This window comes from Melospiza georgiana, chromosome 1 (genome assembly GCF_028018845.1).
Source record: "Melospiza georgiana isolate bMelGeo1 chromosome 1, bMelGeo1.pri, whole genome shotgun sequence".
Classification (NCBI taxonomy): Eukaryota; Metazoa; Chordata; class Aves; order Passeriformes; family Passerellidae; genus Melospiza; species Melospiza georgiana.
Window position 1 is genome coordinate 12,867,195 of NC_080430.1, and position 72,089 is coordinate 12,939,283.

A 72,089-nucleotide genomic window follows, 5' to 3' on the forward strand; every position below is an offset into this window, starting at 1 on the left:
GTATTGCAAAACATTTTTTTTCCTTCAGCCTCTAATTGGCCATCCTCATCAAATCAGGCTGATCATTCACCAAGGAGGTGATTTGAAAGGTCTTCTGCTGACCAGATTTATTGCTAATGTAAACACTTAGAAGATTACTGAGGAGAAAGATTAAAATCAAGTTGCACAATTAGGTTCATTCACTTATCATTTCCCTCCATCTACCCCATTTCACAATTTATCTGTAGAAATGTACAGTGAGGGTCTACTCCAAGTGTATTGCAGACTCAAGCTAAGTCTCAGTCTGAATTTTGGAGAATCCAGCCAAGTGTGCAGTGGCAGATCTTCAGCAATCTCTCCACAGAAGAATGAGAAGTGAACTCACAACTGAGATATTGATAATATCATTCTGTAGAGCAGGTAAAAATAGCACAAGCATCTACAAAGGGCTTCAGGGCTTGCTGAAGAGATTAAAAAAAATTACTTACAAAGTAGGATCACAGGTTCTTTGTAATTTGTCAAGCCTTAGTTAAAAATATTTCAGTCGTATTTTTCTGATGGCAACTCCAAAAGATTTATAAAAAATAGAATTTTTTCAGTAAGACAAGAAGATTGCCAGTAGGATACCTTTCCAACCTAATTCAGCAACATGGTAGTCCCAGCCCACAGGCACATTCATTCAATTTAGCATCACATGTCAAATCAACCAAACGAATATCTCACATCTGAGGTGTTTCATCCCTATGTTTAAAAAAAATTGTCCCAAGAGGTTCTGCTCATTATTAAAAAATTCACTGATATGGTGCTCATGTGTCTGCCTCCTCATCTATGCATTTGCCAGCACTGGAAAACCTAATCACACTGCACTGCCAACTCTCTTTTCAAGAAAGTCAACAGATAATTATGCAATCTGTTCATGCAGTGCAAATGACTTGGCATTCTGGGAGCCTACCACTGCGACACGAAACAATCCCTACTTTGTGGGGATGTGAACACCTTTAGTGAATTCAAATTCCATGCTCTTCTAATGCCATCATGTGAGGCAGCAATGGCAACATGCAAACATTTTTAAAATTACAGAGTTGGCTTTTTTGGTTGGATTATTGCTTTTGACAGCTCTTTCAGATATTACACTTGGTAAAGCCCAGTGTACATCTGCACGACATGCTGCAATTCAAACAAAAGCATCTGCCTTCTGTGGCATCTTATGCCTCCAAAAAGACTGCTGCATGAAAAGTCTACAGCTCTCTCCCTCACCCCATCAGCTTGCCTCATTACAGTCAAATTACCTTAAAGTATATAAAGCTATTTATTTTTCCCCTAAGGCTGTTGCGCAGTAGCTTAAAAAAAAAAAAAAAGGTACTCTTGTGATACAACGTATGAGTTCTTAGTTGAATAGCTCTATTTTCAATTATTTCATTTCATATATATCTACATGACCTGCTACATTCTACAAGTTCCAGAGGAACACAGGGGCAATGTCTTTGGCTGATCAGAGATGTTTTATGAAATGATTGACAGTTGCAAGTGGGCAGACAGTTACAAACACAGTAAAACAGAGTGCAGTTGCTTTGTCAGTTGTCTTTAGCTAAATAAAATACCCCTCCAGATATCCAACTGTTGGAGTATCTTTTCAACTACTCATATAAAGAAAGAATTTATTGTGCTTGCATGCTTGATGATCTATGTTTGCATACATATGATTCATATTTCATGTGTGCACGTACTTCTTCTTAAACATGACAGGAATAAATACATTTTAACTTGCAGGTAATAAAGTGGGAAGAAATATTAAACCATCAAGGGACATAGAAAAATTGTGGTGTAAGAGAATCTTAACTTCATGTAAGATTAATTTGAATAAATGTAATTTTCTATAGCCACCTTGTCATGATGACTCATCATTCTCCCATAATTAATTTACAGTAATAAAATCAAGATAAGACTAGGTTAGGAGAAACAGAAGTATATTTTCTTCTTCTTCTAAGAAGGGCAGTTATAGAGAATGTTCTGAACATAAGCAAGGTGCGTCATGATCCCCGAAAAATAAGATTACTTGGAAGTCTAAAATGGGGAAAACACAGAAGAGGATTACGCATTGTCCTTTGGAGTATAAAAAGATTCTCAATAATTTTTTCAGCAGCAAAAATGTGGCAATACAAATAATATGCTGTAAGTACAGTGGAAAAGAAAGCAAATAACCTTGAGTCAGCCTTGTAAAACGCTGCCAAAAGCCCATCAACACCTTCTTATTAGAGCTGCAGCAATAACTCTCCAGAGACTTAAGCCCCTCTAAATTTGTGAGCTCACTGAAATCACCAATAAGATCCCCACTGATGAGGGACCATGAAACTGTACCACTGGGCAGCTCATTCATCAGACACTTCCCAAGCGCTCAAGGCAGAAAAGCCAAACGAGCTGATGAAAACAGATGCTGTACAAAAGATTGCTGTATTAAAGCATCCTAAAATCAAAATGGGATTCCTTTTGGCAGGGGACCACAGAGAGGTACAGAGAATAGCAGATGAGTACCGGGGGTGAGGAGGTGAATAGATGATTTGGCTAAGCCCAGGTAGAGTTTAAATTTGCTTTCTTTTGTTCTTGTTGATGTAAATATACTGTATAGGAAAGATAGTAGAGAAAACACCAGAATATAAATTTCTTCTTCCTACTTTGGAAATGCTATGTTCTAGCTAATGTTGATTATGTTCAGAATCAGCCTGTGTATAAAAAACCCATTGAAATTGCTGGGGAAAAAACCAAATCCAACCAAGAAAAACAACAACACAAACCTAATGAAAAATGCATTCAAATTTCATTATAACATGGCTAATATTTTTTTTTATTAAAACATTGATTTTTGGCAATATTTTTATATAGAGTGTAAAATTATTTATGGCTGAAATATATTTTTTGTGACTTTTCTAATCAGTGGAGATAAATATGAAATTCTAAGACTCAGTTTGTACCATCTTAAAAGAAACAAATAAGATAGTTCAGCCAAACCCTTTACATGCTTATTTCTTCCCATTAGCTGTAAAGATCTTGATAGTGACCAACTTAGATGTAAATGCCTGCATGATGGATGTGTAAAGGTAGGCAAGGGATCATCTCATCTGTCAGGACAGGCATAAAAATTCCTTTCCTCTTCATCAGAACAAACACTGCAAAGTCAGAATTTCATCTCCTCTTTAGCAACCTAAGAAATTCTTGCTCTCTGATTTTTCTTATGCACATTTAGAATAACATAAGGGGGATTAATGTTTCCAATAAATTGACATTTTAAACAGAACATTTTTATTCACAGTACCATTGTTAGTAATGCTGCTTAAATCTTCCACTGCCATTAGAGTTAAGCCCACCAAGCTCAACATGGTCTGAATCAGAAGAGTAACTGTAATCCTCTGCTGTGGATTGATCAACAGGGAAGGTATCTTCTCTCTGGTCCCTTCGGGCAAAATTTGCCTTCAGAACTTGCTTTTGTGTGATGAATGCTCTTAGAAGAAGTTGTACTACAAAACTGTATAGAAAAATCTTCAGACTGCTTCAGATCCAGGTAGGTTTTCTGCTATCTCTCCACTTAGCTACCCTTCCCATTTCTCATGGTTCAATGAAAAATCTGGGCATATCTTTCACAAAGGAAATGGAAAGGAAAACTCTCCATCTGTTTGCGTGTCATTGCCATGCCTGGAGATTTTTGTCCATTTTTTTTTCCACCAAGTCTGAAAAACTTATTTTCTCAAATACTAGAAGTTCCTTCTCATTTTATATGAATGAATTCCTGGTGATAGCCATGGCCCTAATCAGCATTTCCTTGAAGGAAGAGGCTTTGTAATGCAGTAATTTGCTTGTTTCAGGAGGGAGCAGCCATCTGGCCAGTGAGCACCCATGTATGTTTGGACAGTCAGCACATGTGCAGCTGTAAATCTGCTGCAGCATATGCTGCTGCTTGTCCAGCCAAGCACGTGGAAGGCACAGGAGGAGAGAAGGTAGCAAGGGGAATGTGGAAAAGTCCTGCAAGTGTTGCCAAGAGGGTTAAAGAAAGGTGAAAACAACTCTTCACAATTTTTGTTGCTGATGAAAAGAGGCATAAAAGCTTTCATATATGTACCCTTCATGCTTCCATAAGTGAAGTTTCAACCCTTTGCATGAGTGTCACAGGTCATCCCTACTCTGCTAATTTTTCACGTCTCTTCCCTTTCTGTTCTTCTGGAGAAAACAATGTTTGTTAAGATTTGTGAGCAGGAATTTGGAATCTTACTCATGACAAAAAGGAGGAAGTGTGTATTAGCATTATCATGAAAACATTATAGAGGAGCATATGCAGAATCCAGCTGACACCACACTTCCTCACAGAGGGCAGTGCACTTGGATAGTCTAAGTGCTTAAAATGCATGAAGTGAATATATGGAATATTTGAAAACAGATTATATTTTATCTCCAGGCACATGGTGAAGGTTGCTTCAGAGAGTTGCTTAAAAAAGAATGAGTTTGAAGACCAATGTCTTTAATCTTTTTTTTTAATAACCTGTTTTAGACAAAACTGATATTCAGAGGGTGAAAGGGAAGAATTTCTGCATTGCTAAGAAATGAGCCACAATCCTGTATATTCAATTGGAAGGCAGGCTGTCAGAGAAGCACCAGACTGTTCATGCAGCCAGTTAGCCTTCATGTAAGCTGCTTAACTACCCTCTCTGCTGTGCTGTACATTGGAGATTAATGGTAGGCACAGGAAACTGAAAGGGAAGATTTACCGATGAACAGAAATACTGAATGAAATGCCCCATAAACAAAATTATATTCTCTAAATCTTCAAATTCCTGGAAAGCCTATACCAATGCCAGGGAGAAAAGGAATCCAAGTGAGCAGCCAAGAAAGTAATTGCATTCTTTCATAAACAATTTCTCAATCAACAGAAAATTATTATATGTGTTTAGTTACAAAGGAAAACATTTTTTCAATTGAAGAAAATAATTTAGAGATCTTAAAAAAAAACTTTCCTTTTTTTTACCTTTTACTTTTCTCAAAGAAAAGCAATCTTATATTTCTGTAAGACAAAAGGTGTGGGCCTGAAAATTTTAATAACCTAACTAAAATAATTCAAAGCTATGCCATGCCAAAAGCTCAGTTTGGCTAAGAACCCAGGTCCTCTTAGGTAGAGTCCAATAGATTAGTTCCTAAGCAGTTCTGTCTGTCTCTGCAGTCACCTGAAAAGCTGAAGCCAGATATATGAAATTGTTTAGGAAATTAACTCCCATCTGCTTTGTCAAATCTTTTTTGGATCTGAACTAAACCTCCACAAGTGAAGTTCCTGAGCATTTGTTTGTCTATTTAGAATTATCCTCTTCTAGGCACCACTGCACAGTTTGGTTTCTTTTTAATTCATAAGTCATATCATTCACTGATCTTGCCTGGAAATCATCTTGTTGAAGTGCTTTCTTTACACCAAGAGCAACATAGAAGAGTGTAAAACCTATTTTACTTCTCCATATGTTGGTAATTAGCATATTCAATTAAGAAAAGGAGAATCAAATAATTCCTTTGAGCAGATTTTAACTGAAAAATCCAATTCTTCAGATCATTCTTCTATTTAGATTTATCATTCCAGTGGATATAATTTTATTTCATATGTAAAAGATATATATTTCAGAATTCCCTGAGATATGATATTTAGAAAGTTCAATGACGAGGTGATGTAATCTTTTTCTAGTCAGTAGAAAGAATTGATCATGGTCTTATTTAGTCCTGGGTGTTACAACCCTTGAAAGAAGACAATGAGAACAGCTGGAGCAAAGAGGACAAGACTAGGCCTGACAAAGTGTTTTAGGACATTGGAGCGAGCACTAACACTGTCTGCAGCATCCACAGAGCATGCTGCATCACTGTCTGGGGGGAGCAGGTGGAGACAGCAATCCTGAGGATATCCTGCACACAGGAACATTATGAAGTGCACAGGATAATGTCTTACTGGTGATATATAAAAGTGTTTTATTGTTTCTTTCTTGTCTTGCTCTGATGTGTGACCTAACACATGTTAAGGGCTGACACTGTGTTCTTTAGCCACTTGCTGCTCATAGAAATTGACTTGTGACAGAACATTTAATGCAGTAATCAATGCAATTTAACCAAAGTTGGGCCAGCACAGGCGTTTGTGCTGGTGCAGCTCTGCCAGTTCTGGTTCCAGAGCCTTTCCATCTGCAGCAGAAAAAAGGATGCTTCAGCCTTCATCAGAGCAACTCCTCAGACCCTGAGGCTGAGGGAAACAGGATGTCAGGAGCACCTGCTTCTGGTGCTGTCCTCCAAAGCTTATGCAGCTTTTTGCTGACCAGAAGGCCAGTTGGACTTCTGCTGAGCCTTCACATTAAGTTGCATCTCAAGACCGTGCTCTGTGTAGGGAGTTCAGGCATTTTGTTGGAAGCTGTGGCGCCTAACAAGTGCCAAATTACCTTTATCATTTGTGTCTTTGAAGTCTCTGTCATGTCTGTGTGACCTGTGTCTCATGTAGAACCTGCAAAAGCAAAGGCCAATTAATAGATTTCACATTTATATTTCTTGGTGATGTTTGCATTGTTGGGCTTCCAGCTGTAGTATGAATGTGAGTGTGATTTAAAGCAGTAGCTGAAGAGTGTACAGGGTACAGTGCAAAAATGGCTCCAGAGAAAGTAACACTTCCAACACACACGAGATTTTATCCAGAAAACAGAAAAACTCAGTTTCTTATAAGGACGCATTTCTTTTTGTGCTTGAGGAATTTTATGTTGAATAAAGTTTTTTGTACAGCAAGAAGAAGTAGAAACACTCTAAGGGTGTCAGACACTGGATTAAGCTCTATTGCTTGACACCCTTGGTGCTGGCCCTCTGCTTCCCTGGAGAACAGTCATGGGACTATTTATTAGATTAAAGCTTGGGTAAATATTTGTGTAAGGGTGGATTGCTAAGAAGTGAAATGTAAACTATTCTACATACAAAATCATTATTTATCTGTTTACTTTTTTTATTTTCCAGTGTGGGAGAAGTTTCCCTGAAGATTTCTCAGAATAGCCATGACTTGTGAAATATTTGATGAAACCTTATCAATAGTGGGCTACACTTCCCAAGTACCTTATTTCCTACACAAGAGAAATAATAGGTGAAACAACATTGAAGGTTTCATGTTAATATGAATTATTTTCAAGATGAAAGGCTATGAATAAGACACCCTGAAGGAATTCTCTCATTTTTAGTGTAGAGAAGCATTGCTGAGAAGAATGCCAAATGATGTCGCCCCTCCAAATGCACAGAAAATATATCCTACACTTGTTTGTCTCTACAGTGTGCTGTCAAGAGAAATAAGCTTAATTACTCCTCACTAATACTACAACTCATTTTTTGATTAAACCTACATCCTGTGCAAGTTGAGTCTGGCACATATTTTCTAAAATATAAGAAAAAATGAAAAAAAAGAAAAAATAAAAATTTTTGTTTTTTGAAGCTGTGAATACTCTAGTCCAGGGTTTCTTTCACTGATTGTGTCCCTGACTGCTGAGACTTCTTTGTTCCCTCTGTATTGAGATAATGGATCTCCTTACATGGATTTCTGGCAAAATCAATGGGTGAGCACATGAATGTAAGTCACAGGACTGGGGTTTTTTTTATGTTTATTAAATCAGAAGATTTTGCTAACCAATATGGTGATTATGTAAGAAAATGTCACTGACCAATAATATGATCCTTTTTCTTTTCTTAAAGACATGTATATTTCAAGGAAAAAAGATAAATATCAAAATCAATGGTCTACTTAACAGAGTCCTCTCATGTTCTCTTAAATAATAATGAAAGAAATGCTGAAGAATCATGGAATATATACAGAAAAGAAACCAATAAATACTGAGTACACTATGAGTGAGACATTGAAAATAGGCCAGCACTGTTCTCAAGGCTGGTTTGCAGAACATGTACAGTAAGCAGCTTCCACTGGGGGTTTTCAGCATCCAGTGCCTGTTTCTATCTTTGGTGTCTCCAATGAATAAAATAGCACAGCTGCAACATTCTCAGGTATGGGGGGAACCCTCTGGCTGCACCTTCCAAGTCTTGAGTCAGTAAATATTTTAAATCAGCTATTATTGGTTTCTTAAATCTTTCCGGTCGTGTGTTTCTTCACTATGGGACCTCAGAATAAATGTCAAGAATAATTAGCCGACATTTGGTGAAAATCCCCAAAGAAGGAAATGTTATTCTGTAAATCTCTCAGCAGGAATTTTAAAAATATTTCATTGTATTGCCCTTTTATTCTTCACAACAGAGACTGACACTGTTCACCCCTAAACTGTGGTCTCTGGGTTTTCTTTTTTCTCTTTTCTTTTCTTTTCTTTTCTTTTCTTTTCTTTTCTTTTCTTTTCTTTTCTTTTCTTTTCTTTTCTTTTCTTTTCTTTTCTTTTCTTTTCTTTTCTTTTCTTTTCTTTTCTTTTCTTTTCTTTTCTTTTCTTTTCTTTTCTTTTCTTTTCTTTTCTTTTCTTTTCTTTTCTTTTCTTTTCTTTTCTTTTCTTTTCTTTTCTTTTCTTTTTTCTTTTCTCCCTTTTCTTTTTTCCCTTTTTTCCCCTTTTTTGCCCTTTTTTCCCCTCCCCTTCCCTTCCCTTCCCTTCCCTTCCCTTCCCTTCCCTTCCCTTCCCTTCCCTTCCCTTCCCTTCCCTTCCCTTCCCTTCCCTTCCCTTCCCTTCCCTTCCCTTCCCTTCCCTTCCCTTCCCTTCCCTTCCCTTCCCTTCCCTTCCCTTCCCTTCCCTTCCCTTCCCTTCCCTTCCCTTCCCTTCCCTTCCCTTCCCTTCCCTTCCCTTCCCTTCCCTTCCCTTCCCTTCCCTTCCCTTCCCTTCCCTTCCCTTCCCTTCCCTTCCCTTCCCTTCCCTTCCCTTCCCTTCCCTTCCCTTCCCTTCCCTTCCCTTCCCTTCCCTTCCCTTCCCTTCCCTTCCCTTCCCTTCCCTTCCCTTCCCTTCCCCTTCTTTCTCCTTTCCTCCTCCTTTCCCTTTTTTCCTTTGATCCTTTTTCATTTTTTCCTTTTCCTTTTTTCTTTTTCTCCTCTCCCCAACAGAATATATATTTTACAGATGTTCTCATTTATTTTATTCTGACAATGGACCACTCTCTCTTCCCACAAAAGTCGTCAGCAGATGACTTTTGCTTTCCAAGAAAGACAGACTGAACTGTATCATTTGGTCAGTCTTGGTAGTTGAGCTGCATTTTGTGTGAAAACAAATATTTTTGCCTTCAACACAAATGCACCGAAACAAAAATTACCTCTATGGTTGTTTCTTCAGTGATTCAAAGTGAGGAATGAAAAAGCAAAGTTACTGAAATTCTATCAAACAAATCCCATGCCTGTATAGATTTCACTCCAGCACTGAGCATGACACTAATCCAAATTCTTGACCAACAGGGAAGCAAAAAATCACGGAGCAATGCAAGACCAAGGTTCAGATCTACCTGTAGGGAGCCAAAACTAAAATATCCCATAATACTTGCTCAGCAGAGCCCAGCCCCTATGTCACACTGATCTGGAAAAATGTGTTTCATTCATTTGGGTTTGTTTGGGTTTAATATCTTTCCAGAGTACAGAAAGAATTAAGCACAGCTTGGAGAAGAGATTAAAAATCCTAAGGTAAGTGGCCTGAACATCACGCTTCTGGTTTTGCAGCCATCCAGAACTCATCCTCATTGTTTTGGATGAGCTCAAGAACAGTTTAAGTGCCAAACCTCTCTGCTTGATGCTGGGCAAGCCTGGGAACTCAGACCTGCAGCAAAAATCAAGAAATGTAAAAATTGCTCTCCAGACTTGTATTTCATCATGGTTTTCAACACAGAAAGCTGAGGCTTGTTTTGGTAAAGAAACAAGGAATAAGCAAACATCCTACCACATAAAAGGGAGACCTCTGGAAAGCTTATAAATTATCTTTTGGCATCTTAGTTTCTTTAACAAACAGCTGACATTGAAATATTTATTCTGAAATTTACTCTGTGTTTATTGGTTTATTTTTTAGTTTCTGAAGGAAAAAACTGTTTAGATCATCATATTCATTTTTACATTTGATATTTGATATCAAATCAATTGATATTGATATTTGCTTTTGATCTACTTCATAAATCCCTTTGTTATTTACTCAGTCCTATCTCATTCTGTATGAACTTAAACATATGAGATTTAACATATGCTTAGTACTTATCAGGCCTTTGCATAGAAATAAATTTTACTGACAGCCAAAGTAAAAATGCAACTTATGCAAAATTCCACTCTCAGCACACAGAAATAAAAAAGAAAGGTATAAGAGTCATTAAGAAATAATAATAATAGAAGTAATATTAAAATTATACTGGACGATAATGATGTGGTTTGAGAGGAAAAAGAAAATTTCTGTGACATTATGAGCTCTAAATAGTTAATTTTAATTAAATGCTAATGTTTTTCTTAAACATATGAAAATGTAACTTTTGGGGAGATCCAGGTATAAACCAAATATATGAGTCTATAGACACTTTGGATAGCTCAAAAATCTGACATTATTTTATTCAAAACACACCATCTTCACCTTTGAAATAATAACATCCCTTGGAAATGTGAGATTCTGCAATGAGCTGCAAATGTTTGCTGTAGAGACATGAGTTATAAAATAACCATCCTGGATAGGGCAGCCAATAAACTCATTCCCAGACCTGTTTCAGGCATTAATGTTCAGTCAAAAGCAAACCCTTTAATATCTGGTTATGCACTCAAGTTAGGATGTTAATTACAATTTACTTTTCTTCCAAATGTGCATTTCTCTCGTTCTTTCTGACATATTTCATATTTTCTGTATCAGTGACTATAGATATTCTCAAATGGGTTATTCATTTGTTCATACCTCAAACAATGACTATCCTAATAAGCCATTAGCAGGTAGCTGACCTATTCAATATCTGCAAACACAAATAAAACAGTGCCCTGTGGAACTGCAGAAGGGAACTCAATGTGGGTGAATACCAAGCTCTGCATTACCTGAGAAGAGATGCAAATTTTACCTCTGCATTTGTTTTGATATCTCTTAGAAAGCTGGAGAGACCAAAATTTTGGAGGTGAGGGGAGGGGGGAAGAATATCTCCAGCAAGTGTCTGTTAGCTCTATGACATGTGTGTTTTACCACTGGAATGCTAATGATACACTGACCTCTTTCCAGGTTGCTATTTTTACATTATGGTGCCTTTCTCATTCCCCTTTCCCTTCCCTTTTATTTGCATTTATTTTCTTTTTCTTTTTTATACTTTCCTTTTTTTTTCTTTTTGTTTCCCTTTTTTCTTTCCTTTTCCACTTCTCTTTTCCCTCCCTAATGCCCTCTTCTTGTGCCTGCAATTGCAAGCTCAGGGTATTTATCACAATTCAGAAATTCCCCAGGAAAATTAAAAAAAAAAAACTGTAGGAGGGTGTGTATGTCCAAATGAGATGTCTGGGTTTTTTTTTTTTTAATCTTCAGTGACAAATGCAGAATACAGTTCAGATGTGAGAAAAAGAGGTAGGTAGTGCTCTCCTGGGTCAAAAATCACCATGGTCAAATATCACCAAAATGGGAACCACACCTAATGTGCAAATTTGGGGCAAATTTAATGTTGTCAGTAGCAGACTAAACAGGAGCAATTGCTGCTTGCCTGGGAGCTGTCTCTGCTTTTCACAGGAGGCTCCTGCCCTGCCCTTGCCTGTGGCTCAGGGCTGGATCAGTTCTTGCTTCTGCTGCACTCTGAGCTCTCCTCAACCACTCAGTGCTCTACAGGAGCACAGCTGGGACCCAACCAGAGCACAACCCCAAACGTGAGCATGTCCAAAGCCAGCCTAGGGAAGAGCTCATATCTGGATAAAAAATGTGAATTAATTTCTTGACTTTTTAAAATTTCTTCATGTTTTGTTTTGTTTTGTTGTGGTGTGTGAGGGGATGATGTTAAAATATGTCACTCATTCCTCCCAATTTTTGTGCTGAGTACATCAGCAGAGTATAGGTTATATAAGTGCTGTCATGTGAATACCTTCCAGTGTGCAAGCCTCTTCCTTACAAAAAAAAACAAAAAAAAAACAAACAAAAGAAACCCCACAAAAACCAACCAAACCAAAAAAAAAAAAAAAAACCCTCAAAAAATTAAAATCCACACCCACCATCCATGTCACAGAGATGAGTTATTACAAAAATATTACTGATGTAAGAATCTCATTCAAATTCTTTATTTTGATCCTTCTGGTGTGTGTGGAAATTTTCCTTCCAGATGATGAGGCAAGAGTCTCAACACTCAGTCTGTCCCAAACACAAACACTCCTAAATGATTTGCCAGTACCTGTTCAAGCTTCATACATATTTGATGCTATTTATTTGTGACTATGAACATGAGTACTTGATAATATTGTACTTCAGCCACACAGGTTATAATAAAATTATGCTGTTTGTTCCCCTGTTTCTTATACTCATTGACCTACTTTATGAATTTTCTAGAAAAAATTGAATATGTTTAATTTTTTTTTATTGCCAGAACTTCAAAGACGTTCATTTTTGTAGGAGGAAAATGTAAACTATTGAAGAAAAAAACAAACAAACCTACATTCCCAATGTTTTGTATTTCTATAAATGAGAACAAATGAAGTGTTAAAAGTTAACGTATTTCAACAAATACCATTCCAAGCAAAAAAAAAAAAAACCAAAAAACAAAAAAAACAACTTCTTTTTAAACAGCAGGGTGAAAGAAACAAAAAAAGCCAAAGCCAAATACTGAAGTACCTTGAAAATACAGCATATCTGAATTCAAAGGATATTTTTTGTCTTAGAATGGCCCACAGAATGATAACCTAAGTTTTAGTTTCTTCCCTGTGTTACTTCAAATAATAAATATCATAGGAAAAGAAAAATATATGCTGAGAATAGGCCCAACCTGAAAGTACTCATTTTCCACAATATAATTAGAAAAATGCTCCAGTAAGTAACCTGGCAAGAACAGCTATGTGCCATGCCAGGGATCATGCTAAGCAAGCAAAACCATAATTGAAATCCTGTGAAAAATTTGGTCATGACAGCCTCAGCATACCTATCCTCTTGTAATTTGCCATGAACTCTTCCAGGTTGCTCTGGTATTTCTTGCAGAAAGCCATCTGACAGCTGTAGGTGTTATGCCTTGTGCCTATAAAGCAGGAGATTATACTGGAAAACTTAATAAAATGACAGCAGAGAAATGAAGCAAGTTGAAAGGCTCTAACTGGCTCATCCTCCCAGTCAGACAGTGGAAAATTAGAAGGGAGGAAAGTCCCAGTAATCTAAAGATGTTATGAAGTGTTCCCAAATGTGTTCTAAGTAAGGATTCTAACATCTGTAATGAAGGTGGACATTTGCAAAATTCATGGTATGAAGAAAGGAAAAACTGGGTAATATGTCCCAGCCATATTTCTGGTGTTTTGGATCGTGGAGTGCTAGGATCCCATAAGGATCCCATAAGGATCCCATAAGATGCACTCTTTCCTTGATCCTCAGTTGTGACCCTACTGTACCCAATTGTTTCAAAATACATGTCCACTTTTTGAAACATGAAATTTTTGAAGGCTTTATTAATTTGTTTATCTTTTCCAGATGGTCATAAGTTCTGTAAGATCTATATTTTCACTTAGCCTTACAGAGAAATCCTGGCTTTTCTTCCCCACACAAGTGCAGATTGGCTCTACATCATGGTCACACATCCAACCTGCCCTGCACACCCTATGGATTCACTTCAAACCCCATGATTTTTTGTATGCTGAGCATACTTTGTCATGCACAGATTAATTAAATAACAGATTGCTTTAGGTCCAACAGGTTCTTGATTAAGCTAAGCTTCTGGGAATGTTTTGCACAGGACAGTTTATGTTTGTCTGAAGCCTGCACACCTGAATTGCAAGTCCGTTCAGTACAGGCATAGAAGGTAGAATGTATCATGGGTTGCCTAAATCCATCAGAAATATCTTTTCACTATTTTTTTCAGAAAGATGCTTCTTCCACGATCCCATGGACTCCTCCTTACACAGTATGCCTTTTGTGTGAAGGCAGAGCTGGCACAAGATAGAGTCAACACTTCCTATGTACACTTTTGAGAGGTTTTGTAATTTTTAGTTTCCCTTAGCAGCCAGGCAAAATCTGGAGCAAACCTTAGTTTTGAATTAGTACCAGAAATGTTTCAATTAGGATCTGAAGAGGAAGAGCTGAAGAAGTGGGGGTGGTGGTGAGGGGGTGAAATGTGTGTGTGTGTGTGTGCATCCCCAGGCTGGGGAGTGTTGGTGTGAAGGCTCCTGCAGGGAGCAGGGAACGGAGCCAGATCTCATGAGGAGTTACAAGTTTAATTTTATTTCATATGGAGTCTCATGGAGTGCTCCTGTTACTCAAGCTTCCTTAGTGTCACTTCTTAGTTGAGTAACTGCAGTCACCAGTGTGGCAAAGCTCAGACTGGGAATTTCAAAAAAGCCTAAGGGAATTAGAGGCTTTTGAACTGAGTTATCTCCCCTAGGCTCTCCTGAAAACCTCAGGCTTAATCTTTTGTTTTGCTTCTTTCTTTAATGATGTCTATAATCTTTTTCCCCTCACTTGCAGGCATCAAAGATATTCTTTCCCTCTTGAAAATTGACGACATTTAATCACTGGTAAAACAAAAATTTTTCTTAAACTCATCACTTGGGAGCCCCTACTCATCCAGAGCACCATACATGCTCAAGTGACAGCTATCATCTGCTTTCATTTGCATTGGGAAAATTCTGAATTACATGGAAACATTGAATGTGAAAGCTTATCAGGTACTTAGCTTGGCATTATTTTTTGTGCTCTGCCAGAGCTGATGTGTGCTGTTTATGTCTAACAACTATATTATTATGGTTATTGAGCAAAACAGCTGCAGAATGAATGTTCATTTATTTTCAGATGGTTTTCCACAGATCAGGTGATGCTAAATTACACTGTCTGCAGTTTTTACCATAGTGCAAAATGTAGCATAATTTTAAATCCATAATTTTAATTCTTTTATTTAAATTTTGCCTTTATAGAAAAACAGCCCAAAGATGAAAACTGATACAGAATACCATACCGTTCACTGACTAAGAGGCACCTTATGCTAGTGATTTAAATGAAATTTTCAAGGACAAGACTAAATATGTTAGACCAAGCATCTGGTTTTACCGGCATTTGCTGCAGAAACCAGGAGACTGGAGGAGGTGTTCACAAATCATGTTCTGAAACATTTTCATCCAAGTGTTTTGTGGAGATAGAAAAAGAGGGCCTTTAGAGATTCCCCCACTTTGCAGCCACCATCAAAACCAGTTCAGTTTGTCTTCTGGTGGCTTGAGGCTGTTCATCTGGAAGATTTCTTTATAGTGGGATCAAAAGGAGTAATCATGCATCAGCCTCCCCAGTGCCTGCTTGAAGGCACCACAGACACTGTGGGACCAGCAAGCTCTGCTCTCCTAATTTCACTGACCTCACTGAGCCCTCAGGCTTCCCTCTACAGGCATCCAACCCAGCACTGCCATATTTGTGTCACATCTAGCCTGTAGGTACCAGCCCCATGTGACTTAATAATGCATGTTTCCTGAGCAGAGGAATCAAGAAAGCCTAGTTTCCCGTGGCTTTCTGCCTTATGGCTGCATTCCTTGGTGCTAGAGAAAACATAAAATGAGTGAGCAGTGCTGTTCTAAATGTGAGATCTCCAAAGATCTCAGAAGGGTGAATTCTCTAGTCACCAGCAGGGACATATTGCTAAAATATCTTTTTTCTGTTGCTTGACCTTTGATTTTAGACTGTCTGGAGGAGTGAGACCTTTACTCTTATAAATTAATCCAACAGGTAAACAGTTACTAATGGGCGATGGGAAATAGACAAATTGGCACATACAAATGCACACCCAAAGCAGAATGCTGGAAGACTAATTTCAAAAAAAGAAAATACAGTAAAAAAAAAAAAAGGTGATTTGAATGAAAATTTTGCTAGTGGGTGGGGAAGAGTTCTTATTGATTCTTCCTGCTCCTCCATCTAGCGCCCCCTCATCATCTTCTACAACTACTTTGCCATTTCTGAAGGTCAGGCTAAATCTCAACATATGCTTTTAATTTGAGGTCTTAAGGCAGCATTTCCCAAACTAGGAAATCTGGAAGCAAGCCTGGAAGTGCAAATAGGAGTGGAGTCGTGAATGGAAAAGTTTGGCAACTGTGGTATGGAGCTTACTCATTCCACCCAACCAGACTTTCAGCAAGATGTGCTCAGTTTACAACTGAATTAAGCAGCTCCTTGCATTGATGGCCTTCAGAAAAAGGCATCTGGTAGAGCTGTGCTGTCTGTTCTGCTCTCTGAGTTGCAGCCCTCATTATAAAACTCAAATATTTTAATCAATATTTAGTCTTTCCTGTGCAATAGAGCTTTTAACGAAAATCTCAGTGGAAATTCTGCTATAAGAACAAACAACCCTACTCCCTTCCCCATCTCCCCTGTGGACACTGGCTCTTTCACAAAATGGTCTCATGTATAAAGGCACGTGCAGAGCTGTCACTGTGTGATCTGATGAAAGGATGGAACCCTGCTGCTGGTGATGCTGAAATTATCTCATAATTATTGGCTGAAGTTCTGTCCTTGCAGTCAGTGGCAAAAATTCCCTGGCAGCCCATGTGGGAGACAGGGATTTCGCTCTTGTCATAGTCTGTGGAGGGTGAATTTCTCAGTGTGGGGGTGTTTGTGGTTAGTGTTGCTGCAGTTGTATTCTGAGTGGTTCTAAGAAATTCCCCATCCCAAAATTTCAGTGTAATGGACAAAATAATTCACTGGTTCTAACTCAGTCTTCTCATTAGTGGTTGTATGATTTGGGGTATCAAAGCAGAAAACTTTGGCAGGGATTTTTGTGGGGAAAAGGAGGGACAAAAAAAGAGTATGATCCATGGACTCTTTTCAGGGAGTGCTTCATGTGTAAACTCCGTATTTTATTTTTTAATTTATTTTCCTTCTCTTAAAAAAAAAAAAAAAAAAAAAAAAAGTTTACTCCCATTTACCTCCATTTGGAACTGTCCTCAAAAAAGAAAAAATCCATGCCTGTTATATTCAAGCAGACTAGGAGTAAATGACTGATATGCTCAAGTGATTTGAGACCTTTATCATCACTCTGCCTACTGTTGTGATATTTAAGTCTTGAATGGTTCCATTTTCAATCAGGTATCCAACCTGAAATGTTTTTATGCCACTGCTGTGCACACAGATCCTGTGGATAATTGCTCTAATCGCCTCACATTTACAAATGCTCTTTGGGGACTTGAACCCAGGTCTTGCTCCTGCTCTATTACAGGGGAAGTAGAAGGAGCGACTCTCCTAGTTCACAATAGCATTGGTGAGGAGTAGTTACTCTGAACTCTCAATTATATGCAGAAAATCTGCACATCCTGCCCAATTAAGATTTCTTTTTCCCATGGAGCAGCTTCTAAATTTTTAAATAGTTTGATTGGAATTCTAAAAGCAGCAAGAGAGAAGATTAATCTTGTTAATAATTAGAAAGCTGAATGCTAACATTTTTCCCCCATAGGAGCTGCCTCAACGTTATTACTCTCACAGCTAACAGCAGTTATAGTCTGTGTGTGAGGAACCTGATATACATGTAAATTGACCAACAGTTTGTTTAAAGTGAGGAGTTTAATTGTGTCTGCCTCTTGATTTGCACTACAAAATGGAAGGATACAGGGACAAGGTAAAACAATTGATCCCATGACTGAAATGGTCAACCTACATCTTTGCTTTCCTTGTGGTATAAGGAAATGTTGCTTCTAAGCCACATCCTCTGTAAACCAATACAAGGAAATGTGCAAGCTCCTCTGATAACTGAGATGTGTTAGGTGTTGTTCAAACATGCTTTTTGCACTCTCTGCTTTCAGGCAGAGTAACCCAGAGCATAAGGCAAAAATCCCTTTTGATGGGTTCTCCCTGTACAGTGGTTCCCAAATATGGTTCATTTGTCAGGAACACTTTTTCTCTTCCTCTAGGTCTTTAGCATGGGGCTTTCAGAGGACTTACACATACCCATCAAAATCGCCATCTAAATATCTGTTTAAAATTTTAATTCTTATTTCTATAACAATGGAGGTCATGTAACTTGTTACAACCTTGTCAGAGTAGCAAGAGCAGAGTATGGGGTAACTGCAAGTCTAGTTGTCCGATGGTGACTTTTTGGTTTTTATTCTGATAAGACTTTTGAACTAAGGTCCTGCTCTTCATTTGTGAGCATGCTGATCACTCATAAAAATTTATCCCTCTTTTTGTTTCCCTCCAATTGCAATATTTAATTAACTACTGGAGAGAACACTGCCAACACAGATGGCTGGCAGATATACCAGTCCACCTTTGCTGCCACTGTGTGCAACAAATGAGACAGGAATTAAGGGTTCCTTTCTAAAGTGGAGATACAAAAAAAATGCTGTATCATAATGCAGAAGGGAGATTATGATGATGGTACACTAACAATAACTTGGTTATTTCTTTTTGTTTCTGTGCTTAATTACTTGAATAATTGTATTTAAATACCTGTCACAAAGAATGTGTGTTTATATGCATATATAAAATTTATTAAAAAGATTATTCAATGTAAGATCAGGAGAAAAAAAATCCTTTTTTCTTAGCTACAAAAGACTTTTAAAAACAAAAAAAAAAGCATTCACCACGTTTCTCCCTCATTTAAAAGCCATCATGGTTCACTATTCAAGTCCAGTAACATACACTGAGTGAACTGAGATTAAAAGCATTATTATCCTCTTTCTGAGCATTTTATACTAAAATAACCATACATTTTAAAAATGAATGTCATAAAAACTGGAATTTAAAAAATATTTTTACAAGTTTTAGACTTTTGTCCTATATGAAAAATGAAGATATTAATCACAATAGATCATTACTCTTTTCCCAGCAGTTTCACTTCTCAGAAAAAAGATTTTTTCTTTTCAAAATATCCTAACTGCCTAATAAATATCAAAACAATTTAAAATGGTGTAATATTCCATACATCATCTATATAATTTCTTTGTTCCATTAATGGAGCTTAAATTATGAAATATTAGAATTGCAGAAAAATATTTGTGATGAGCAGTATGATACAGTAGAAGGAAACCCTGAGTTATTATTCCTCCATCTTGAGGTTTTGGTCTTTCTTGCATCTAAAGAAAGGCATTTATTTTTATGTAAATTTCAGTCTGAGATAATGTACAGGTGAATTCACTGGTAAAACTGAAGAAGGGGTTTTGAAAGCTATTAAAGTCTTGTATAACTCAACGTCTTTTTCTGGTCTGTGTATTTCTTCAAGGATGGAGAGAGATAATAAATCATACATTATTTTTCAGAGAAATTTGCATCATGTCCAGAAGTTTCCTATTTTTTCCAGCTTTTTCCATAGATCAGGATTGGCTTCTTAGTTATGAATGAATATGAACTCAAATTTATTTTCTTAAATACAAGGGATTTTAGACAGACTTTTCTTTGAGTAAATCTAGCACAATGACTGAATTGATGCTTAAACTTTTTTTTTCAACATAAAAATATAAGGGAAAAAGACTCTATAGCCTGATGATATTTCTGTTCACTAAATATCGAGGGCTTTTTAATAGAAAAAAAATCCATATGAGGGCTTAAGAAAGAGAATATTCATAAAGAATAATGTTTACATTTTGTAAGTATATCCAAGAGGTGCTCCTGTGATGGACAGAACTCAAAATTCTAAGACCAATCATCAAAAGTGGTCACAACACCACATTAAGTTTTACATCAGCATTTATTTAATCTTCTTCAGAAGTTTAGAATATCTAGCAGTTGTCATACTGTATTTTAAAAATATAACAAAAATTATAGTTGTGAATTACCATCATCAAATATAATTGTACACGATCATCACTATCACAGCACTGCAAGTTAATGTCTCATATTAGCAGTTAATCACATACCTTAAATGGGTCTGTGGTGCATTTTTATGAACTCTTTAATGTGCATTGGTGAAGAATGCAAATTGTGGAGAAGAAAAGAACTTAGGCAAAATCATTTTGTTGTTAATTTCAATATAGGAAGGCAAAAAGCTGAAAGTGGTCAGAGCATTTAAGCAGACATTAAACATTCACTAGATTACAGAGGTTTTTTTCCTAGATTGGGTGCTGCACTTTACAAAGGAGTGCTTCAAAAGCTGTCAGAATGAGGTGGGAAATTCAAAACTTATATGGAAATAGCTTCAGGGTAACAATTCATGAGACACCTCATGAAAGAACATGAAGTAGTTTCTCACACAGAAATTTGTAGCTTCAATAGGTGATTATTATGCTGTGTATATTTTTGCAGTCTTTGTAGGCAAGGTTCAAAGACTGAAAAGGGAAAAGACAATTTCCTTCAGTACTATAGAAGAAATAATTTCACAAGTGATTAAATTTTTGTCTTTAATCAGAAAATCTGAGTTGGTGAGTACGTATATATGCATAATTTGCAACAGACAACTGGACATTTTTGAAATAATTTTTTAGAACAAGACACTGAACATTTTCAGTCCTTTCTAAGGGGGATAAGACATTTCTGTTAACACAGATGGATGTACTGAAGGAGGACAGGGCAGTGCAGGCCTGAGGGCAGCTCTGGTCCAGAGACATCAGTGCGACACTTGGTCAGCAGCAGAGGGAGAAGAGCAGGTCATGGCACCACAGGGACAGGGACTGGGAGGAGATTAATTGCAGAGACCCTGTAGGGTCAAGAATCCCAGTCCCATCTGTGCAGATGGAAGGACAACCAGTGGCTGAAGACAAGTAGAGGGGGAACAGGGACTCCAACCAGAGTAGGAACTGGAAAATGATGACTTTTGGTATAAAAAAGGATGTTTCTCCTTACAAGTGTTTGGTTGGAATAGTGGGGTCTGGAAGCAGGGAAGGAATGGGTGCTGCTAGGGAAGTACCCAAAGTGATTTCACCTGATTCAGGTGATAGAGCCAGTGCCTCAGGCAGGAAGGGTAAAGGATGATGGAAGTCATCTGTGAACAAGATTTCTGCCTTGGACACTTTTTTTGCAGCACCTGAGCCCTAAATCTATAACACTGTCAATATTTTTCTGAGGTTCATCTGGGACTCAGGCTATTACTGATTGCTGCTTATCCTTGTGGGTGTTGTGACACCACCAACAGAAACCTTGAGCAGATCATGGGTGACTACTTGAATTTAGAATAGTGGGTAAAGAGAAACTGTTGATATTTTCCTCAAATCTGCTGCAGCCAGAGAGGAACTGTGGATCTTGTGGATCAACACTTGGCTGTGTGGTGGGCAGGGATCTGTCTTCCACAGGAATGGGAAATTTTTAATGACTAGAAAAGAGCAAATGCTACAGCTGTTTTTAAAACAGACAGGATGAAAGATCCAGGGAACAGCAGCCCAGTCAGATTTACATCACTCCTGTGGAAAGCACTGTCCTGAAAGTCATTTCCAGACATACAAAAGACAAGAAGGAGACCGGGAGAGCCCAGTCACACCAATGGAAGAGGGCAAATCATGCCTGACCAACCTGATTGCCCTCTATGTTGAAACGACTGGCTCAGTGACAGAGAGAGGGTGTGTTTGACTTTAGCAAAGCTTTTGACAGGATGTCCCATGGCATCCTTGAAGTCAAGCTGATAGTTATGGGCTAGATGATGGATTGTAAAGGGGAGTAAAAGACTGGCTGTGTTGCCGTGTTCAGTATTGGTCAATTTTGAAAGTATGGCTGGCTGGCAGGTATGGGTGGCCTCAGGAGCTGAAGTTGAGGCAGTTAATGTGTGATATCTTCATTCTATGGACTGGATGATGAAATGGAATGGTTCTCCTTCAGATTCACAGAACAGCCATTCAAAGAGACCTTGACAAGCTGGAGTAGCAGCTGCAGAAGTCTTATGAAGCTGAATGAAAACAAATGCAAAGTTCATGGGGAGTGACTGGCTGGGAGCAGCTCTGCAGGGAGCCCTGAGGGTCTGTGATTGAGCCCAAGACAGTGGGATGGCATTGCAGAAATGAACACAGGTTTGCACTGGGACACACTAGCAAGCCATAGGCACCAGCAGGCAAAGAGAATATACCACCACCCTCTATTCAGCTTTCATGAGGCTTCATCTGAAATACTGTGCCCAATCTTGGCATGTTTCCAAGTGTTGGATGGCAAACTGGAGAAGGCTGAGCAGCAGTCCAATGAGATGGGAAGTTGCATGAAGCACAGGGAATAGCTGGAAAGAAAAGGGAATGTTACTTCTCCCTGTGATAACTTGATGGTTATAGAGATTTCCGGGCTCTCCTCTCAGATCCACAGTGAAAGGGTAAGAATAAACTTAATAATTTGTAAAATTAAAATTCTGGCTAGGTATATTAAAAAAAATATAATGAGGGTAGTTAAACACCAGAAGAGGTTGCCCAGCAAGCTTGTGGAATCTACAGCTTTGGAAATACTAAAAAATTGACGGGAAAAAGCACTGAGCAAATTGATTTGATCTTATGGATGCATCTGGTTTAGCAGTGTTGCACTAAATGACCGCCAAAGGTCACTTCCAAAAAATTATTCTACTATTCTATATTCAATTTTTATCTCTGCATTCTTGAGTGTGGAGGATATTTTGCATCCTACTCCAGTCTAGGAATGAAACTTATGGCCACAAATAATTAGTGCTCTAATTAGGATGAGAGAACTTTCTGCATCTGAGTCTCTCTGAGTCTCATTGACTAGCAGATAATTTTATGGGTATGAGAGAAACCTCTTATGCATGAAAGCTTCCAACAATGCAAATGTTTATGATCCTGATACAGAGAAACCATATGTAAGCAGATGATTCATGAGATTCAGGCTTCTGTTCTGTGTTTCAATCATGTCTGATTTATGAAATGTAAACAGTGGATCCAAACACATCCTAGTTGTCAGTGGTCCTTGTGAATCAGTAAATATCATGAATTTCAAACTGTTTAAAAATCTTTCAAAACTGCTCAGCATGCAACTGCTTTTATAGTTACATGAGCTTTTAAAATGCACATTTCCTGAAAGGCAAGCAAGCGGGAATAATTACTATTCATTTTTTTCCTCTCAGCTTAGAGAGTTAAATTGTACTCAACAGTTATTTCTCCCTAGTGCATGATACAGCAGAAATCCTTCCAGGGCAAATGCACTGCAATCACAGAGTTGGCTTCAACAGCAGAAACACTAAAAGAAGTAATTCAGATTAATGAATGGATGATGTAGATACACTCTGTCAGCACTGTTTGCTACAGGGATCTCCTAAAGCTCTGGAAATTAAGACTTCCTCTGGAAAGTTTGTTTGCTTAGCCTGTGGTAGCTACTGAGAATCTGTTCTTTCAAGGACCCTATTTCTCCCCACTCCATTGACTTCAGAAAGATTACCTTTTCCTTTTGTGCATGAAAAGGGTGGACATTGCAAATCACAAAACTCAAGTGTCAAAAGGCTTCATCACTGTCAGCAAGAAGCTCGTGATGTTTTCCCAAGGAACAGCCCACACATTCATCTGCCTTCAATAAAAGCAGATCTGCCCGGCTGTATCGGCTGATGTGCTGTGCTTGCCTTGGAACAAGAATCATGTGTTGTTTTTTTTTCAGTGGGAGGGTTTTCAAGATTTATGGGTGTGCTGAGAAAACACGGGAGGAATCTGCCTGGAGGGCTGATGGATCTCCATGGAGTGAAAGATGTACTCAATGAAGTGAGTTTATACACACTGTCCTTGGCTTGCAGTGCAGCTTTCCAAGGGTAAGCCTCGCCCAGCCTCTTGAGAAACAACTTATTTAGTAGTTTCTTCTCCACATGATTTGTTAATTTATGGGAACAGAATTGTTGAGACTTGTTGCAGAAATGTGAGTAATCCTATTAATGGATGTGGCTGTGAAATGGGAGGTTGTGGGAAACAAGATCTTGAAGTTGTGAAACACAAATATCCATATACCTTAAGCTTAAATGTCCCAGAAATTAAGTGAGGTGTTATAAGAAGGTCCTACAACATTTTATAACAAATTCTTGAGAAATTAAAAAAGAAGATTGTGCTTTGGAAATGTTCAGACTACTTAGGTACAATGAAGAAATCCTTTATAGAAGATGCCGGTAATAATTTGATACAGTAAAAATAAAAAACCTAACTGGGACAAAAGGAAAAGTTTGGCATAATATAAGCAATTAGCCATTTAACCACAAACACTGCATACTGGTTTAACCTCATGCCTGGAACTAAACTATGAAGTGTGTATATGTTCTTCTAGGAGAGAGCTCAATGTTATGTTTTTGGTCCCATCATGCCTTAATCCTGCCCTCTGACCTCAATAATCTAGTCATTACTAGAGTCATTTAAGATCATGACATATATTCCAATCTCTTCTGTCATGCAAAGTAGCAGAGATTTAACCTCTGGGACTCCAGCCTTCTGTGTTAGCTTAGAAAGTAGTGTATCTTCCTTTCTTTCTTGTTAAATATCCTGTGTTTGCATAAAGTATTCAGAATTTTGCTAAAGGAAGAAAGAATCATAGCTAGTAACATCATGAATATGACTAAAAGGTCTCATATTTCTCCCACATAAGCATTTTGTATTTTGTGCCTGGTATCCACCACTTAAGTATTCCAGCCACTTGATATGAATATAAAAAAAAATCACATCCTTATGGAACCACAAAATTCATCACTCTTTATGAAAAAACCTTTCTATTCATAGAATTTTTAGAGAGGCTGCAGGTTAGATAACCATAGCTAAAATCATTCCTAGCTACAAGGTAACTCACTGCCATCATTAACTGCATTAAATTGAGGATTAAATTGAGTGCTGAACCATCAGTTTCAGGTGAAATTTTAAAGGTGCTCTAGCCAAACACGGAATTCTGATATTCACAGGACTGAAGATCACAGTTGATACCTCAGCAGTTAGTACTAGAAACGGAAGGGGCTTAGGAAGCTTGTGTTTCTGGAAGCATTGCTAGCTGTTTTAGGACAAAAATATCTCAAAGAACTGGGAATCAGGCTTATGTACACAGCTGAAACAGGGTTTAATCTCATTCTGGCTGCATTACAATAACATTTAAAATCTTTCATAGCATTTAGCACCTATTCTGTGTACATAGAAGATATGCTAGTTGGCATCTTTAGTTCTATGTATGTTAGCAATGAAAACAGATTGGATTATGACCTTAATTACAATCCCTCTCCCCTCTCATTAAAAAATTAGTCTTTCTTAATCTTAATATCTTCTATAGTTCTTGCTAAATGTATTGGTGGATTCCTACCTGCAATGGTCATACCTTTTTACCAGCTGTACAGCTCAAGTAACACCTCAGGTTGTAGCTTTATTTTATTACCTTGACAGTTACTCTGTAATTAGTCAATGCACAGAATAAGCTCATAAACGATAAAGTCCCTCAGTATCTATTACTATGCCTGTTTTGATATAACTGTGCCTTTTAAAATAGGTGGGTTATTGACCTTATTGACTTAACATTTCCACTGCAACTACTGCTAAATAAAGTTGAGGGGGGAAAAAAATAAAAAAGCTAGATCTTTATGGGAAAAGTATTTACCTAAGCGTTTGCTGTCTGAAATTGATATTCAATATTGATGGATGGGAAAAATCAGCCTTTCAGTCTAAGCTGTAGGTAGGATATCTCAGCAGCACAGAGACCTACCAGTGTCATATCCACAAAGCATCAGGGAGTCTACTTCAGGGTTCAGGAAATTTGTGAATTTAAGTCTGCCTACAACAGCTCCATTAGTGAACCCTGGTTTTAACCCAAATTAAGGATAAATTCAGTTTTGCATTATCCTGTGGAACAAAACTTTGCATTTTGCACAGAGACAATGCAAAGAAAAAGCACAGCTCAGATGTGTCTGAGAAATTGAGAGTAATCAAATCTGTACCAGAGCCAGCAACAGCTGTAGGTCCTCTCTGTAGCAGCATATGATGCTGTCAATGCCTACACACCCAGCAGGGGTTACAAAATCTCTTGAGAAATCTGCAGGATGGGTTTTACACACATCTCCAAACTGGATTGGCATCTGTCATGGGAAGTATTGACCTTCAAGAAGCATCTCATGGAGATCATGATATGCAGGAAAACAGCTCAGTGTTTGACACACAAGGAGTTTAGGATTGCCTGTTTATAAGCACCTGCAATGTTTCAAATGTTGTTTGCTAATTCTCTCATGCTATTCTTTTATTTTGCTGATCCTTGTACAGAATGTTCTTGGGTTTATTTCACCTAATCTTGAAGTGTGGATGAACACTGGTTTCTGAACGCCTGTGGAGCTGTGGAGCCCACAGATTAACAGACTGCCAGATGTCAGCTCAGAGAACATCTTCATCTTAGCATTAGCATTTTCTAAAGTCAGTGGCCACTATAATGCCAGTCAGAAATAAAGACTTTTGTGCTGCATTCCAGACAGTTGGAAGATGTTCAGACACTATTATTTAAGCACAAAAGAGAGGGAAAACTAAACAAGGGCCATAAAGCAGCTCTAAAGTTTAGCAGGAGAAATCCCTGCTTCTTGGCTTACTCAAGTTAACCATCATCTAGTGCTCTGCTTGTTTTCTTGCACATTCTGATTTTTTTTACTGCAGCTGTTTAGAAAAAATGCACTAAATTCCTACTGAAGTATAATTCCATGGGAGGCCTGATACAGGATAACATTAGAACATTAGATTCGAGTTCTGCCAGACTGAAAAGCCAAAATGTATGTGAGTGGTGATTTTGGTTGTCCTCATTGTGAAGCTATTGCCTCTAATAGAAGATTTATAAAGTTTCATAAAGCGCTGCAAAGATGCATACAAAAAAAATATTAATCCCTGACAAAAAGATGAGTTTGGATAGAAAAGGCAGAAAGACAGAAAAATTGTTGTAATATTTTCAGGTGTTTCAGATCATCTATTTTGGACTCTGCTCTCTTATGGCACTACTTAATATACTTAATGAAAGGGGGGGTGAAGAAGGAGTGACCAGATCTGTTGAGTGTTAAGAAGCCATTTAAGTGAATCTTGATTTCCTACGGTTAAAGGCATTTCTCTCACTCTAAGAGCAACATAGAGCTCAAGAAAAATTTTGCAAATTTATGAACACATCTTCAGAATATATGAAATATGATAATTTCACATGATCTTTGGGCCACTGAACATGCAGGGATAAGGGAGGCAGCAGGCTTTTCAGAGACCCACAGAGATTTGGAGGGATGAGATGCTGCTTTTCATGGACACACCTCCCCTCCAACACCCTTGTACTTGACTATACCAGTGCCAGTGCTGTATAAACAGGTTCATTATTGGGCTATTCCACATGACTGCATGAAGCTCTCCCTATTTTTTCAATCTCAGGAGGTACAGAGAAAAATAATTTACTTTAAAAGATTTTTCTCTGAAATCTCCTTAGAGAATATTTCACGTTTCACATTTGCACAATTTCTTTTTCCTTTACCTTGTTTTTTATTTTTGGCAAATATTTTCCTCATCTTGTTGGTGAATGTTAAGGGAAGAAGTTAGATCCAACCAGCCTGACATTTAAAACCAAATGTCTCAAGGTAAGAGTAAGAACAGCTGTCAGTAGGAATTAGCAGAAGCCAGCACTTGAGAAGAGGTTGGTATTTGACAGTGTTCATGAATACATTTCACACTGAAGATGTTACCTTTCAAACTTTAGGTTTCCCTTTTCTTTTTAAGCAATGTCTGGCCTTACTCACCCTTTTAATGTTATGAAATGATACAATATTTTATACATGACAAGCGTGAGGGAAGAACCCTATTATCATTCTCCCATGTACGTGTTGTAACGTGAATTAATGCAAGGAGGGAAATATTCATCCATTTCATGAGGACAGCTGAAACATTTGCTGCCAAAATTCCTTGCCTGTCATTTATTACTGACGTTGAGAACATTTTTTACGCACTAGTATAAAAATCTTTCCAAAAAACATTGGAGTCTATGAATTGCTTGCAAATTTGCAGCTGATAAAGGTGAATTTTCAATACCTTGCAGGGCTTAGATTTCTCTGTAGATTTAGAAGCAACCTGTACATTTAAATTGCCTTACATGGCAATTTAGATTTGCCCATAATGTGCCACATGCTCGGTGACGTTTTCCTGGTGCTTTAATTCCAGTTAGCAGTTAGGTCAGTGCATACTTATGTCTCCTGCAGAGAAACTCAGCTCAGGAGCAGGAAATCCTTTGAAATTCGTCAAGGTTTCCAAATTCCTTTTGTTAGAAGAATAAATATTTTGAGGATCTCTTATGCAGCCTACTGTTAAAGCACAGGGAATACTCATCAGACCACAGTATAATTACAATATTCATTAATTAAGTCTGCAGTGCACTAAACTATTTTGACAGATTTTCTCTGACTCAAAGGGAAACTGAGGGTCTTCATTTTCTCAAGATTCCCTAGTAGTCTATAGAATTTTAAGTTGTATTTGGGAAACAGAAATATTTTGGAAAACCTGAATAATTTAAAATTACACTGTAATTTTATTAAAACCCTTTATTTCTAGAATATTTTCCAGACATTTTTAAAAGAAAAAGAAGCCATGCAAAACATCAGTGAAATTTGCAGAGGTCAATATGTATGTCCAAGGGAAAATAAAAACAGAATTTTGTCTTTGAAGGAGAAGTGCTTCAGGACAAAAATCAGGAATTTTCTGCAATGAAACATTTCCACCTGCAAAGAGGAAACTTATCAGAACTGAAGCTTTCCAAAGGAACATGACAAATTAGACAAAACCATCACATGGAAGGTCAGGTAGAAGTCAGAGAGAAACCAGGAGAGAGAGATAGAGAGAGAGAAAAAGAGAGAGAGAGGGAGGGAGGGAGAGAAATGCTGTGAACCAGGATAACCCAGACCGTTCCCTAGCCCTGAAGAACTACTGCATGATGTTTTGCTATCTAATCAAATACACTTCCCTGAAAACAGCAAAATGCCTCCAAACTATCTCTTGGACACCAAACCATGCCTGGCCATGTTTGAGACAGCACAAATGTTAAGCAAAACCTATGTAGTGAGTGTCCTATTAATTGAATGGTAAAGATGACAATGTAGTACTTGCTGATTAAAAAGGATTAACTATCCTCACAATATACTCCACGTTTTACTTACAAACACAGTGTAAATGTTGTTTCCTGAGTATCTACCAGTCTGTGAATGAGAGAAAAATAAAATGCAAAACTATAAATATCAAAGTCTTTATATTCCCAAATTTTCCCTATTGCCTAAGCACTACACTGGTTTACAGCCTTCCTGAGTGTTTGATATGGAAGAACTCAACACTTACATAAAACCAGAACTAAATACATTTTATTGGATATGATGTGGATTTCTTACACTTTACCCAAAATATCCCACAGCCAGTATTGCTGTACCTGTCATTGGCTTTTCCACATAGACCTCAAAGGAGTGAAGATACAGAGACACATATATTTGTATCCCCAGGTATTTCCAAATATATCCATCCTTGTTTTAGTATATTGCTTTTTATGACTATTTGTTCCTTGCTTTCTTTATTCTGGCACAGTTTCTGGCAGATAAAAATATCTATTGAAATTGGTTCTCTCTCTCTCTTTTTTTTTTTTTTAATATTTTATTTTAACAGTTTCTCATTGTTCAGTTTGTCCTCTCACTAACAGCTGTGGGCATTTTCTCATACAGTTGTATGTTCCAAAATGTTTTTTTGAGAATTTCAGTTGGAAAAGATGGGAGAGATGAGTCTCAGGGGGGAGCAAGGCAGTGCCGCTTTAGTGACAACACCAAAAGTGGCGAGTACACATTAGTATTGTTTTATATAAATTTTAATCCACCTGTGTTGTTTAACAGGAATTCACATCCTGATCCAAAAACATTAAGGCAAGAATCTGTTTTGGTAAGACCCAATGTCTGGCTCATTTCATTTTAGCCATTGAAGATGTCTACCTGTCTTCAGCATTACTAATGCATGTCATCAAGGTTTGTCTTAGGCTGAAGTGCTTAGCTGAAAGGAGATAGGGATTACTCTGCTGAATAAACCTGTTATGGCAGGTCAGTCGACAGCAAATTTGTTTGACATGGATTTGGAAAAAAATCACCATTTTGTTCTTAATTCATTCAGTATTTACAGGCATATTAAATGGGGTGTTGTACTTAGATGAGAAATGAGGATAGTCTATAACTTCTTTGGACCTTAAAATGCCTTCTTGAATTAAAGGTATAAAATATAATATTAAAATAACATTATATTTCCCAGGACATTCTGCATGTCTTATTTTCTGTGACTGCAATATCATGATATGAAAAAATTAAGTTGTTCTTGTTTCCTTCTCTGACCCAGCTCTGGAAAGTGTTTTCCTTCTTCCTACCAATAGTTTGCTGCCCCTTGAGCTGTGACATGACAAACCTTTGGGGAGGAGAGGATGCTGCAGATAGGATCACTAAAACCCCTGAATTAAACTTCCAGGAACAATAAGAGTGCTGATAAGGAATGCAATAAGTTGGCCCTGCACAAAAAAAGCTGCCATCTCTTGAAGCTATATTTTTTACTCAAATAAATCAGAACACAAGAACATGTTGCACAGATAATGCTTCAAGGCTGATTAAGGATAGCTGGTACTTTTAAGTACGTTTAGGGCATAAAAGCAACCAAATGTTCTTGAATAGTAAATTCTGTGTAAAATGTGGAAAAAAGGGGAAGGGAAAGAGTCTCCAAGAATCAAAGTAGAAGAAAAGATGTGTGAAATCTCTACTTACCATTCTTTTTCTGACAGCTTGTCTTTTTTAAGGTCATATTCTCCCATAAAATTGAAAGATGCACAGGAATATTCTGACAAAATTTTTTTCTAAATAAACTATGCTATTTTTTCCCACTGTAAGTGTTTTTAAAGGTGAAACTGATATGCTTATACATTTCCAATAAGAAAAAGTAATTAACTGTAAACATGTACTTTACTGAGTGCAGCATAAGCATAGTTTCTACAGTAATTTTTGATAAGAATATACATCAGTACATATTTGAGATCACTGGGGCTTCAAATATTTAAGTAACCCTCTGGGAAAGGTCACAGTTTTCCAAAATACAGATCCAGAACTCCCTGTCATGCTCACAGCATCAGCAGATACTCCTCAGTAGATGTTTTAGCACCCCCTCCTCCCTTCCACCTCTTTAGTGATTTACAAGCAGCTCAAGGGTCTCCTGGTTGTTAGGGCAGTATTTATGTCCTCCCAGCCTGCCAGAGTGACAGGGCTCCAGTGAGAAGGTCAGCTTGTGGTGCAGGGTCTCCAGCTTGCTGAGCACCCATCCCTGCACAGCACAGCCCCATGCCAGCCTGGCTGTTGCTATGGAAGCAGCACAGAGCAGGATCTGACAGACTGGAGGTGCTGGGGGACAATTCCTCATCTATAGGGACATAGCAGAGCTTTCCTGTAAACTTACAGCACCTACCACTTCACTGGGACTGAAGGGTCCTGTATCCTGCACTTCCTGGAAGCCATGAGGATTATGTATTACAGCGACCTGTTGAAGGTCTCCAGGGTGAGAGAAGGATGAGAATCTTGTTTGATGATCAGAAGGCTAGATTTATTGATAAATGATATATAATACATTATTACTATACTAAAAAGAATAAGGAGAGAAGTTGCAGAGGCTAAGAATAGAATAGAAAAGAATCTATAACAAAGTTCTGTGTCCAGGGACTCTGTCCCCAGCTTGCTCCTGTGATTGGCCCTTAATTATAAACATGGAACATGAACCAATCACAGGTGCATACTATTGCATTTCACAGCAGCTGATAATCATTGTTTACATTCTCTTTCTGGGGCCTCAGCTTCCCAGAAGAGGAAAAATCCCAAAGAGAGGATTTCTATGAAAAAATGTCTGCGACAATTATGAATTTGCTTCCTATGAGGGTGAGCAAAGAGAGATTTTGTACATCTGGATCTGATTCCCTCTAAACCTCAGTATCCCATGCATTTGAGACTTGTCTTTCTTTTGTATAAATTCTACATGCTTTTCCATGTTTTCCAGTGGGATGTAACACAAGGCAGAGGTGGATGAAATGGATGACCTCCTGCCAAACCTTCCTGTCACTCCCCAAAATCATTCCCTACTTGTCAAGCTGTCAGCCCAGGAGTGAGCCCTGCCCCTGGCCAGCCCTGGGAGCTGCTTCAGCTCAGATGCTGCAGTCTTTCAGAGCAGGGGAGATCATGCACGCACTGATACATCACTCCACTGACCAGGCACTTTTCAGTCCCTTGCTGAGGTCATATCTAGAAAGGGACCAATTTGCCAAGTCCTAATCCTTCAGTGAATATTCTAAACTCAGTTCTCCTAAAAATTATTAAGCTTATTAAACAGTATTCCTTAAAAATCTACACTTGCCATAGTGAGAAATTATTTTCTCAATATCATGGGCAGGATTGAGTTCACAGGTAAAATGGCCAAATAGAAATGTCTATATATGAGGCAGATATCTGAGATGTGCTAATTGAAGATCTCATGAGCATCCTCTTTCCCATGTTATAAAGATCAAGAATAAGGCAACACTTATTTTTATTCTACTATCTAGAATTTATTGATTAGCAGCTTTTTGCAGGAATCATCATATTAGTTGCATCTATCTTAAAATTATATATTTAGATTAAGACTGGTTTTGGAGCTGCTGTAGGGAATTATTTCTCAACCAGAATCATAATACAGTATTTCTGGAGTGTGCACTCAGTTTCTTTAGACTATCTTTTTTAATGGATAAGATGGTTGATTTCTGAAGGATTGTACCTCATATCCTCAATTACATACAAATAAAAACTAGTGTCAAACAGGATGTCATTCATTTTTTTAGCTTAATGGATCTGACCAAAAGGTTCTGTACTTCCACCTGGTAGTTATAGAGACAAAACATTTTAAATGATCAGAGCCACCAATCTTGTGCAAAAAAGTTTTGCTGTTTAGATTCATCTAAAGAGCATACAAGTTTCTACCAGGAGAAGAAATCCAACACTGCTCCTTATGGGTAAGAAATAACATTATGCAGTACTAGTGTGTTTATATAATATTAATTTGAAGGACCAAGAAACAAGTGACATTTCAGTTTGTGGGGAAATAAAAGAATTTGCATGAATTCATTTCCTTTTGCCTACCAATGATGTCCCATAATTTAGAGTCAAAAGAGTGGCTTCTGTGGAAAGGAGGTGATTTACAGCTGACAAATTCCTCTTGGAGCACCCACCACATAACGAGATTTCACTGGGAGTCATTCTCATGTGAATCTGGCTAAAAGCCAGAACAGTTGGAATCTCTGGGGTTTGTTGAAAATTAGGTTGGATTTCTTGGTAGTTTTTCTTTCTGGTTTTCAGAAGGGGCATCCAGCAGCAATGAAATCTGGAATTGCTTCAGCTCTCAGCATCTCCATGCTTCCCAAAATAAAAAGGGCCTCTGTTTGTAGATATCCCCTTACACTTTTTATTATTGTTGCAACACTTGCATATAGACTTATACGTGAACTGAATTACTTTTTGTAAAGTATCTTTTTGTGACACAGCATGTGTTTTAAAGAAAAACAAAGCCATCAAAAACCACATACAAAAATCTAGTTGGATGGAAGAAAGTTTGGCCAGTAAAGTACATTTTCTGCATTTTCTCTTTTAGAAGATTGTGATTACATGTAATCTCACACCCCTGAGCAGATGCTATCTGTTTTCCCTTCCGGAGCTTTAGTCTGCAACCACCAGGAGACATAAAGGAGACAGAGGAAGCTGTAAAGGACTGCAAGGCCTTCTTAACATGGTTTTTTAATAAAAACAAAACAAAACAAATAAACAAAAAAACCAACCACCCAACCAAAACCCAAAAAAACCACCCACACATGAAAGCAGGAGAAGATTCATTTCTGCACTAGTTAAAATAGTAGCAGTTAGCATGAACATGTAAAATAGAATTTTAATTTTAATAAAAATTGCTGAAAAAAATTCCTCTTGGAAAGACTACAATATTTACCTTTAGCTTTCCCTGATGTGTGCATTAGTCCCGCTGAGATACGAAGATCTTTCGTCATTGCAGCATCTCTGTTATGACTGATGGTAATGACACTGTTATTTCTGTGGTACAAATCAATGGCAGCAGAGAACTAAGCAAATGCATTTTCTTGTGTGCATGGTGACCTGTATTGTCCTCACAAATTTGTAACTATTTATGAAAACATGTTGTAATTTCATGGTTTCTTGTATGCCCCTTTCTCTATGTAATGAGCTGAGGGTGAAAGGCTGTGTCAAGGTTTTACTGGAAGGACACTGCTGGAAGGATTATAAAAGGTTTCAGAAGATGTGAAGAAAGGCACAAAGGAAACAAAAGAATTAATGCAGAAAAATATCAACCAGAGAAAATACAAATTCTTCTATGAAGAAACTTTCTAAATAAAGATCTTGTGTAGGAGAGGTTTAATGCATGGTTCTTCCTCCTGACAGAGACATTTGCATACACAACCTTCAACTCTTAGAAAATACACTGATGTTTAAATAAAAGAGAGAATAATCAAGGACAGTATAAGTATTGATTTGAGTATTTCCATTTGATGCTTTTGATTTTCTGCGGGCAAATAAATATTCAATTGATGCCATCCAGGTTTCAGGTTCTCATGCAAGAGTCTATGCATAAGTCAATAACTGGAAAGAGTATTTCAACTGTAAAAAACTCCAACAGAATGAAGAGGAGGGGCCCCATCAAAAAGCGGCCAATGATCTGATAATTCAAATATCCACTTGAGAAGAGTGATCACATAACTTGAATATCCTGTTTCTAGCAGTAAGAGGATATTTACCAAGATGGTCCCCTTCTCTAACAAGTTATTTATACTCTGACTTCAGTTAAATTTACATGTTTTGCACAGAGCAGAACATCTCCCACTGCAAGTTTTCCTGTTGTGAGCTAGTCTACATATTTTAGCCAGAGTTGTTCATGAATCTGAGTCTTCCAAGGCCAGAATTTTCATCTGCTGGTGAGAAATGGAATGATGAACACCTATATTGATATGTTCTCCAAATGGTGCTGTCTCTAACTGATTTACCAATTAATTCAAATAGAAATGAAAAATACATTGTGAATAGTTAAAAACAAACTTTTATCAAACATACATTTATTGAAATACTTATCCTTTTTTACCAATACATTAATTAACTCTGCCATGAAAAATTATCATAGAAGTGGTTGTAATAATCAGTAAAATATATTCTCCATTACATCAGGGTTACTTTTTTAACACAAATGTTATGATTGTGAATGGCTGAATTAAGGCCTGTGGTTTGTGACTTATACAGCGATTCTCAAACACTCACTTATTTTCCACAATACTTCAGATTCTTCTGCCCTTGCCACCACCATTAAAACGTATTTTTCTTTTCCTAGAAACCTCATCTAGTCTTTGTTTTACCTTCAAACTTTTCTAATTGAAACTTTCTTAGCTGGAAGAAACTGTGAACTTAACTTACTCAGTGAAAAGTTATCTACAGATCAACATCTAATATATGTTTTACTATTCTGAAATAACCCATGTTTGAGTAGTCTGTTGGTTCATTCAGTTTATTCCTTATCATCTGATGCCAGAACTTGTAGAAAGAATACATATGTGTATTTATCGCAGTTTATATAATTTTTTTCATTTAAAGAGAGTTGAGAAATAATACATTTTCTTCAGTGACTAGCATGTCATGGCTCTGAGGGACTATTGATTTGAAATGTGACCTTTTTAAGAGTCAAAAATCACAGGAAAAAGAAATGCAACAGCAGCTCAACAGCAGTTGTCACCATTTAAATCAGCAGAAGTTGTCTGAACTACTGTTTCATCCTGCATGTTTTTTCTTAGATTATCCATAGTTTTCTCCATGCTTTTCTCCATATTTTTTTTCTTTATCGTATTTTGAAAAATATTTAGTTATTGCTGTTATGTTCTCTGATGGTTTTAAGTGTGATATTTCCTTTAGGTCTGAGTGGCACAGTTGTGGTTTTTCTCTGTTCTCTACTTTTTTCTTGTGTATTTTTTAATTACTCTTGCTATAAGAGGTACATAGGACATATTAGATGACACAGTTTGGCAGGTGTTCCCACCTGTTATACCTGCTCTGGTAATGACAAAACTTCCCAAAATTCTCCAATGTTGATGTGAGTAATCACCAATTTTCCTGTATGTGTCAATTTCATCTTCAATGTCTCTATTTTTTATTTCTCTAGCTCAATAAAATATATTAAGTTAAAAGGATTATATTTTTCTTCTTCATAGTTGGTATTAACTTTTCATATTTTATTGCACTTCTTTTTCTTAAAGTATCTCAGTGAAGTGTGTCTGGGATCATTGTTTAGTTCTATAAAGATGATTTTATAAAATGCTGTTTAATGGTCTGTGATAAAGTACCCAAACATAAAATTCCATTTAAGTCTCGATTAAAACCTTATCTTACTATGTGTCCAAAATGATATATGACTTCTGTATTATTATTAACACAACCTAAAATAAAAGATACACTTTTGGCTATCCTGAATTCTGTTTTCGTTGCCTGTTTCCTAGTACTAATGCATAATAATTAGACTTTATGGAAAGATTTAAACTTTCTCTTTTTTTTTTTTGGATGAAGTAACATTTTCACAAGCCTCTAACATAAGATGATAATCCTAATTTTCAAAAGACAAAATCAGATGCAGAAATGTGAATACAAATACCAAGAATTACCCTTCATGACCTGGAGTTGCAAAGCCTCATCTGAATTCCAGAGGGCCATTATTATCCACTGCTGAAGTCAACAGAAATTTTGACCTTGATTTCAGATGAATTATGGAAGAATGTTGTGAGAAAAGATTGTAGTGAAATAAGTTCCATGCTCATTCCCTTTCCAGTGCAATGGTGACTGGTTTTTTGCATTTAGTTCAAGAGACGCCTTTAGTATTTCTATCAGACAAATACACAAACATGCATTGCTGTGTTATGACATAAGGTATATTTCAGCTATTGCTTAATAAGAGAATTAAGATTGTATGTGCTAATTTAACTTCTAGCCTGTGAAAGTCAGTATCACTTGCTGAAACCCTTTTTTACTCAAAAAGAACTTCTGTGATTCATTCTTATGTTTAATAGTTATTTTAAGAATAAGATAAAATGAACAAAGGGGGTAGTTATAATATCATTGAAATTAGGAAATTCTAATGAAAGCATTCAATAAAATGATCATCATATGATTAGCTATAATAATAGCAATAGTACTAATAATGAAATATGATTCAATAATAGAGTACACCAAATGAAAGTATAGTCCTTAAAATGGAGAGTTTATTGTCTCTTTTACTTTCCTACCTCACATATTCCATTTATGCAATATAATAGCATGATTAGTCATAGGTTGTGATGATATTGTGAGACTTTATATATAAGCATGGGGTGATAACCAGTGTAGTAATTTGTATTTTCACATGGGAAAATTGTAGTAGCTATTATTAGATTTATTGTGACATCCAGTGATGAAATTCTTGCCTCATTAAAATAAATAGACTATTTGCTAGTTATTGCAGTAGAGCCACAGTTTCAGCCCACAACCTCAGCTCATAATTCAGAATGTCTCCACTGAGTTCATTGATTCCAAGCCAAAACATACATGATAAAGTTCCCAGGCACTGTGGAAATATCTTCCAGAAGCAGGAGACATTATCTTCTGAATAACACACAGAAGGTTAGTTCCTTGTCTATTTCAAAGGACTATGGCATGACTTTCTAAGACATGTATCATCCAAACAGAGCCATACAGAGAATATCCTTAAGTAGCCTTGGTAAATTGTAGTCTTCAGAAAAAAAAAAAAAAACAACAACTCGTTCTGTGTTTCACTTGTTCAAACTGTTCCAGAAAGGCTGAACTTGTCTAGCTCCTGGAAGTTCACCCAGGAAAAGAAAAGGGATACAGAAAACAATGTTTGCACCAGGCCAGTGATCCTTGTCCATGTCATCCTGGTTTGAGCAGTGGTTCCTTACACAGATCTTTGAGTACACTTCATGGTAGAAGCTGTTCTTCAAATGAAATTTAACACTAATACTGTGGCTAGTGTCTATTACAGAGTAGGGATTATAATTCTAAGTGCCTTGGCTGAATTCCAGTATGAATAGCTTCATTTTGCCCACATAAGAAATTCTGCTGCAGCTTCATGAATGGTACTTTGGGTCCTGCATCAGAAGAGTTCTGGGCAAGAGCTGGGCTTTGGTGCATTGCTGTGTTAATTCTCATTGCAGGCAGAGGGTACTGCAGATGTGTGCATACTGAAGCTCAGATACAAAGCTATCAAGTTCTCTCATTTAAAATTTTTTTTACTTTGTTTTTTTAAGCCTCTCCTCACCTCTCCCAGTTTATAACTTCCTGATGAACTTTTGCTGGCAACCACCACATTTTACTTCCAGCTGGCAGGTCAAACAAACACCCTCTTTGAGGGCTAATGTTGATGCACAAGCAGACCAGAACATGTGTAATTTTATGCAGCAATGCAGCAAGCTTCTCTTTGCTCTTCTCTCTGCCCTCACAGACACTTTTTAAAACTGCATTCCTAGGAAAGGCTGGACAGATGATACAATCTTGAACCTCTCACATGGAAACAGTCTATAACATTTTGTGCCAAATCATCTATTATGTACCCAGTGAGCGTGTAGTTTTACAAGATGTTGGTCTACTTCAGCATGAATTTAGACAACAATGTTGTTTTCTCCATCTTCCAATCACTCTTTAAGTTAGTTTATAAAATTTTGTTTTACAAGACGCTTTTGTTTTGTACGAAGTAAAAGCTGACAAGTCACAATAAATAAAAATTCTTAACTAGCTGAAGCAATCTGCTTAAAAGAAACTTCTGTCTTCTGCGTAGTTGTTTTGTGCTGAGGCCCTCCTGGATGGCAAAACTGAGCAAACTCCCCTCTGATGACAGAATAGGTTTCTGGCCTCTTTGTGGAGCAGAGACTGCCTTTGTTGCCATCTCCCATGGATGTTAGATTGGAAAGATTCCACTCACAGTCCGCTCGATGGCTACAGAGTAATGAATGTGCTTCATCAAACACCTCTGTAGGCCTGGCTTGTTCCAGCAGGACCTGTGCTTCACCCATCAGGCAGGGAAAAATCAAAGCTGGCTGCACAATGGTTAATATATATGCAGAATTTACAGTAAATTATCTGTGCACCAAATGAGCTGGATCTTGTTGAAATGCAATCATGTCATCTAAGTAATACTACTGTAATGTGACTTTTTTATAAGCCTATTAGCTATACATCCTACTGAATTATATGAATACGTGCTCAAGCACAATAAATTTCAAAGCCCATCCAATCATCATATCCATCTAGTAAAACACACTTTCTAATGTACATTTAACAAAATAATGATTTGAACAGTTGACTACTCCATTTTAATCAGACAAAATGATGTGTCCATATTTCTTACAAATAAGAAAATCTCTGGCTGTGGGAAGTAAATGCACATCTCTTCAAGAGGAGTGATTTGTTCTGAATGCAATTCCTCTCTGGAATGCTCACAGGCCAGCAGTGTGACCTACTGTACATTGTTTCCTCTGCAGCATTTTGCTGGCTTCATATATTTTAATTTCAGAGCTAATGTCTTTCAATGTTCTTTTTATTGGAAGTAGTGAAACACTAATGAACCAGTGTTCAATCCAAGAGATGATGGAACAGAGGGGATTTTTATCTTTGCAAAGACAATTCTGTAGACCAAACAAGTGATTTACTAATACCTTGACATGTCCTGTTAGTGGATAAGTTGTTTTCTTAAAAATAAATGGTAAACTATTGACCACTATGTAATTAGAAACAGACCTTTACAAGGTTCTTTTCGGATCTGATTGACAATATGTGCTTTAAAAGGTGTTTGGTAGATAGATTTTAGAAGACAAACTGATTATCTTTCTAATTCTTAAGGAGAGCCATTGGCTTCAGTCTTATGTCACTCAATAGTTACGAATTCAAGGAAACCATGATACATGGCCTAATCAAAGGGTTTTTATTTGACAGCTGCTAACAGGACAGGTGTGCCCTTGGCCCTTCCTGTTTGTTATGAGCTTGTTTCATTCTCTTTTTACCCCAGTGTCTGTTACTCACCAAGAGCACATTAATCATGTCTGCTGCCCTGCACAAACTGCAGCCCGGATCGAGGCAGCTGCTACAAGTACTCCAGGAATGGACATGAACCCAGCAGGCTGCAAGGGTCAGACATCCTCACTGAGAAGGACAGGCCAGAAATTATTTAGGGGAAGGGAAAAAATGGAAAAAAAAAAAAAAGAAAAAAAGATGAGGTATGTGAAGACAGGGTTACTGAAAAAAGAACTGAGACCACCAACCACTTCAATAAATGTTTATTACTTTACCGCCTATTTGAAACTCTAAATGGAGGAACATCATGGGAATGTTATTAGAGTATGATTTAATGGTTAAAGAAATTTCTCAGCAACTCTGGAAGGACCATAACAGAATGATTATTTAGTGACACCAATCCCTCCATGCAGAACATGGTGATAATGTAGATGCACTGTTTCTGGCATTCAGGCTGGTTTGGAATGGTTTCAGCTCCAGCTAGGACACCAATCTATGAGTTGACACACCCATAACAGCCTCCTCAGAAAAAGTCTCAGTGCTGTGAATCAGTGCATTACATTGATCAAAAGCAAAATAACAAAGCACAGAAAGGTGGAACAAATATTTAAAATAAAAGTCCTGTAGGGGAACCATTTCCACTCTACACGGACCTTTGAGTGATTGTGTTCAAAAGCTCTGTAACAGATGAAGCTGGCAAAAATAAAAGGAAAAACATGGGTTGGCAGGAGGAGACAGGCTATTAATATCTTTCAGCAAAATATGCTGGAAGAAAGGACATATTTTCTCTCTGGAGCTTTAGTGTGCTGAAGAATAGCATTTGGGCAGCCACTTTAGTACAGGAACTGCTGTTCTGCTCCCTGTTTCTTCACTACAACAGGAGAAAAGGCCAGCCAACAGAGCTTAGTAATGGTATGAAAAAAGGACCTACTTGCCACATAATGAGAAAGAAAAGGGAGAAAATTATAGTGAGCTGAGTTGCAGTGTGGGTGTATGAAACATGAAAGCAATATCAAGATTTTCTACAAGCCTTGCTTGAATTTTCATGTTGTGTTTTCATGATGTGTGTGTAGTAAAAGTGTGGGAGTGACAGGACATCATGTCCTTTCCCTTCTGTCATGGTTTAACTCTACGTTATCAGCTTAAACAGTGAAATGCTGGCTTAAGAGAGGCAATATTCATGGGGTGCACATGAATATGTACAGTATACAATTAATATTCTGATATATTAGGTTTTGAAATTTCCAGAGACTGATGAGACAAATCTATGAGCAAAATTACTGTCCTTGAACCATTTCTGAGTACCTTCATAGGAGACTGCAAAAGCACACAGCACATTCCAAGCAAAGCTAGTCTAATGTTTTTGCAAGTAGATAGATTTAAATCCCTTCCAAGACACTTTAGAACTTCATTCCTTATTTGTTCAAGTGACTCTCTTCCTCTGATGTACTTGTACTAACCAACTTATACAGATTAATTCTTCTTGTTATTAATGCCCATTAATTTGGTAATAGTTTTTCCAAATCATTAGAGATCCTGCTACTGGTGAGTGAGTCAGTCTATCCTGACAGCTCTCTGTAATAACAGCAGATGGGATTTCTCAATGTAATCCAGGTGACCCATAAAGTAACTTACAGAGGATTGACTCTTTTGTCAGGCAAATAGTAGAAGGCTTCTTTTGGCTTTTTCTCTGTTGGTTGCTGCTCCCTCCATTATGTATAATAAAATACCCATTGACTTCCAAGACATAGAATTGATTGTTAAGTGCTAATCACACTGCTTTGGGCCCTGGGAGATTTTGACGTTGCCTTTCTTTTGCCAACATACTGCATAGAAGGTAAAGATGGTGAATGGAAGCCATGACAAGCCAGATCCTGACCAAAGAAAATATTAGGAAAACTGTTCACACTTGGAAATACTGATACATTATTTTTTTTTAATTTTTTGGTTTTTAGGAATCAAGTAGAATTTTGTTGGTTTTTCTATTTTTTTTTTTTTTTTTTTTTTTTTTTTTTTTTTTTTTTTTTTAGATCTTGGAAGGAGTTTCTGGTCACAGCAAAAGCTGAAAACTCTTGAATTACCTGATGGTCACAAACTTCCTGTATACCACCCTTTGAACTCTTTCAGTGTGAATTACTCACTGTTTCAGCATTCCTAACTTAATGGTGACAGTGGAAGGTAAAATATACTAATTATGAAAGATTCAATCGATCTAAATGTCTGTCTTTGAGGCTATTGTTCTCGTATTGGTTTCCTGATCTGAATAAAGATATCTATTAATCATATGGTTTGTTTACAACTTGGAATTTTCCAAATCTTAAAAGAAAATTTATTTACAAACATCATGGAGGCATCAGATGATATCAGAAAAAGAGACTTTCCACTTTTTAATTTTTTTCCTCCTTATTATTTCCTTATACTTTTTATTATGCCTTCATTGGATAGCACAGACTGCCTGTAAAATGAGGGAAAAAGTACTATTCTAAAACTTCATCGTGCTTTAAAAAGTGGTGCTTTTTTAAAGATTAAAAATTAAACTCCAAATTAGGAATGTTTTACAAATCTCAGAGTTTCATCACTCCCATGTCTATATTTAATCTTATGGTACACCAATATAAAGGATTGGTCGACGCTATTAACACAGTACAGAGCAGCTTAGGCCACAAGAATTTTTGGTCAGAGTGAAGAGAGTAAAATGTCTTTAATCAACCACACATTCGCTTTTGAGAAGTTCTGGGAGCACATGAAACATAGCAGGGGCTTAGAAGAGAAAGCGACAGATGAAATGCTTCCCTACACCTGCCTTTATTAACAAAAAAGATTAAAATGTAGCAGGCATTCGTGAACGCAGGTGAAAAATTAGGAAGCATGCAAAATACAGCAGAAAAGAGTTTTTAAATGGTTATAGTATTTTAAAATCGACAAGATTCCTTGGCCAGATTACACACAGCAGGAGTGCTGAAGGAAGTGGGGGATGAATCTGGCAGAACAGTAGCAGCATTTTCACAAGTTCGCTCAATTTTTATTCACTTCAAGAGCCAGAGACAGATCTGAAGACTGGGAAAATGGGTCACACCGTTTCTTTACTTCAAAAAGATGAAGAAGAGGAAGGGATACATACATGATAAGGTTGATTCAGTCTTTTTGATAGTGTCGTAGGAAGAGAGTGAAAAATGTTATGAAGGCTTGAAAAAACCAGAGATATAAAATATAGCAAAGGGTAAAATGTCACTCTGTTTGTTCAGCACTATTCAATTAAGACTGTCTAATATCTCTCCTGACTAGTGCATTTGTCCATACCTAAATGTATTCATGTTGTTTGAGAAGATATTACTGTGATAGATAGGGATCATCAAAGAAGAACAATCAGTACACACCCTGCTAATTCATTCACATCACAATTACATATGGCTTAGAAGAGCCTTTGAAGGCATCCCACTTCAGAGTCCAGGACAGACAGGCAGGAAACATGAGATACCTTTCTGTAGTTCCAATTCCTTCCTCAAATTCTGAGGCTAAGACTTTAAAAAGGAATGTACAATATAAGTGATAAAAAAATAGAAATTCCAGTATGGTGTATCAGGATGTGATTTTTTTTTCACCTTTCACAGTGAATTGTAGCTTACCGCTATTTTACACTCTCAACTATACGCAACACTATTTACCTGCAGCCATGAGAAGTTGTTCTAAAAACCCTGTATATAAACACAATTTTGTTGTTGTCCTTGTAGAAAGAGGCTATTCTGCTCCTCTTATATGAACATCATGATTCCCTGAAGACAAGATTATGGTTTCCCTAATTCTTGACTAGCTGCCAGTTTTATTAATTTCTCTGAACAGTTCAAATACTGGGCAGTGAAGCTGTGTGTCTACAGAGGCAGCAATGCTGGTCAATACAAACTGCAAACACCCTCCCTTGAAATCTGTAAATTAATTGCTTATTAGCAAGGCTCAAATATGTAGAGTGTTTCTGCATTTTTCTTTTAAGAGCTGAGGCAGGAATGCTGTCTTATGAACTTATGTGTTGATAAGTTCAGTCCCACAGTGCTTGTTTGGTCTGGCAGTGATCATGAGAGCACACTTTTGTCACTAGAAAAAGGAAAATACCACATCCTGCTGCTGGGTGGCTGCATGGTAAGGGCAAAAACTGTGTGATGGAGCTTTTTGAAATGGTGTTTATTTTCAGAAGAACTCAGGAATGAGAGCTCTACAGGGCTGCTTACCAAACAACAGATACACCTGTGTTAAGCATACATTTATTTATTACCAAAACACAAGCCCGGGGAACAGTAAATAAAAGATAAGGTGAACAGATGTGGTAATGCTGCATATTAGAATCCAATTAACTGATATGCCAACATAGCATTTTTCTTGTTCTTCTCTCAATATATTTTTCCATGGCATCAGGGCTTGCTTCAAGTGACGAACTGCTGCAGCAGCAAGCAGCATAGCTGGTGTGACCATATGGCATGTGGTCAATAAAACACACTTGTAGAAATGCCAAAAATGAAAGCACTCTACTCTTCCCCCAGCACATTTCTTCCTGAAATTTGTCTCTCTGTAATAAATACTGAATTGCAGCAGAACAGGAAAATTATGGAATGAATATTAACCAAATCTTTATTAAAAGAGTAAGTATCTACTTTTAATATAAAATTAGCATGTCACATCCTTTTACTCATAAGCAAGAAAAGTCACCAGAAACCACATACAGCTGTTTCTCAACTCTTGTCTGAAAAGTCAAGAACTCATTTTTGGAGGGACAATATTTGATTATCTTTACACTTTTTTCTACATTACAGTTTGTAACTGTTCAGAAAAAAAATTTCCATGATCAAAACGATAAGAAAAGTATTTGTGATTTTTTAGCAACAGTTTTTAGCAACTCCCAAAACCAGCTCTGAAATTATTCAATTAACTATTAGCTGACATTACCAATTAATAACTTTTAGTTATATGGTTACAATAGTTATAGCTCTTAGAACAGCTTATAAACATATATTGCAAAGTTTTCATACCACCAAATTCGAAGACATGCACCCTAATTTTCAGAGAGTAAAAGGGGGAACACCATAGACAAGAAATTTCAGTGTTCCCCAAGAGACTCAAGACTGACAAGAGGCCATTCTCCCTCTCACAGCTGGAGATTAGGATTACTGAGTAGGAGTTCTGTGGCTCTGAAGAACTTCTCAATTAAAATTTCTTGTGACACACACACATTTTGAGAGATATGTACCACCAGCTTTGTTACAGACTGCTCTAAAGTTCTATCAAAAACCAAAAGAACTTCACATTCAGAAGAAGTGATGTCTTTCCAGAAAGAATGTGGAATAACCAACATTATGCAGATAATCCCATTACGTAAAGTCCTCTCTTAGTATGATGAAAATAAAAAACATAACCTGATGTGAGTAATCTATCTCATCTAACATTTCTGATTTCCTATTCAACCAGACAGAATGGTAATGTCTGACATTTAAATAACCACTTTAAAAGGAAAGATAATGATGTGGTTTGGGGTTGTCTTCTGACACTCATCTGACACCATCTGACACCTACCCTAATTTCAGGCACCTAAAATTTGATGCACCACGTGGGAGGGGCCCCCAGCTTTGCTATGTAGACCATGGAGATAAGCATCTCCAAGATAATTCACACAACGTGTCAGGGAAGTTCTTTTCTGGGATGTGGCATATGCTGACAGTAATGAGCTACTTAAGGTCCTTGCATCACTCAGAGGAAGTTCCTTCAGTATCTATGAAAGGCTGAACCAACTGGTGTGAACCAAGAATACTCAGTTTAGAGGCATTAATGAAATGAACCTTACCCATGAAATAATGACTGTAATTTAGCAGGTAAGCCCTTTAAAACAACTGGCTTCTTTCTATAACAAAAGTATGTTTCTCACTGCAGATTTCATCTCATGTGTTCTGCAAGAAAAACATAAGAACTAACTGTAAGAAACTTTGAGAATATGGCTTCAGGTAGGAAGGGATTTTGGCAACTCTGAGGGAAAAAAAAATAAATTTGAAATAATTATCTTTAAATACTCATTTACCATTGGGGATTAATCATTGTTATGGTAATATTTGTCCAATAAATGAATAAATTCTGTAAGGTAAAGGAAAAACTGTACAACAACTGATTTCCTAGAAGAATTGTAAGTACTGTCAGAAAACCTGAGGAGGAAATATTAGTTCATAGACATTAAATGTCTTCTTATGTTTCAACCTCAAAAAAAAACCCCCAAACCCAAAAAAACAAACGGAAAACCCACAAAAAAGAAAAAAAAAGAATTAAAAAACCTCCCAAAAAATAGAAACAAAGACAAAAAACTCCCCAAAACAAACAAAACAACCCCCCCAAAAAAACCCAAAAGACCCAAAACCTAAAAATAACCAACATTCACAACCAAGATGACAGTAATTTTCTCTCGGTTCTTTCCTGAACACTGTGGCATTTTTAGGGCTCCCTCTTATCAAAGAATTACTCAGAAAGGCTAAGAAATCCATTTAAACCTGTGATATGTTATACACATGGTTATACCTGCAGTAATGTTTATAGTCACTAATTATCTTTCATTTTAACAAATTCTCTGCATGTTGAGTCAACAGCACATTGTAAGTATTTTTGCCATAGAATATTGATACTTTTTCATCTTTATATGCAACCACCTTGAAATAAAGAATTTCTTTGAATTTACCTATCTGCTTTCAAAACTATTATTTTAAATTACAAACCCATAAAAGGCAGAAGAAATAGCAGTAGCAATGATCTCAAGATTAACCTGGAATGCTCAATTTCTTATTTCCTCAGGGACTACTTTGAAGCAAGACCAAAGGGTTGTGCTTAATACAATATGGGATTTTTCAAGTACAAATCCAGTCTGGAATACTCATAAACTTCCCACTTCTTCTAGCTGGGATTAGAGCTCTATCTCCCATTTCCTTTTCCTTCCCTCCTCCTCAGAAATATTTTCTTCTCTTGCAGAACCTTAAAACCTCTCAATAAATCCATTACTGTAAAACAAAGACCAGCTGTTAATATTTTATGATACTGAGGAATATCTGTCCCCACTTTGGCAAGGTAAAATAAAAGTGAATGCTTATGGTATAATAATTAGAATCTTTGGAGATAATTCAAAAAAGATGTAGGTAAGTCTTGACTAGAGATGTCAAAAACAAGGAAAAGAGACTTCCCTTTTCAAGACTGACATGAAGCCATGGTTGTCATATATGAGATCTATGAATATTTAATACAGTGTGGAAATTAATATTTAATATACTCAAGTCCTATATGACAAAATACTTGGCACATTTCTTTCAAAATAAAATAATAAAAATGTTTAACTACATTCTATGATTTTGACCCTGAAACCTCTACATTTTGCAGTTCTGAAAGAATGCCAAACTCTATCCTGCAGCATTGGCATAATAATTTTAGAAATTGCATATGTAAATCTACATGCCAACAACCAAATAAAATCAGCCTGTCTTTCAAAGCTGTTATGAGACATAAAATCCCTTAATGTATTGACCATTAACCAAAGAATTTATTACAAATGATTTCTTAAAAGGAAAGCACAAGCAGCAAGGTTGCCCACAGTTTGATTCTAAATTGGTTTGGTTTTTTTCTTTACTTAGGATCATACACAGTATATGTTTTTGAATAAATCAAACAGCTAGTGTTGAATAATTTATTACAATAACAATGTGACAACAATGAGGTTAAAAATAATTTACAATGACTAACTCCTGAAGTCAGTGCAGAGGTAGCCCAGCACTGTCTTGATAAATGAGATTTGATTTGAGTACTGTGAGTATTAAAGCACTGGCTACCTTTTTCAGCACAGTACCAGATTTGTTGATGCAGAAGGTTCTTTTTAAGTCTGCATTCATAACTGGCCAGCAAACTCATTATTCCACTGTACAGGAGGGCCATTTTTGCCGTTCATAAAAAGTGTATATTGCATAAACTTGCTCTCAGATTAAATTACCGTTTGTTTCAGTAGCAAATGGCTGAGTATTGGCTTGTGTCAAGGCAAGGGCAGACAGCACAGTTGGCTCAGTCTTTTTCAACCTTGTTTTGGTGGGAACAGTTCAGTATAGATGAAATGAATTTGATTCTCCTCCCATGCCCAGTCAAAATTATAGAAAACATTGGCAAACCCAAATAATATCTGAATTTGTAATGAAGTCTCAAATGAGCCAATACCTTTTCTTTCTGTAATTCTAACTGAAATGTGCTAATTTAAATCTCTAGTATAAAATGCAGCTCCTCAACAATCCAGAATTATTTCACCAAGCAGAAAGCTTTATCATTCTACATGCATGCTGGAAAATAAAAACATGCTTTTCACTTTAAATCAATTATTTAATGAAATTATATATTGTTGATACTTTGAACAACATTTAGATCCTTCTAAATATTTACAGAAGGCTTTAATTACCTTTTTCAGTTATAGGTGGTGTTAAAAGTTACATGATTTTTGTTCTACGTTCTAATTATGAGCTTAATTTTAGTACTGAATGTAAACAATTATGCATATTTTTTAAGATGTCTGCAGTGCCTTTAAAACTGAGAGAAAATCTGATTCAGAAGGAGAGGTTAAATATTTATTTGATTTTATTTAGCTTGGGTCTGAGTTTTTTAAAATGCATTCCAGTGCCTTGTTCTAAGAAAAAGAGGGAAGATTGCTTTTGCTCTAATTGTATAGCATGTTTTGTAGTACTGACCAGTTCATTGAAACATTAACAGGTAATATATTAAAAACTAAGTTCCTAGACATATTTGTGAAATTCATAAAAATATTCCAAATAAATCAGAAGATAAGTAGTCAATAACTGACACTTTTCCCAAGCAGAATAATTTCTCAGATAGTAATAATTCCTGTAAAATAAACATTTTGAAAATGTACTACATTGGTCAGAGATTATTCTCCATTTATTATAGTATGCAATTTTTTGGTTTATGTTTTTTAAAAATTTAGATCAGATATGAAAATAGATGTCAATTGTGGAAATTAGGCTTTTACAAAAATCTAAAATGCAGTGAGAATGAAGGCTGAGAACTAAGACAAAGTTAATAATTGCCTTGAAGAGGGATTCTTTTTTAAATTATATTCCCACATAAGAGAAAGACTTATTTATTTATTTATTTAATTTATTTTATTAAACTAAGCAACCATTTCTCTGTTTGTCAAAAACTATTATTACACAATTTTTGTCTGTCTTTTTCTTGTTGTTAGCTTGCTTTTTGTCTAAACTTCTATTTCTTCTATTCCATTTAAATCCATTTGAGAAGTTAAAAATAATGTTGTTGAAAAAAAAAATTACCACCCAAATTTAAATTCCTTTGGTGTTTTTTCCTGGTACATATCTCTGGATTAGTAAAATGATTCTTCAGAAAGACCTGTCTTATCAAGCTGAATGTCAGCAAAGTTGTCTTTTTCCATTACTGAACAATCAACAAATTCCTCAAAGATTACATCATGGACACAGATACTGGAAAGAATTCGACCATTTCTCATGCAGTCAGCAAGACAGTGTTGCTAACAACTCTTTAAAACACAAGATATGGAAGCCAGGCCTGATTCACTCCGGAATATTTATCTTCACCCTTCTCTAATAGGTGTGTATAGCCTCAGGTGAGCTGGACTTCCCTATATTCAAAGATTTTTGGAAACAGAGGGCATGTAATTGGGAATTTCCTATTATAAACTTTTTTATGGAAAGTTCAAAGTCTTTCTCTTATGCTCTTATTTTATTTTTCAACTTTATATCTCTTAATTTTATAGAACATGATGGTTGAAGAACTAGGCAACAGTAGACTAATGAGAAAAAAATATAAAGTTCACAGAAATTTTGTAATTCATGGAAAATTTAGAAAATAATGTCAGATTAAAAATAAATAGCCATTTTGTCAGTTTTTTAGCAGTCACCTGGTATTTGGTTTGCTTTCATTCATACTCCAACATGTGAGTTTGCTTTTGCCTAGTTCATGTGGGCCTAGCTAAAAATAGATTCAACTACGTCCACCTTAATTAATGACTATGAAGATCTTTAAAAATGTACCGATAGTTTTTTGATTAGGACTAAATTCAAATGCATCTCTTGTGTCATATATGTTATATATCTGTAGTTTTCTCAGTGATTGAAATAGCATGCTGCACCATCTTCAAGATATTTTTGTTGCCTATAAATAATTTTTGTTCATAATTTTTAAATTAAAAATAAATTTAATTAAGTATGAGGCACTTTTAAGTAAATCTCAGCTTGTCAGGAAATATTTTTAAAATTATCCAAAGAAACTATTTCAGAATTTGTTACAAAAATGATGCAAAGATAGAAATATTTTTATCTTTTCTTGATATTAATGGATCTGAATATTTTTCAACGTATTTTTTCTGACTTTTATTCATCTTCCTCACTTACATAACTTTGAAACAAAAAGATTGAAAGACCAAGCATTCGTAGAGAAAAGGAATAGGATGTTTTCCCTAAACCTTTTAACAGTTTCTGTGGACTCTCATCTCTTCTCCATATACCCATGAGGATATTAACGTTACTAACACAGGAAATAATAGAAAACTTTCATGAGATAACAACTCATTTAGCCCCTAATCTTGTTTAAAGACCTTAAATTCATAAGACACTTTTTATGAACTGTCTTTTGCTATGTATATGAACTTACCTGTTATGGAAATGACCAATTTCTCCTTCCAAGTAAGGAAATTGGGGCAGAGAGGGGATGGATATTCCCTCAGGGATTGGGAAACAGGGCAAGCCAAGGCAGTCAGTGCTTTCTCCAGTGGGACACCGTCCCCCAGGAAATGATAACAAGTCCTATCAACAACTTCCAATAAGGCAAGAGATGAATCATGCGTTGAGTGCATCCTCAAGGTTCAGTCAGGAGCAAGAGATGGAGCCAGAGACAAGGTTAGAAACTAGCACAACACAAACTTCTACATGAAGTTTGCTGCAAAGGGATTTTTCATGATCTTTCCCTGGGTGGAAACAAAGGAAGATCTGGGCAGCAAGGCCTAAGCTTCAGTGCCAAAGAGCCTTTTTAGCTAGGGAATCTTAAAAATATTTCACAGCAACAGCTCTAAACTGTACATTAGTATATTCTGGAGAGCCACCACAGCCATCCGACTTCCATTTGTAATCTATTGCTTTCTTTTTGTTTAAAAGAAAAGCCACAGTTAGGCTCCATTTATTAATTTGGGTCCTGTTCATCAAAGGGTGAATAAGGGCAGGAATTTCATCTCATGAAGTTCTGCAGAAGTGTAAGACATCACCACATTGAGCTTCTGCAGTAAAGTCAGCCCATGTTTTTGGCAGGCTCTGGCTTAGGCAGCCCCATCTCATCTGGCTGCAGGAAGTCAGCAGCTACAATAGTGCTCACTTAGGCTCTCATGGCAAAAAAAGGCCAAGGATATCTTGGTATGCATTAGGCAGGACATTGCCAGCAGGATGAAGGATTTGTTCCTTCCCCTCAGCACTAGTGAGGCCTCCTCTGGAATATTGCACCCAGTTCTGGGTCCCTCAGGAAAAGAGAAACATGGACATAGTGAAAAGAGTGCAAAAATGGGTCATGGAGGGATTTAAAATACTGAAGTGTCTCTCATATGAGGAAAGGTTGAGAGAGCAGGCACTATTTAGCCTGGAGAAGAGAAGGCTCAGGGGTGAATTATATATCAATACCTGCAGGGAGAGAGTACAAAGCAAATGGAGCCAGGCTCTTCTCTGCAGTGCCCAGTGGCAGGGCTAGAGGTAATGGGAACAAACTGAAAAACAGGAGATTTCCTCTGAACATCAAAAAACAATTTTTCACTGTGAGGGTGACTGAGTGCTGGCACAGGTGCCAGAGAGATCATAAAATCTCCATCCTTTGAGTTATTAAAAAAATGTCTGGACATGGTCCCAGGCATCTGGTGTCCTTGCTTGTGCAAGGGCTTTGGAAGAGATGACCTCCAGAGGTCTCTTCTAACCTCAACTATCCTGTGATTCTGTGGCCTGTAAGGATGTAAGGATTATGATAATCACTGAGCCCAGCATTCTCTCTGTGTTCAGAAAGGACATATTTGATTTTCCATCACTTATGCCATTTCAGTCTCATGGCATAAGGAATAAATGTGTCCTTATTCTACCAGTTTTCATGGTCCTAGATGGAGCTTCCAGCTTTGGTTTGTGGAATAATTACAGTAATGTTCCCAGGGTAATATACTGCCTCTCTCTGCAGGGTACTTTACCTACATGAGAAGAGTGTGACTTGTTTAACCAAAGTGTGGTGCTCATACCAGAAAGGCTGAATTCCCATTTAATATACATTACAAGTCCTGCTTATACTGTATGTCTTGCCTTACTGATAGACAGACATGATTATTTCTCTTATGTCTGTGTAAATTCCATTTACTTTGTCTTGTACGATTAGTTGGGCAAAGGGCTGATTTTCACTTGCAGACTTTTTCACTGCAAAATCTGCAGGCATGAATTAGAAATCTGCTTCTTTGAAGCATTTTTCCAGGCAAAATGGGAAATTGAAGACTTGAGCTCTAAGTCTCATCTCATTTTTGTAATTAGTTGTGTCCTGTGAGCATGTCTATGGAACTGTAGGTGTGTATTTTATTGTCCTGTAATGAATACTAAAGACATTTCTGAGGAGTAGCAAACAGCACCTTGAAATTAAAAATGTATGTATAAACTCTTTAATTTATTCGTGTCTTCAAAAAAAAAGGGATGTGTGATAACTTAGTTCCAGAAGGCTTTTTATACTGCCAGAAAGGATCAGACCCTTGAACTAGAGCAACTTTCTGCCCACTCAAAATCTGCAAACATAAAAAGCAGGAACCCAGTGGGTGGACTATTGCCAATATTCTCACAATTGTGCAAAATTGCTTTGTCAGTATCAGTCTGACTGCACTGGGTAACTTTTGCCAGAGCTGTACAAAAAATGCTTCCTGAGCCAGGAAGATAGACCAGTCTGTGAAAGCTTGAATCAACATTTGGGTATCTTCATGTTACTGGTCTTGCCTTTGTGTTACTATGCATCTGCTTTACTCATTTCCCAATTCCTGACTTTGTTTTTTAAAATCCTTTCTGATCACATTACATACAATTAAATTACTTCACTGAACAAATCATGTTCATAAATTTGTTTTATTGATTGTCCAGAACACAGTGCTTCAAGAACCCAGTGTGCTGCATGGCTCCTGTACAGCTCTGCAAGACAATAAAATGATTTATTCTAATGGATGACCTATTTATGATGGAAAAACAAATCTAATTTCAATTACTGCTCTAATTAGGATGACTCATGAAAACTGGAACTTTTGTTTTAGTATAGGTCAAAAAACAATGGAGAATGATTATTATTTATTATACAGACTGCATCTATCTGTTATTTACCAGTATAAATAGTATATTTCAGTTTGTGTTTTTGTTGATAATAAATTTTTTAAGACAGAAAGGATGTGTAAGCTGATTTTATTACTCTTTTAGGGATGCCTACAAAAGGACATCATTATTGTGACTGATAATAATACATGTTATAGACATTCGCAGTGAAAGAAAAGGGTTATCTGCTGCATCAGGTTTCTGTTTATTAGAAAGATTTCAAGTTGAGTAAAGACCAAAGAAGCAACAGCAGGCCAAGCACTGCTGGAGCAGGGAGGGTTGATTGTCTGCACTGTCATAGTGTCTGATCTCCAGAAAAGCCACATGGGGACAGTGGGCCAACAGCAAGAGGTGGTGGTGGCACAACAGAGCAAGTGTAGCTCCTAGAAACAGCAATTGTGTGCCCACTCCTTTCACTTGGGAGAGGCAGAAGTGCAGCTCCCCAAGGACACGTCCCTGACTCTGAGTTTTTCAGTCCAGTTCTTCCCTGTCTGGCATCCATCCTTCTCTGTGAAACTCCTAATCTAGATAGGCCCCAGTCTGTGATCCTTAGTGTGATCCTTCACAGCTCAAAATTCTGAAAGCAGAAGGAGCTTTATAAGCTTGAACAATTGTTGTCATTTAAGATCCTAGTGAAAGCAGCACCTTTCATGAGGTAAGGTCAGTTCTTGTCAGTGTGAATTTCATGAATGCCTAGAGTGGCTATTGATACCTCTGTGTCCTAATGGCAGATGTTGAGGACTGATTTCACAAAACAGCTCAACATATAAAACCTGTCAGCTCTGATAATATCTTAGCACAGATATTAAGGTTACTGTTTTATTTTGCAGTAAACATTGAAAGAGTCCTTGGGGATTTTGAGTGGCTATTGTATGGGCAAACAAACTCCAAAGACAGGAAATGTGAACTTCCATCACAATTCATAGCTGAATATATTTTGTCTTAATAAAGGGTTAATGACTGGAGGCCTTGTCTAACTGCGCAAAGAAATTTTTAAAGCCTTCTGAGAGACTGATGTGCATTTCCAGTTCTTGTTCTCAGTAGTGGTTTGGAGAAAATCTGGTAAATTATTTTATGTCCTAAGATTAGCTCTTACTCGTGTTTACAATCTGTGAACAAAACTCTTCAGGATGTGAATTCCCAGAGGAAACTCGTTTATATTGAAGGGTTGAAACACCAGGGTACAATCTTTGAGAAGTGATGCCTCCCAGCATTTAATGAAAGTGATGCAAATCAACCCAACTCTTAATTCAGCACTGTGTCTAGAAGACTTAAATAAAGACCTTTTTTCAAGTTAAAGGGAATAAATAAAACCTTTAAGCAGTGAAGCAACAACAGGAAAAACACATCAAAGTCAGCTGGCACACAGTTTACAAAAATAGCCTTGCAAATGTGTTGGTCAAGTCAGTGACATGGGGGAAAATAAAAAAGAGCAAATGCTCTTTCCTTTCTCCAGCTCTTTTATGCTAGCTATTATAAATGTGCTCAGAAGATGGTCCTTTATTTGGTATGAAATATAAATCAGAGTAAATAAGTACTTCTCCACTGCTAAATATTGGAAGATCTTTATAGAGAACATACTTCTGAGTTTAAGTAAAATTTTGTAAGGAAAACTCAAATTCCAAAAATCCTTGTGAGCATGCAGTACAGGCCTTTCAGATAAATTAAGAAATTAGTTTGCTCAAAGACTGGTGTTCTGAGCTTTAGAATGATAGTTCTTTTTATTTTCCTTGTTTGGCTAGATCTGTTTGGGATAGGTTTTTTTGAGAATGATAGTAAAGGACTGGAGCAACATAAGAAATTAATTTCTACTGTATTTCTAATATTTGATTATAAGTTATCTTCTAGGAGTTCTTAGGTTCTAAGACATAGGAATATGAATATTTTGGTACAGCTAATATAAAATGCAGCTTTCTGAAACATTGTTTGAAAAGCCATTCAAAGGCAATGGGAGTCTGTCCAATAATTTTAGTGGGAAAATTCCTAATTATTCCAGGGAGATCAGGATTTGGCTAAAGCTACCAAGGGATTGGAATTATGCATAAAAAAGAATTACACTCTACAAGCATATTATAATAATGAATACCAGAACTTAAAGGAAGAACATTTTTTCCAAAGGGGCTCATTGCCCATGTCTGTGTCATGACAGATTTCTAATACTCTCCTCCAAATGCTGGTGAGCCTCACAGTTGTTTGCTCTCTGAGACCAAAGGTGCTTGCCCTGAAACCATTTCAATGTCTACAGAGAATAGTTATGTTTGCCAAGAGTATAGAATAATAGCCAAAGTAAGGTGCTATTGACATTTATTTAGAAAAAAACCTGAAAACTTTGATATCTGCTCTCTGAAATCATGGTTAAACTGATGTTACCTTCATATGAACATGATGTCTGATTCAGTAGCTCAGAACAATGAAAACTTACCCTTTTTAACACATAAAATATTCCATTTGATGCCACTGGGAGAGCTGCACTTCTTCAAACTAACTAAAGAATGTACATGAAATTCTAATATTAGTTTTGTCTACAGGAAAGTTGATTTTCAAATAAATGTATTTTCATTTTCAGACTTCCAATGTACTCAGACAGTAACCTCTACATTGATCTGTAAAATTAAATATGTGCCTGTCATATTGACCTTATGTGTTACAAATTCATAGTAAATAATTAGCATGAATGGTTAACATGAGCCAAGCTATGGGCAATTTGGCATTTAATTAAGGGTTTCTGTGCTGAAGAAATATCCCTGTCTTAGCTTACTGGAATTTTTTTTTTCCCCAACTCTGAAGCATCATTCAGCCTTTGGTCAGTTAGAGATTTAGTTTTAACCCTTGTAGAATATTATTTGTTTGATTGCCTCATTATTTTTTGACTGAGTCAATGCAAGATGCCTTTTCATCTGTTAAAACATTCTCCCTCCTATTTTTGGTGCTTCTGCTCTCTGGGTACAGACATCCTGAAAATCTTTTGCTTTTTTAGTGATATGCTAACATATACATTGTTTTCTTTTTTTTCTTTTTTTCCCTTGTCATTCTTTCAGAGCTATGCCAATACCCTTAAATAGATTTAGTTCTCAAGGACTGTAAAAATATAATTTCAACAGCTGTTTGTCTGAAGTAAATGTGTAGGAATTAATTCACCAAAGCATTTTTTTAGTATTAGTCTGAAACTGTAAAAGGGAGTAAAATTATAGTGGAAAACTGGTGCATACCAAAAATAGATGGAAAATATCCTTGTGACTAATCCTCTCTGAGTTTTACTTTCACATTTTTCTGACTCTGATGGAAATCAACAGGTTATTCCACTGAGTTTTGTGGGAATTGGTCTAAGCTTTCAGCTACCCATCAACAAATTCCTCCGACTCTGGCATATAAAAAAGCAGTTTCAGTCCTCTTAGGGAAATTTGTGCTACTTCAGAATAATAAAAAAAAATTCCAACATATTCCCTAAGGCTAGGACTTGGCTTAGACTATTGCAAAGAGATTGGTACTAAGAAGTTCAGTAAGAACATGAATACAGATGATATAACAGCACACAGTTTCAAAGTTTTAACCTGTCTTACTGTCTGCACACAGATAAAACTAGATAAAACTAAACCCCCGCTTGAACCACAACTGACCATTTTCTACTATAGTTGTCATAGTCATGCAGTGCTGCTCCTCCAGCTGCATAAATACTGAACAAATGAAAGTGCAGCACAAAAGAAGAGATTGACTATCTGGAGCCTTGTTGCAAAGCTGTTAATCACTGATTTCTCTGGTTCTACAATATTTTGTGCTTTGGTTTTCTCGTTTTTGTCCCTAGAGGCTTTCTCCTGCAGTTATCTGAAGTCATTTGACCTACTTTCCTATATTCATCCTTCAATATTTGTGATCACTAGAAAGCTGATGATGTAGAAAAGTTAATAATTTAAAATATCTTTTAGCCTTCCTTGAAATCAGACATCAGAATGGTGGGTGTTATTACACCATTAAAATAGTCTTCTTTAGGAGCTGTCAAAATTATTATAATGCTGAAACACTACCAAAAATATGAAATTAAATTGAACATAAGTTGCAGATGAGATTTTGATTGTGATGATATGTACCCTATGGAAGGATGGAAAAATAACAAAAAATAAAAAGGGATATAATAAAACTCCCACACATCAAGGATTCATTTCAGCAAGGCTGCTTCCAGCCAAACTCAAACTTCTTCACCATGAGTGGGTTCTATACATACTTAATAAATATTTAATTCCTACTCTTCAGTCTGTTTAATCCATCCCTTGATAATGAAACTGTTGTTTTTGAAAGCTCATCTATTTATATCCACCTGCTTCACATGCACGAGCAGACTGCTTGATATAGAGAGATGATAGAGATATAAATATAGATGTGCATTAATCTCATTTTGACTGCAGTTACATTAGGTATTACTAGAGTAACTTTAAATCTAAAGATACATTAGTATAAAAGCAGTGCATTTAAAATCAGTCAATGCATATCAGACATGAATTGACTGATTGATTGATCAGACATGGAAAATCAGACATATAGTTTTGTTGCTGACAAGTTTGTTCATCATGCTAAATTCCCTCACAAAGAGGCAATTAGGAATACAGTACGTGAGCTGTTAGAGAACAGGCATTTGTAACATTTAGCATACTTTACCAAAAAATGCCTTTCACATAAGGTTTTCATACTGCTGCAAGATCTTAATGTCAATGGCTTTTGAAGGAGCTCAGGTGGCCAAGGATACTGTGATTTTTCTTCAGCTGTTTCACTATGTATGACTTTAGACATAAAATATTATGATATGCAAGATATTATCTAATCCTTTGTCCTTCTTATATTACATGATCAAAGACAGTACAAAACCAATAATGAAAGTAACACGAGCTCTGCTTGATTTAACTTAAGCAGAGAAAATGCCTTTAAAACTGTGTCTGGTTTTAAAGTCTGAGGAAGGTTGAGTTCAGTGTTTATAACTGTCTTGGTTTGCAAGAATGAAGAATTTGCTTGCTTGGCATGTAACTATCACCTGTGCCTCAACACTCAATTTGAACACAGAAGCAAAGGGTTAAGTCTCCATTCAGAAATCCATTTTTAGAATCTGTGTTTGACATATTTTCAAGTTTTGAAAAAGGAGATAGAAATCTACCCATCTGTCTAAATTCTTAAGCTCTATGGTGATAGACATTTCCCAGACATTTGCAATTCTTTGGCCTGTGTTAAGTAGAAAATCAGATCATAGTGGTCTTTCTTAACCTTAATATTTAGTAATGTAGCTTATAAATTAGAGATAATAAAGGCAAAGATTATGGTCAGACCTTTTCCATGAAGTGAAATTAGAATATAGTGCTGTGGGGGAAAATAAAAAAGAAATGCAAATGAAAATTCACTGAAGCTCTGCAGAGCAACACAATTGATCCCAGGTGTAAGTCACTGAGTAAATGGAAGTGGCCAAAAGATGAGCTTTGCACACCACTGTTACATTTGGGAGGAAAACTAGGAAATGTTTAATTTAAGTGGAAAAATAAAAACAATTAACTGAATGGAAGTAAGCACAATAAAGTACAACAGGACCTAGAACATGAAAGGGAATTGTGCCTTGTTGCAATTTCATGAACCTGCTTGTGTCACTCATCTAAAAGTCAGTGAGACATTGAGTATCAGACTCTGTGCACTTACAGTGAGTTTTACCTCAGACAACCAGCAAATAAAAATATGGAGGACATCAAAACCATAAAAAAACAAACGTATTTTTCTTTCAATTCAGCAACAATCTCTTGCATTTGTGAAGGTTCCTCCTCTTTAGCCTGCACTCTGAGTGCTGGGAAGATGAGGATCTAAGCAGGCTTAGGTGTATGAATGATCATTCCAGCTTCTTTCTCAAGAAGTGGACTACTTTCCCAAGAAAAGCAGCAGGAACATCTGCTCCAGCCACATTTAGGCAGTACAGCACTTTTCATGACCAGAAATATGTCTCCATTGAAGATTTTGACTCGAGGAAGAGGAGGGATGTCTGAACCCAAACCTCCCTGGATATCAGGAGGAATTCAGACAGGTTTCTACTCCAAATGTGCCTTTCCCCCATCAGCATTCAGAGTGGTGTTTGGGGCTTGTGTGACAGTTTCCAGAAGGTGCCTGATTTTGTCTTTTTGCCATGGCTCAGGCGCAAACTTTAGCTGTGTGTTGTGGAGAACTCTGACCTACTCTGATTGTTTAGCTCCCTCTATAGCCCGCTGAGATGGAGATGGTGCCAAGGAGTGGGTGGCTCATCCTTCCTAGGGAGGGACATCTGCGACTGACTGGAAAATCTCCTTGGGTTTGGATATTTATGGCTGAAGAGGTATCCTGCATATTCAACTATGTTTCTAACTTTCAGATGATTTAAATTATGTAAAATATCTGACATAAATTAGGTGAAAAATCTTTCAGCCCAAACTTGCATATTCTAACAGGGGCTGTTCATCAAATTCTTGCAATATCTGAGTTGAACATCCCCAGCTATTCACACTGAACCTCATTTCATCTGGTCTTAACCCCACACCACCAGTGTGGGGTTATGCCCTTACTGTCATCTGCCTGAGCTGTCCACTTACAACTTGGATAAAAAACCTTTAAAATCTATACTCCTTTTAGATTTACATTCACCAAGTACTTTTTTTTTTTAAATCTACAAGATTTAATAAAGTAAAATTTGCTCCAGCATCCTTTGACAAAATGTTCAAATGACCCACATTTCCCTGAGGATTCAGGTTACGTACTCCAAGTTCCAATCCTACACATGGTCTCAATAAATGTGGCCGTAAATGGAACTCCAGTAGGCAGACTTGCCTGTTACCTTCAGCACATTCCTGTTTCTAGACTACACATATTTCAGACTTTATTTAAATGAAATGAAACAGACAAACTTTATGTTTTAAGATGTGTTTTCTATTCATGTGTTGTGCAAGGGATGCCATATAGGAAAAAAGTACATGGTTTTTGCTTTCTGTGAACATTTCAGAAAGCAGAAACACAATTTCTTATTTATAAAGCCAAAGGAAAAAAATATTCTGGAACCTCAGAGTTTGTATGTGTTTCTCTGCAGTTAAGTGCAAAAGTAATTATGTTAGGGACTTCAGGTTAGCTAAACAGGGCTTTTTTTTCTTGTTTATTTGTGCGTATGAGTGAGAAAGGAGTTACTAAATATGAGATTTCTTGGTTATTTTTGATACAATATAAACTATGTAAAAGTCAAAAGTCTTATTTACTTTCATGAACATTGGATCAGGGCCACAAACCCAAAAAAACAATGTGGTCAAGATCCAAGAATCTATTTAGAAGAATACAGCTGCCTTTGATGTCTAAATAGTTTAAACACTCAAACTTCTGAAAGGGTTTGCGACACTAAAATTAAAGTTTTGTTTCTATGCAGTTTTGATGAGCTCTGAATTCCTTGACACCATCATCAATCATCACTGATATAGTCTTCAGATATAGTCTTAGTACAAGAAATTATTTTGTTTTATACACATTTATAATGAAGATGATGTTATCACTCTCCATCTTAAAGAAAAAAAAAAAAACAGAAAAGCATGAGTATTACTACCACTGCAATAAATTTATAATTTGGACTAGTTAGAAGCTGGGATAATGCCAAGGAACTTCAGATCCTCTCCTGCTGTACTTCTTGGATTTCAATCTTCTTTTCAAATAAGCACAATACACTTCCTATTTAGACACTTCCTATAAAAGTTGTGTTGACATTGACTATAATCTGAGTGACTGAATAAATACATGATGCATATCAGTGTCTCCTTCTTGGAAAGCAGTTTCTGATTCCAGCAACAGAATTTCCAAAAAATATTTGGATCCCTCTTGAATCTGCAATAAATAATTTGCAGTTGTTAGAGGAATCCCTTCCTTGTGCATTGTGTCACTCTGTTGTGCAACGTGTCATTATCTGGTGAAGCTGGTCTCAAATACAAAACCTTGACAGAAATAAAAAAGTATTGTAGCAATGCAAAATACAGTTCTTTCTACCATTGCCTAAGGACACCATCAGTTTCTTCTTACAGTTTGACCATAGGTCATGATCTAATACTGGCAATAGTGTAGAACCCTACATGGTTTTCATGCATTGAAAACCATGTATGGTTCTACATTACATTTTTCATACATGGTTGACTCAACTGGACCGTTGATTTTCAAGTAAAAATTACAAAGACAACTCTTGAGTTAGCAATTGGATACCTGCATAAAAGATACTTAGAAAGCAAAATCACTTCTGAGGCAATCTGGGAACTTGAATGCATGAATGACAGTAACACTGAACCTTAATTTTAACTACTGGAATCCAAATAGGTAATGACTAGCTTTCATAACTGGATGTCTTCCTGAGAAGGAGAAATCCTGGATTTTCATGTAATTAAACCATGAAGTAGTTAATAGCTTTAGCCATTATCAGCTGAGGCCTCCTGAAACAACTTTTTAATTAAAACACAAGGTTTAATGATACAAACTGTGTCTTTTTTCAACATTTTAATTACATTAGGAGGTAATGCCATTTAGTGATACACTGAAGTGCAAAAGAGATGGATGTTCAGACCCTTATGGGACCAGTTCACAACAGTCTATTCCGATGCTTCAGTAACTGCAACTGACCTTGCTCACCTGTGTTTGCAGCATGGAGAAATTCTCACAGCCCAGGGACCAGATCCTTTATCCCACTCAGACAGAAACCAAACCAGATGACACTCTCCAGAGGGTCTTCTCATGACCCCCAGATTGTAATGGGCATGTAGCTTGTGGAATCAGACCAGGGGATTCTGCACTGCACTCCCAAAATGCAGGTAAATAGATTAGGGGAATTTAGCAAAGTATCTGAAGGGAGAATATCAAGAGGATGAAGCCAGGCTATTCTCAGTGGTGCTGAGCAATACAACACGAGACAGTAGAGAAAACTGATTCACAGAAGTTCCACCTGAATGAGGAAGAACTTCACTGCACTGGAACAGATTGTGCAGAGGGGCTGTGGAGTGTCCCTCGCTGGGGATATTCCAGAACCCTCTGTTTGCAATCCTGTGCCATGTGCTGTGGGATGTCCCTGCTTGAGCAGAGATGTTGGGCCAGGTGTCCACTGTGGTCTACCTCAACCTTACCCATTCTGTGGGATTTTTGGTCTTAGTAAGAAATATTTTATTTCTTTATTTATTATCTTTTTATTAGACCCGTGATGGGTGTAGTGCACTATATGCTGCTATATACATGCCACTAGTATATATTTGTGGACTGCACATAAAAGCAGATTTCTAATAGACATAAAGCACAAAAGGGGATATTTTTCTAATTTAAGATTCACAGTGAAGTACATTAAAATAATTGTATGTCATATTTTGAGGGACTCTGCAGAGTTTTTTTCCCCGTAAGAGAAAGGCCCTTGCTGGGAAGGCTGTTTGTGTTGTCTGATGTATTGCATTAGAGAGGGATCCTATTCTGAGCCTGACACCTATTGTGGCAAACATTCCATATCCCTTCTGTTATTGATTTAGTTAAAATATGTTTGGATTGCAAGGGAAAGTTAAATATCGCTGCTGCAGTACTAATATATACCAATTTCAAATTGGTATCTTCACCAGAGGAACTGTGAGGCAGACATGAGACCTTACCTTTGTCACCTTTTAAGTAGGGCCAATTACACTGATGCAACACAATCTTTTGTTACACTGCTCATAAATACAATTTCAAACAAAAACAAAGCACAGAACATTGACTTGTGTTGACTAATAATTTGTTTAAATCTCTTTCTGGACCAAAGTACTAGAAGACCTGATATATTATTAAAATTAAATATTAGATTTATTTTTATGTAGTTTTATTCTCTTTGAAATGCAGAACCCTTTAAATAATGTATTATGTGCTTAGGCCCTCTTTGTGCAGTAAGACTTGTGAAAATGACACCTTTGGAGCATACACAGGTGCAAATGTATTTCACTGCCACCCTTAAAATAAATATAACTCAGACTTCTTCTGAAGAAACCTTTTAATTATGCATTACTTTTTATCTCATTATTTGTTTAAACATTCACCGTTTTTTTTCAGAACTGACATTGAACCAGCAGTTTGTGTTTCTCTTTCCTGAAGGCATTGGTAATTCCAAAACCCTTGGGAGATTAATGAACTGTAGCAGACAAGTTTTCTGAGTATCCCTCGAAGACCACACCAATTTATTAGCATGCCATTGTGACTTTTTAAAAATTAAAGGCAAAATAATGAGTTTTCTCATCCATCTACTAAGACAGAAATTGCATTTTCCTCATCTCTCATAATACTTTTTATGTCATATTCCTTTTATTGATCCTGGACTAGAATTACATAGGAGGTTTCTTAGCAGGATTTATGAAATATTCAAATAGGACATAATAATCTGTTATAAAAATCCATTCCCTTGCTTTCTTTGATTTACTGTTTTTATGTACACATGCTGCTGTTGCTGGGTCTTATCCTCAGCTGCTAAAAAACAGACAAACAACCAAAGGGATGCAATAGAGAGGAAACAATAGTATTTTTTTCATGTTCTGGTGACCCAATCACATTTTCTGCCCGTCTGAGAATTTTGTCTCATGTACATGCCTAACTGAGTAGAGACAGCTCCTCCACTAGGATCATTTACACAAGTGCTGACACTTTTTCCCCTGTGAACTACTCACAGAAAACCAAAACAATTGATTCTTCTGATTACACTTTTAGACTATTTGGGGGGAAATTTCCCTCCGTGATCACACCGTGGACGCCACCTTGGCCACAAACAGGCCAAAATGATATTTCAACTGTTTGGGTCAAACATGCTTGATTTCCTTTCTGAATGAAGGGCCAGATAATATAGAAATGATCTCAAGACTGGTTTCTGTGAAATTAATTATTTCAGTATTATCTGTAATAATTGATTAGGATAATAACAAGTTGAATCCTGTCACTCTGAAGACAATTAGAACTTTTCCACTTAGTGCATACATCATTCTCAAATTAAAACTGTTGAGTCACAGTTGCTAGAGTTTTCTAGAATGTTGGTATCCAGATTTCTCTGGCAGTTATGATCCTCTTTCCTTCTCTTTGATGCCCATTTTTGTTAATGTCAGGTGTACACTTACACAAAGCATCTGCAATGTGTGGAATTTGCAATATGACCCTGCAGGGAAATCCCAGGGCTGTGACTCCTTAACAAGAAATCCTTCTAATGAATTAATTGCAAAATTGAGTGGAATAGGAAATGCTCTTCAAATGTATTAAATAATCATAAAGAAAGTGCAAGAGATTAGCACATAGTACATTGCTTTCTATAGCAAAATTTTCAGCAGAATGTAAATTCTTTTAAGGATTGATTATAGAAACACTTTCAAAGGCAGGAAGGGCAATTAGTTATCCAATTCTCATTGAAAATTAATGGGGTTTAGGTACATCAGTCTAATTTTTACTGTCAAGAACTTTTTCAACATGGCATATTTTGGAGTTTTCCATGTGTTTGTCATTTTTAAGGTTCATTTAATGTTGCATTTTTCCCAGCCTTCTTTCCAGAAGAAATTTATTTCTGAACTTCTGTTTTCACTTTAAAAAGCTAACTTCCTTTTTTCTTCAATGGTAACTTTTCCCTGAAGGCAATGGAAATAAAGAAAATAAAATTAAACAAATCAAATCAATAAATTACAAAATATAAAGATAAAAATTTATCTTAAGGAATACTGGTGATTTTGGGATGTCTTTCTTGATTGTCTCAATTCTCATGCTCAACCATACTGTACTTTTTTTTTTTTTTGTTATTAAGCAAAATCAATTTTCATTCAGCTTCAAGAAGACTAAAGCAAGGCTATCTGAGGGAATTCAGCAGAAGAAATAGAAAGCTCACACATAGATTAGCTGATACTGCTGTCCCTGCTAATGCAACTGGTCAACATTTCAGACCTTTTGGACATTTGGAAGGCAGCCATTGCAGACCTGACACAGTGACATAAGTAGTTTATTTTGGATATCTGCCACACAAGATCTTTTGAGGATCTTGTGACACCTTTAATAGAGATCAGTGCATTCATGTTATCGTTTTTGACAATCTTTATTTTTTAAAATTACTTCAATTGTCTTCCAGCTCATCCTAAGCACGCTTGTTTCCCTGTTTTCTGTTGGCATGCCAGGTCAAAATATCTATCAGAACCCTCAGTACTCAGACAGAAAGGAACTGTAAATGTAAAAAGCCACAGCTGCTACCTATGCATATTTGTTTTCCACCCTCACACAAAACAATCTCAGAAACTCTGTCAGGGTAGAATTGGGTACCTGAAGGGAGAAGCAGTGGGTACCATCATACAACACTTCTACTCCCAAATATGATCAATGACTTCAAAAAACAGATCTCTACTTACTTTTAGAACATTTGAAATATATTTCTGACAATTGCAAAGGGTGGCATTGGGCATCATATTTTCAATGTCTGCAAGTAATTTTGAACAGCTAAGTAAATATTTATCTGAGCAATACTGAATGTTTCTTTTCCATATCCTGTACAAATGGTCATTTTCTCAGTCATTCTCACTGTACTAATGATTTTTAATTGCAGAATAATGATTTGGAAACAGAGACCTAGAAGAAATATACTTGTGCTGAGGATTTGTTCTCAGAATACCCATCATGATTCTCTTAAGTGTTTATATTGGCAGTCATTTGGTATTTGTAATTACTGTAGTACTAATAAGTAAAATGAGAAAATGTTTTTAAGCATTAGCTTTTTCAGTGTTTGAGTTCAGGCAGATTTAGACACCATACCTCTAAAATCTTATTTAATCATCTTAACTGGAATGAAAATGAAAAAAGAGTGATACATGTGAGAGCCAGGAAGAATTCTGGGTATTTAGGATCTGAACAAGAATTTTAAAATAAATTGCTGAGCAGTGTCAGTTCATCATGGTTTATATTTTTTGGGAAGTCACTAACTTACATTCCCCAGGGTCCCCTTATAATCAGCAGAGAGATATAAGTGGTTTTAGGCCATAATCCATTTGGTCTACTTTATTTGCCTCCTTAGAATGAACTATATAGCATCCTGCTCTTTAATGACCATTTTTTTTTACAATGCTCAGATTTCAGCTAATTTTAAAGGCTCAGGGTGGAGCAGATATAAATTTAAGTTAATCAAGTGTCTGTCAAATGACTCAAATCAGATTTGTTTTGTCTTATTGCCCTAAACAGAAAATATACGGACATATATTTACAAATTCATGCATCCTTCTCACTAATTTTAGGCAACTGAAATTTTCTTTCAGAACACAATTGATCCCGACATCTTATCTGTGTAATGTCATCTCTGACATTCTGGAGGTGAAGGTTCATTTTCATTGAATATAGTGGGGGCATGGTGATGCATTTAGACTTAGACTAATAAAAATAGGGTGGTTGAAATTAAGTACCTAATCAAGAAACATCCTTCAGTTACTGACTTCATAGTTTTAAAAATAACTTTATGAAAATTTCAACTATCATGATCAAAGAGATTGTCTTTGAAGAGGAAACAAACTACTTGAGGAGCAAAGGCCTCAAGCAACAAATATTATTTAATGTTAATATTGGTGATTTTAAGAACAAAGTGCTCAAATGGAAGGTTAGGATATTCACACATTTGATTTATTAGTGTCAGTCAGCTACTGAGGTCAATGTAAACATGAGGTGATGCAGCACAAATGGAATTAAGTGATGAAGTAACTTGCATGCAGGATCAGAGCTGCAATGACATACTCTGGCATGGATCATCTGCCCTTCCTTCTCCTTTGGTCTCCTTCAATACAGCTTTTTTCCAGTCATGCTATGAGTATCCATCCCATATTCTTGGCCAGCAACAATATTCCTTATTAGATTCAGATACAGGTCCCTGGATTTGGAGAATGATTTTCGCCTTTGACAGCTTTCTGTATCAGGTGAGTAATGTTTCTGTGTAATTTCACTAATAGAAGCAAAGGGCCTTTTTTTGAAGCTGGGATAGGATGGCACTTCTGGTTCAGGCAATAATGATCCAGCACAAATAATAAAGACAGCTCATTTAAACAAAGGACATTTCAACACTATTTGATGCTCATTAACTCTTTGGCACAACTACTTGGTAATGATGAGAAATATGAGAAACTTGGTAATAATGAGAAAACATTCTGGTGCATTTCAAAGTTTCTGTTAAGTAATTGTGTCCTCTGCATAGTAATTCCTAGACTAAAAAGTTTTCATAAGAAACCATTTCCACATGAAATTAATAAAAACCATCTCCCTTTTGTAGATTGATCTAGATTTACGTGTCTTCTATTAGGAAATTCCTAACTTGTTTCATCTAGACAAACATGCTCAAAATTAACTGCAGACTCAGTTAAGGAAATGTTTGCAATAATTCTCAGCATTTTAAAATCCTGTTTTGATGCCCTGCAAGTTCATGAGTTATAAATTGCTACAATTTAATTAGGAAATTCTTTTAGTTGTCCAAATGCTTGTTTCTGTTATGTAAATAACAATAGAACAAATTGTATTCTCTTGCTATTCAAATCAGGGAAAGCTAGACCCAGTATAAACATGTATTTGCAGAAGAAAAAGTAACAAAATGGGAAATAAATAGTCTGCTGGTACATTTGTGGCACTTTTTACAAGAAACCAAATGCTCAGAAAAGAGATTTACTTTGATTTATATTTCTTAACTGATTTGTATGTTATTTCATAACTATAAATATACATTTATGGAGTAAAACCATCATAGTGATTTTCAATTTAATGGAAAGTCAAGAAAAGAACATTTACTAGTCAATATAAAATAGCAACTTATACTTGGGCAAATTGTCTAAATAATAGCTATTGTATAGCAAATAAAAAACTTTCACAAACTGGAGTTAGACAGCTCCTATTCACTTCCAGATCTGTAAAGTGGACTGGAATTGTTATTGCTACTTATGTAGACTATTTTGACAGAAATAAGTACATTTAATATATTTTTCCATAAATCTATTTACAGACAAATGTTAAATACATAAAATTTATATAAACATACCTACTTTCCAGTAAAAAACCCCATCAGATTGTGCATTCCAAAATTTTTTCGCTGTACCTTGGTGTACTTAAGTGTGCTAAGAAAGTTGCAGATCATGTTTCTCATGCCCAAGATCCTCTTTAGGGACAGAGTTTGTGTTTGTTACCACATCACCTGGTGCAGTGGGTCCTTGGTCTGGAGCATACTGAAGGTGTTGCCCATGGAGAATGTCCATGTTGAAGGAATTGGGAATAAGCAATTAAAGCTCAGAAAAAATCTCTACTGCAGCATACAGACTTTCCTGTTTTGGTTGTTTATTTGGGAAAACAGTACTCTATATATTATTTTTGTTTTGCTTTTTTTTGGTTTGGTTTTGCTTTTGTTTCCTCACAGAGATGAATCTTACTGAAGATGGCAAAGGCATTTGTGAATATTTTGTCTGAATTAATCAAATGGGAAAGATTAAACAGCAATCGTTTCTTACAAGAGAGAGACAGACATTTTTGTATAACCATTCTATTTATTTTTTTGTCAAATACAGTTTGTTGAGAGCAGAAGATGAAGCACCTTGCTTGGGACAAGCTTTCAGAGAATTCTGTCTGTCACTCTGGCAGACTCCTGGAGGGAGAATACAATGTAGTAACCTTTGGACTTTTCAGATGTCGTTTCAATACAATAAGGAGGATAAAGGCCCTTGAAGTGTTACTTGGACTTCAGGGAGTTTTGGATTCTGATGGTGCTAGGTCGTTTCTGGGACTAGATCAGCCTTTAAAGTTTTTGCCCTAGACCCAGACTTCAGAGGTTTGCACTTGGGGAACAAGGTTACAGTACTTTCATTGAAGGGCTCTTTCAGTTTTGAGATTAACTATTTCCACAGTTTAGAGTGTTGGCAGATAGTGAAAGCAAAGAAGATCTAGGAATAGTGCAAGTTGCCCAAAAGTAAAATCAATGATAGTTCTGTTTTTACGGTAAATAACAATAGAAGCATCACAATTTTTATCTGAAAAATATGTTGAGCTGATGATAATGAACAGCGGCAGCTTTGGGGACCTTAATTCATAATGTTCTGAGGCAATGATAGTCCTTTAATCAATTTCAGAAGAACTTTAATTATGACTTCAGATGTTATTTCAAATAATCTGCCTGACCATAATACTTTCTCTCATTCAAAATATCTCATTACTTGTCAAATGTCATTACTAAATGGGAAGAGAGATGCCTCTCAAAAGAATACTAACCTACTGTCCATGCCAATGGTATCTGTTTCTGACATTCTTCTGCTATCTTCACACTTTGCATACCGTTATAATATTCCTGTGAGCTTTTATGAAAAATATCACACCTATGAAATATGCCACTAAGAAAAATCTCTTTCATTTGCTTTAGAAAACACATTCAGAAGGTAATTGTCCCATCCTTCCTCTAAAACCACTTGTGAGCAGGGTACCTACACAAAAACACAGTTATTTGGAGCTAGATCTGAAGAAAACTTAAGCAAGAAGTGCTTTTTAAAGTGTCTTACAGCATGCACTTCTTTCTTCAAACACCACTCGAATTTACATCGGTATGAAATAATAAATAATCACTGGCTGGCAAAATGAGGAGAGAGGGAAAGAATGGTAGCCAGAAGAGGCAGAAAGTATGCAATTATATAACCTGAAGCTAAGTTATTAGCAAGATGAAATGTTCAGATCCTTGTACCAATGAGCATTTAATCTGGTATATGGTGTGGAAAAAATCCAACAAGAGACACTTCACGAGTAGAAGTGCATGAATTAATTCATACTCTACAGATTAAATTGCTAGTCTAGGACATCTGAAACTCAGACTTAAATTGCTATTTTAAAGTTGGTGAAATGAGGTTTGGAAGTGCAGGACAATTTTGAAATTCCTCCTTGGTGATTTCTGTTTCTCTTATCAACAATTAAATGCCCTGAAGTGTGAAGGGGCAGGCAGGTGGCTTTTTTGTTTTCTGTAAGAAAGATCAACTTTCTCAAGTTCCCAGTGGAAGAAAAGGTTCATAACTGATGGCCCTAAACAAAGAAAGGTGCTACCACTGACCTTCATCTTCACTTCAGAGCTCCCCTTCCTCTGTGAAGAAAAAGAGTTGGGGAATTCAAAGCTGTTACACCAATGACAGTTTGGAAAACCTTCTGTGAGACTTGCAAGAGGCTTCCTCCACTCGAGACAATCCTTTAATTCAATTTTGCCTCTGGATTCTGAGGGACAGATTGTTCAAACAGTCTCTGAATTTAGCACTTTTCAAAACAGTACTGGGCAGTAACTTCTCATAATCTTACTATATTGTAAGTACACAGTGTTCTTGAAAAGCAAACTTCTGTTTAGTGTCTTTGTGCTTTGAAAACATTGGCTTATGTTACCATGGGATATTTTGTAGGCAATACTAGGAGCATCAAAAGCTATACATTTTTCTTTTTGTTTAGTTAATTCATAATCTATGTATTTCCGATTTTAAAGTGTGTCCCAGGGGAAAAAAAAAGTTTGCCTTTGCAAGAAATAATCCCCTCATGAATTATTGACTAACCTTACTGCGTGAAAGCAAGAGTCTCAAGGTTTTTGCAGGGGTATTACTCAGAAATTAGGACCTTTGCCAAAGACTGGGATAAACTAAAGAATGCAACTATAAATCTCCAGGGTCAAGTACAGGGAGTGTTTTATTTTGAACATGATTCAGACAATCTCTCAGTGTGTTTCTTTGTTCTTCAGCTCCTTAAACCCAGGCTATCTGTAATTCAAAATATGTGCCTGATGTGTACTTACACCCCCTTTATTCAGAAGGTGTAACATAGTAGATTTTCTTTGCTGTTTGAACTGTTGATACTCTAAAGCAAACAATAAAAGTTCACATTCTTGCTCTTTCATAGAACAACTGTTAGGTGTTAAATTACCCTCAGGCATTTTTGCCTTAGCAATACAATTAATAGTCCATTTTTTGTCCCTCTAGGAAAAAATGTTCTTTACTCTTGAGAAATATGGGCAGAGATGTTGCCAATGTTCCTCCCCTCACTTGGATATGCATTTCGATAATGCACAAAGTCAAGTTGGAGTGCGGAAAAAAGACCAATTGCAAAGTTATTAATGCCTTACTTTCAGAGGAGGCAGGTAGGAGGTGTAGGTCTGGCAGTGTCTCCTTCATTCCCACAGGACGAGTGACACACCTGGGCCTCACAATAAGCTGTAGCAGACACAGCCCAGTGTCCCAGAAGGGGAAATCAGGAGTGGATTGTATCATGCTGCGTGTGTACATTACTGAGAACTCTTATACCACCAACAGACACAGAAGGAGGCTTAAGCCAAAATCCAACACAAGGAATCACAGAATCAGAGAATATTCTGCATTGGAAAGGACCCACAAGGATCAGTGAGTCCAACTTTTAATGAATGGCCCACATGGGGTTCAAACCCATGACCTGTGTGTTATTAGCACCTTGCTCTAACCATATGAAACTGGCTCCTATACAGCACTTGTAGAACACTCCACAAAATAGAAATAATCAGTTCTCTTTTATGCTCAAGAATTCATAAGACATCAAAATATTTAATTTCAATAATACTTACATTGGGATTATAACATTAATAATAGCAATAATAATAATAATAATAATAAT